Consider the following 72089-nt stretch of genomic DNA (forward strand, 5'->3'; position numbering starts at 1 on the left):
TCTATCTTTTCACAATTCAATGGATATCAATCAACAAAGAGGTAAGAATATGTAGGCTATAAGAATATGTTGAAGGATAGCTGTATTGGGTGCAGATGACTGAACTGTTCACTTTTGTGTCTATAGGTATACAGACGAGGAGGCATACAAAGGTATGTAAATTGGTATTGGTATGCTATGCAGATCACATGTACCATCCTCCTCCCTTACCTCTTCAATGAAAATCCCAGAGGCCTCTACGTTATGGACAAGGTATGTGTATGAAAACCATTATCAAAAAATAGTGTGTTATTGTTGTAATTAATAATAATAATAATAATAATAGGGGGGTAGTTCAAACATTAACCCCAAAAGGTTCATTAAAAGGGGTTATTTGAAGAACTTATACAGTTGAAGTCGGAAGTTTACATTCACTTAGGTTGGAGTCATTAAAACTCGTTTTTCAACCACTCCACACATTTCTTGTTATCACACTATAGTTTTGGCAGGTCGGTTAGTACATCTATTAATTTTTCCAACAATTGTTGACAGACAGATTATTTCACTAATAATTCACTGTATCACAATTCCAGTGGGTCAGAAGTTTACATACAGTTGACTGTGCCTTTAAACAGCTTGGAAAATTCCAGTAAACTATGTCATGGCTTTAGAAGCTTCTGAAATGCTAATTGACATCATTTGAGTCAATTGGAGGTGTACCTGTGGATGTATTTCAAGGCCTACCTTCAAACTCAGTGCCTCTTTGCTTGACATCATGGGAAAACCAAAAGAAATCAGCCAAGACCTCAGAAAAACAATTGAAGACCTCCATAAGTCTGGTTCATCCTTGGGAGCAATTTCCACACGCATGAAGGTATCACATTCATCTGTACAAACAACAGTACACAAGTATAAACACCATGGGACCACGCAGCCGTCTGTCACGCCCTCGGGGCTCTCTATGGTGTTTTAGGTCAGGGCGTGACTAGGGGGGTTTCTAGGTATTATATTTCTATGTTGGTGTGTGTGTATGGTTCCCAATTAGAGGCAGCTGAATATCGTTACCTCTAATTGGGGGTCATACTTAGTGTGTCCTTTTTCCCACCTGCTATGTGGGATATTGTTTTGTATGAGTGCCTGTGTGCGCTACGTATTTCACGATCGTTAGATCTTTGTTGTTTTTGAAGTTTCACTATCATTAAAATGTGGAAATCTACTTACGCTGCGCCTTGGTCCAATTATTCATACGACGGTCGTTACAGAATATCCCACCAAAACAGGACCAAGCAGCGTGCCCAGGACGTGAAGGAGAGTTGGTCATGGGAAGAGATACTAGGTGGATGCGAGACTCGCCAAGGAGTAAAGGAGGACAGCGACAATTCCGGGGTCCGTGGCCACAAACAACCCAAGGGCAACCCCAAGATTTGTTTTGGGGGGGGCACAAGGGGCGGTTGGCCGAGCCGAGGAGAGAGCCAGAGACCGTCTGGGAGTCGATGGAGCAGTTTGAGGAGGGATATCGGAGAGAGGTGTTGGCTAGGAGTCTGCTGCAGCACAGGCGTGTCATCAGTCCGGTTCAACCTGTGCCGGCTCCACGCACCAGACCTCCAATGCGCCTTCCCAGCCCGGTACATCCTGTGCCGGCTCCCCGCACTCGCCCTGAGGAGTGTGTCATCAGTCCGGTTCAACCTGTGCCGGCTCCACGCACCAGGCCTCCAGTGCACCTCCCCAGCCCGGTACGTCCTGTGCCGGCTCCATGCACTCGTCCACCAGTGCGTGTGTACAGTCTGGACTCTCCAGCAACGGTCTACAGCCCGGAACCTCCAGCAACGGTTCACAGTCCAGAGCTTCCAGCGACGGTTCACAGTTCAGAGCCTCCAGTGACGGTCCACGGTCCGGAGCTTCCAGTGATGGTCCACGGTCCGGAGCCTCCAGTGACGGTCCACGGCCTGGAGCTTCCAGTGACGGTCCATGGCCCGGAGCTTCCAGCGCCGGTGCCATGGCCGGAGCCTTCCACTTCGCCGATGCCCAGTCCAGTTCACGGTGTCCAGTCCCGCTCCATGGCCGGAGCCTTCCTCTGCGCCGGTGCTCAGTCCAGGCACGGCATCCAGTCCCGCTCCATGGCCGAAGCCTTCCCCTGCGCCGGTGCCCAGTCCAGGCACGGCGTCCAGTCCCGTTCCATGGCCGGAGCCTTCCTCTGAGCCGGTGCCCAGTCCAGTGGGGTTCTCTATGGTGTTCAGCCCGGCTCCATGGTCAGATCCACAGTCTGAGCGGGTGCTACGTCTCCGGAGCCGCCACCGACACTAGTTGCCGACCCTAACCCTCCCCATCTAGTTTCAGGTTTTGCGGTCGGAGTCCGCACCATTGGGGGGGGGGTTCTCTATGGTGTTTTAGGTCAGGGCGTGACTAGGGGGGTTTCTAGGTATTATATTTCTATGTTGGTGTGTGTGTATGGTTTCCAATTAGAGGCAGCTGAGTATCATTACTTCTAATTGGGGGTCATACTTAGTGTGTCCTTTTTCCCACCTGCTATGTGGGATATTGTTTTGTATGAGTGCCTAGGTGCTCTACGTATTTCACGATTGTTATATCTTTGTTGTTTTTGAAGTTTCACTATCATTAAAATGTGGAACTCTACTCACGCTGCGCCTTGGTCCAATTATTCATATGACGGTCGTGACACCGTCATACGGCTCAGGAAGGAGACGCGTTCTGTCTCCTAGAGATAAACATACCTTGGTGCGGAAAGTGCAAATCAATCCTAGAACAACAGCAAAGGACCTTGTGTAGATGCTAGAGGAAACAGGTACAAAGGTATCTATATCCACAGTAAAAAGAGTCCTATATCGACATAACCTGAAAGGCCGCTCAGCAAGGAAGAAGCCACTGCTCCAAAACCACCATAAAAAAGCCAGACTACGGTTTGCAACTGCATATGGGGACAAAGATCATACTTGTTGGAGAAATGTCCTCTGGTCTGATGAAACAAAAATAGAACTGTTTGGCCATAATGACCATCATTATGTTTGGAGGAAAAAGGGCTTGCAAGCTGAAGAACACCATCCCAACCGTGAAGCACGGGGGTGGCAGCATCATGCTTTGCTGCAGGAGGGACTGGTGGACTTCACAAAATAGTTGACATCATGAGGCTGGAAAATTATGTGGATATATTGAAGAAACATCTCAAGACATCAGTCAGGAAGTTAAATCTTGATCGCAAATGGGTCTTCCAAAAGGACAATGACCACAAGCATACTTCCAAAGTTGTAGTAAAATGGCTAGCGGAACGCCTCGCCAATATCCAATGGTAGCGCCTGGCGCGAAATACGAAAAACCTTAAAAATGCTATAATTTCAATTTCTCAAAGATATTACTATTTTACACCACTTGAAAGATAAGACTCTCCTTTATCTAACCACATTGTCCGATTTCAAAAAGGCTTTACAGCGAAAGCAAAACATTAGATTATGTCAGGACAGTACCAAGCCAGAAATAATCACATACCCATTTTTCAAGCTAGCATATATGTCACAAAAACCAAAACCACAGCTAAATGCAGCACTAACCTTTGATGATCTTCATCAGATGACACTCCTAGTACATTATGTTATACAATACATGCATGTTTTGTTCAATCAAGTTCATATTTATGTCAAAAACCAGCTTTTGACATTAGCATGTTTTGTTCAGAACTAGCATACCCACCAAAAATTTCGGGTGAATTTACTAAATTACTCACAATAAACGTTGACAAAAAACATAACAATTATTTTAAGAATTATAGATACAGAACTCCTTTATGCAACCGCGGTGTCCGATTTTAAAATAGCTTTTCGGTGAAAGCACATTTTGCAATATTCTGAGTACATAGCCCGGCCATCACGGCTAGCTATTTTGACACCCACCAAGTTTGGCACTCACCAAACTCCGATTTACTATAAGAAAAATTTGATTACCTTTGCTGTTCTTTGTCAGAATGCACTCCCAGGACTTCTACTTCAACGACCAATGTTGTTTAGGTTCTAAATAATCCATAGTTATATCCAAATAGCTCCGTTTTGTTTGTGCGTTCAAGTCACTATCCGAAGGGTGACGCGCCGGCGCGTTTCGTAACAAAAGATTTCTAAATATTCCATTACCGTACTTCGAAGCATGTCAAACGCTGTTTAAAATATTTTTTTTAATGCGATTTTTCTCGTAAAATAGCGATAATATTCCAACCGGGAGACGTTGTATCCGTTCAAACACTGAAAGAAAAACATGGAGTCGTCACATGCATGTGCATACCAGTGCCATTGTTCTCAGAAGGACCACTCACCAAAACCCCTGCTGTTTTTCGCCCAGAGACTGCAGAGCTATCATTCCACGTTCTGGCACCTTCCTAGAGCCAATGAAAGCCTTAGAAAATGTCACGTTACAGCAGAGATCCTGTATTTTTGATTAAGAGGCTATATAAGGACAAGAAATGGTTAGACAGGGCACTTCCCATACAGAATCTTCTCAGGTTTTGGCCTGCCATATGAGTTCTGTTATACTCACAGACACCATTCAAACAGTTTTAGAAACTTTGGGGTGTTTTCTATCCAAATCCACTAATTATATGCATATTCTAGTTTCTGGGCAGGAGTAATAACCAGATTAATTCGGGTACGTTTTTTATCCGGCCGTGAAAATACTGCCCCCTATCCCAAACAGGTTAAGGACAACAAAGTCAAGGTATTGGAGTGGCCATCAGAAAGCCCTGACCTCAAGCCTATATAAATTGTGTTGGCAGAACTGAAAAAGCGTGTGCAAGCAAGGAGGCCTACAAACCTGTCTCAGTTACATCAGCTCTGTCAGGAGTAATGGGCCAACATTTACCCAACTTATTGTGGGAAGCTTGTGGAAGGCTACCCGAAATGTTTGACCCAAGGTAAAGAATTTAAAGGCATTGCTACCAAATTGTATATATATTTTTTTTTTCTGATGTATTTAACCAGGTAGGCTAGTTGAGAACAAGTTCTCATTTACAACTGCCACCTGGCCAAGACAAAGCAAAGCAGTTCGACACATACAACAACACAAAGTTACACATGGAATAAACAAACATACAGTCAATAATACAGTAGAAAAGGTCTATATACAGTGTGTGCAAAGGAAGTAAGATAAGGAAGGTAAGGTAATAAATAGGCCATGGTGGCAAAGTAATTACAATATAGCAATTAAACACTGGAATGGTAGATGTGCAGAAGATTAATTTGCAAGTAGAGATACTGGGGTGCAAAGGAGCAAGATAAATAAATAAATACACTATGGGGATGAGGTAGTTGGATGGGCTATTTACAGATGGGCTATGTACAGGTGCAGTGATCTGTGAGCTGCTCTGACAGCTGGTGCTTAAAGCTAGTGAGGGAGGTATGAGTCTCTAGCTTCAGTGATTTTTGCAGTTCGTTCCAGTCATTGGCAGCAGAGAACTGGAAGGAAAGGCAACGACTGGAAGGAGGTATTGGCTTTGGGGGTGAGCAGTGAGATATACCTGTTGGAGCGTGTGCTACGGGTGGGTGCTGCTATGGTGACCAGTCAGCTGAGTTAAGGCAGGGCTTTACCTAGCAAAGACTTGTTGATGACCTAGAGTCAGTGGGTTTGTCGATGAGTATCGTGATGTTTGGCGATGAGTATCGCCAAACGAGAGCCAACGAGAGAGCATACAGGTCACAGTGGTGGGTAGTATATGGGGCTTTGGTGGCAAAACGGATGGCACTGTGATAGTCTGCATCCAATTTGTTGAGTAGAGTGTTGGAGGCTATTTTGTAAATGATATTGACGAAGTCGAGGATCGGTAGGATAGTCAGTTTTACGAGGATATGCTTGGCAGCATGAGTGAAGTGCTTTGTTGCGAAATAGGAAGCCGATTCTAGATTTAATTTTGGATTGGAGATGCTTAATGTGAGACTGGAAGGAGAGTTTACAGTCTAGCCAGACACCTAGGTATTTGTAGTTGTCCACATATTCTTAGTCAGGCGTGCAGGTGCGGGCAGCGATTGGTTGAAGAGCATGCATTTAGTTTTACTTGCATTATAGAGCAGTTGGAGGCTACGGAAGGAGAGTTGTATGGCATTGAAGCTCGCCTGGAGGTTAATAAACACAGTGTCCAAAGAAGGGCCAGAAGTATACAGAATGGTGTCGTCTGCATAGAGGTGGATCAAAGAATCACCAGCAGTAAGAGTGACATCATTGATGTATACAGAGAAGACAGTCAGCCCGAGAATTGAACCCTGTGGCACCCCGATAGAGGTTCGGACAACAGGCCCTCCAATTTGACACACTGAACTCTGTCAGATAAGTAGTTGGTTAACCAAGCGAGGCAGTCATTTGAGAAACCAAGGCTGTTGAGTCTACCGATAAGAATGTGGTGATTGACAGAGTCGAAAGCCTTGGTCAGGTCGATGGCGGTTATGATATCATTTAGGACCTTGAGCGTGGCTGAGGTGCACCCATGACCCGCTCGGAAATCAGATTGCATAGCGGAGAAGGTAAGGTGGGATTCAAAATGGTTGGTAATATGTTTTATTTAATTTTTTTACCCCTTTTTTTCTCCCCAATTTCGTGGTATCCAATTGGTAGTAGGTACAGTCTTGTCTCATCACTGAAACTCCCATACAGACTCAAGAGAGGCGAAGGTCAAGAGCCATGCGTCCTCCGAAACACAACCCAAGCTAGCCGTACTGCTTCATGACACAACACACATCCAATCCGGAAGCCATCCGCACCAATGTGTCAGAGGAAACACTGTACACCTGGTCAGCGTGCACTGCGCCCAGCCCGCCACAGGAGTCACTAGTGCGATGAGACAAGGATATCCCTGCCAGCCAAACCCTCCCGATCACGGACGACGCTGGGCGTCGCCCCTTGGACCTCCCGATCGCGGCCGGCTTGAACCCAGAATCTCTGGTGTCACAGCACTGCCTTAGACCACTGCACCATCCGGGAGGCCTGGTAATATGTTTGCTAACTTGACTTTCGAAGACCTTAGAAAGGCAGGGTAGGATAGATATAGGTCTGTAGCAGTTTGGGTCGAGAGTGTCTCCCCCTTTGTAGAGGGGGATGACCGCGGCAGCTTTCCAATCTTTGGGAATTTCAGACGATACGAAAGAGAGGTTGAACAGCTGATTTGTAGGGGTCCAGATTTTGCAGCTCTTTCAGAACATCAGCTATCTGGATTTGGGTGAAGGAGAAATTTGGGGCGGCTTGGGCGAGTTGCTGTGAGGGGTGCATGGCAGTTGACCGGGGTAGGGGTAGCCAGGTAGAAAGCATGGCCAGCTGTAGAAAAATGCTTATTGAAGTTCTCAATTATAGTGGATTTATCGGTGGTGACAGTGTTTCATAGACTTAGTGCAGTGGGCAGCTGGGAGGAGGTGCTCTTATTCTCCATGGGCTTTACAGTGTCCCAGAACTTTTTTGAGTTGTGCTACAGGATGCAAATTTCTGTTTGAAAAAGCTAGCCTTAGCTTTCCTAACTGCCTGTGTATATTTGTTCATAATTTCCCTGAAAAGTTGCATATCACGGGGGTTATTTGATGCTAATGCAGTATGCAACAGGATGTTTTTGTGCTGGTCAAGGGCAGTCAGGCCTGGAGTGAACCAAGGGCTATATCTGTTCCTGGTTCTAAATATTTTGAATGGGGCATGCTTATTTAAGATGGTGAGGGAGGATCTTTTAAAGAATAACCATTCATCCTCTACTGACGGGATGAGGTCAATATCCTTCCAGGATACCCGGGCCAGGTCAATTAGAAAGGCATGCTCGCTGAAGTGTTTTAGGGAGCATTTGACAGCGACGAGGGGTGGTTGTTTGACCGCTGACCCATTACGGAGGCAGGCAATGAGGCAGTGATCGCTGAGATCTTGGTTGAAAACAGCAGAGATGTATTTGGAGGGCAAGTTGTTTAGAATGATATCTATGAGGGTGCCCGTGTTTACGGATTTGGGTTTGTACCTGGTAGGTTCATTGATAATTTGTGTGAGATTGAGGGCATCAAGCTTAGATTTTAGAATGGCCGGGGTGTTAAGCATGTCCCAGTTTAGGTCACCTAGCAGCAAGAGCTCTGAAGATAGATGGGGGGCAATCAATTCACATATGGTGTCAAGGGCACAGCTGGGGGTGGTTTATAGCAAGTAGCAACGGTGAGAGACTTGTTTCTGGAAAGGTGGATTTTTAAAAGTAGAAGCTCGAATTGTTTGGGTACAGACCTGGATAGAAAGACAGAACTCTGCAGGCTATCTCTGCAGTAGATTGCAACTCCGCCCCCTTTGGCAGTTCTATCTTCTCGGAAAATGTTATAGTTATGGATGGAAATGTCAGGGTTTTTGGTGGTCTTCCTAAGCCAGGATTCAGACATTGGCAGAGTGTGCTAAAGCAGTGAATAAAACAAACTTAGGGAGGAAGCTTCTAATGTTAACATGCATGAAACCAAGGCTTTTACGGTTACAGAAGTCAATAGGAGTGGAGCTAGGCACTGCAGGGCCTGGATTAACCTCTACATCACCAGAGGAACAGAGGAGGAGTAGGATAAGGGTACGGCTAAAGGCTATAAGAACTGGTCTCTAGAAACATTGTCTCTAGAAACATTTAAACCAGCTGACGTCACCGCATGTGTGGGTGGTGGAACTAAAGGGTTGGCTAGGCATATTGAGTAGGGCTAGAGGCTCTACAGTGAAATAAGACAATAATCACTAACCAGAACAAATACTAATTGAGTGTATGTAAACTTCTGACCCACTGGGAATGTGATGAAAGAAATAAAAGCTGGAATAAATCATTCTCTCTACTATTATTCTGACATTTCACATTCTTAAAATAAAGTGGTGATCCTAACTGACTTAGACAGGGAAATTTTACTAGGATTAAATGTCAGGAATTGTGAAAAACTGAGTTTAAATGTATTTGGCTGAGGTGTATGTAAACTTCCAACGTCAACTGTAGGTATTCCTCTTGTCCAGATGGGATAAGTCAGTGTGCAGTGTGATGGCGATTGCATCGTCTGTGGACCTATTGGGGATTTAACTAAATTGGAGTGGGTCTAGGGTAACAGGTAGGGTGGAGGTCATATGATCCTTGACTAGTCTATCAAAGCACTTCATGATGACAGAAGTGAGTGCTATGGCGCAATAGTCATTTAGTTCAGTTACCTTAGATTTCTTGGAAACAGGAACAATGGTGGCCATCTTGAAGCATGTGGGGACAGCAGACTGGGATAGGGATTGATTGAATATGTCTGTAAACACACCAGTCAGCTGTTCTGCGCATGCTCTGAGGATGCAGCTAGGGATGCCGTCTGGGCCGGCAGACTTACGAGGGTTAACACGTTTAAATGTTTTACTCACGTCGGTCACAGAGAAGGAGAGCCCACAGTCTTTGGTAGTGGGCCATGTCGGTGGCACTGTTTTGTCCTCAAAGCAACCAAAGAAGTTGTTTAATTTGTCTGGGAGCAAGACGTCGATGTCTGGTTTTCGTTTTGTAATCCGTGATTGTCTGTAGACCCTGCCACATACGTCTCGTGTTTGAGCCGTTGAATTCCGACTCCACTTTGTCTCTATACTGACGTTTTGTTTGTTTGATTGCCTTATGGAGGGAAAAACTACACTGTTTGTATTCAACCATATTTCCAGTCACCTTGCCATGATTAAATGCGGTGGTACGTGCTTTCAGTTTTGCGCGAATGCTGCCATCAATCCACAGTTTCTGGTTAGGGAAGGTTTTAATAGTCACAGTGGGTACAACATCTCCTATACACTTCCTTATAAACTCGCTCACCGAGCCAGTGTATACGCCAATGTTATTGTCTGAAGCTACCCGGAACAGATCCCAATCCATGTGACCGAAGCAATCTTGAAGCGTGGAATCTGATTGATCAGACCAGCGTTGGATAGATCTAAGCACAGGCGCTTCCTGTTTTAGTTTCTGACAATAGGAGGGGAGCAACAAGATGGAGTCATGGTCAGATTTGCCAAAGGGAGGTCGGGTGTGGGCCTTGTATGCATCACGGAAGTTAGAGTAGCAGTGGTTGAGTGTTACTCGCTCGTGTACTGAAATCAATATGTTGATAGAATTTAGATAGCCTTGTTCTCAGATTAGCTTTGTTAAAATCCCCAGCTACAATAAATGAAGCCTCAGGATATATGGTTCCCAGTTTGCTTAAAGTCCAGTGAAGTTCCTTGAAGGCCATTTTGGTATCCTCTTGCGGGGGATATACACGGCTGTGACGATAACCGAGGAGAGTTCCCTTGGGAGATAATATGGTCAGCATTTGATTGTGAGGAATTCTAGGTCAGGTGAACCAAAGGACTTGAGTTCTTGTATGTTGTTACGTTTACACCATGATTCGTTAATCAGAAAGATCTTTGTTCCTGTCGGCGCGATGCATTGAAAATCCCGTTGGCTGTATGGACTCCGACAGCATGTCGGACAGCTAGCCATGTCTCCGTGAAACAGAGTATGTTACAATCCCGGATGTCTCTTTGGAAAGCTTGTCGATTTTGTTAACTAGGGACTGGACATTAGTCAGCCGTATCAGTGATTGTCCGGGAGGTGAATTTATTGTCTCCACCTTGTGTTGAGATTCAAAGTTCAAACCATTTTAAACACGCAGCTGCCACTTCACGCTTTTTCTGGTCCAATGTGTTATTTTCTTAACCCATCATTTATACCTTTTCCTCAAAAGGGGCGTTTCCCTGACCTCATGTAGTGGGTATACTTTCCAAGTTACAGTATAACATTTTTAATGACATCACAAAATATCAAACAAAATGACCTTAGTGTTCTATAGATCGCCTCTGACCATTCCCCAAGTTTAACGTGTTAGAGTTTCAGCGGAAAAATCTATTGTAGAGAGAGAGAGAGAGAGAGAGAGAGAGAGAGAGAGAGAGAGAGAGAGAGAGAGAGAGAGAGAGCGAGAGAGAGAGAGAGAAAGAGACCTTGTTGTTGAATCATGGAATGTATGTGGAATCTAATACACCAGCTCCAACACCTCCAGCAACCCTGTCGACCTTGTCCTATGGCTGGCGAGACACCTACTGTAAGCTTACATCTTCCTGTAACACAGCTTCCCGTAACCAAAAGCCAGAGGGTAATCTAAAACGACCCTTCACTGCTCTGTAATACTGTGAGCAGACATAAACTGATGACCTGGTTTCTATCGTTTTTTTTGCATGGCTGTGATAGATATACATTCTCATTCATGGGCAAAGCCTGACCCATAAACCCTACAGCAAACTCTCCAGTATCCCCGAGAGTAGTAGTCTATCCTCTTTCAGTATATGGGATAACAGTGTGTCAGGCAGGGCAGTACTCTGTTCAGCGACAGACGGGGTCATCAGGAAGACATCTTCCTGTTAGACACGGGGTCAATGAGACAGAACACCTGTTGTTGCCAACAGCAATGCCTGTGTAACTGACAGGCGTTAACACTCCTATAACTACATGCTATGATGCATTACATACGCTGCATTGCATTAGGAAACAGTGTACACAGACTTGCTGTGTTGCGGTGTGTCCGTGTCCATACCCTCTGTGATTAGTAGCACTCCTATAACTACATGCTAAGATGCGTTATATACGCTGTGCTGCATTGGGAAACACAACACTGTCTGCAGTGTCCCTCTGCTTGATTAGCACTCTTTCCCTCCCTCCCTCCCTCCCTCCTTCTCTCTTCCTCTCTCTCTCTGTCCTCTCTCCCTCTAACTGGCTAATTTCACTCTAAATAACGTCACCACAGGGTGACGTTTGCTAAGCCCCTGCTCAGAGATTGCCTCGCTGTTGGAACCCGCTGGTTTGGTTTATGAACTTAGCTGGAAAGAATCTTTAGGCTGGTTCACTTCACTGAGCACACCTAATGAGTCAGAAAATCAAATGTTCCATGTTTTCAGTGTTCAGTGTCAGAGATATTTCAAAAGGGTGTTGCAAATATGAGAGAGAGAGCTACAGTGCCAAGCAAGAATTTCTTTGAGATATGCATTTCAGGATTTGAGTGAGTAGACTATTGTAGTGGCCGATGATCACTTGACAATGATTAAGGTTATTTGATGGTTATTTCAGTGTTAGCGTAGAGTGCAGGCGATCATCGGTGGTCATCAGGCAGAGGAGTGAGTGAGGGAGGGTAGTTGGGAAGCGGGGGAGAAGAGGGGGGTTAGGGATTACCCCTTTGATCTACAGACCGTGTCCACTCCAGAGACTGTCTGCCCTCGCCTTCTCAGACAGGTGCACTGTGCACCATCCCCCCCTTCACTCACCCCTGAGGTGTGAAATGAACCCCCTGTCCTCCTCCTGACACTCCTAGTCACAGAGGCAGCCTCTCTCTGAGACTGAACTTTCTCTCTGGCTCTCTGGTGAACCATTCTCCAGTGAGGAGTAACTTTGACTGAGACCTGAAGTTTCTCCTACACCAGGAGACGCAGCAAATTATCTAGTGAACAGTACAGTATCTAGTGAAGTACAGTACCAGCATTACTCAGCCGTGTTAAAACACACAGAGTAATTCGGTACAGCCAGGACTGTAACAGGCTTCTGTTCCTGTAGTGTCATGTTTTGGCTGATCTGGTATCAGGCAATCTGGACCTGGACTAAGCAGAACAGAGCGCTGCAGCCAGAGAGAGAGCTGACCTGGGGCCAGCTATGAATTCTCTGACACACAGCCATCTGGCTCGACCACTCACTAATTTAAATGCACACACCTGACAACTGTCTCTGTAGTGTAGCCCAGACATTTAGCATCACTTGTCTCTGTCTCTCTCTCTCTCTGTCTCTCTCTGTCTCTCTCTGTCTCTCTCTCTCTCTCTCTCTCTCTCTCTCTCTCTCTCTCTGTCTCTCTCTGTCTCTCTGTCTCTCTCTCTGTCTCTCTCTCTCTGTCTCTCTCTGTCTCTCTGTCTCTCTCTCTCTCTCTCTGTCTCTCTTTGTCTCTCTCTGTCTCTCTTTGTCTCTCTCTGTCTCTCTCTCTCTCTGTCTCTCTCTCTCTGTCTCTCTCTCTCTGTCTCTCTCTGTCTCCCTCTCTTTCTCTCTCTGTCTCTCTCTCTCTCTGTCTCTCTGTCTCTTTCTCTGTCTCTCTCTTTCTCTCTCTCTCTCTTGCTCTCTCTCTCTCTCGTTCTCTCTGTCTCTCTTGCGCTTTCTCTGTCTGTCTCTCTCTTTCTCTTTCTCTCTCTGTCTCACTCTCTTTCTCTCTCTTTGTTCTCTCTCTCTAGCTCTTTCTTTCTCTGTTCTCGCTGTCTCTCGCTCTCTCTCTCGCTGTTTTCTCTCTCTCTCACACACACACACACTGGGAAATATGGAGAGAAGAGCAGCCTGGCAGTCCTTGGGGTTGTAAATAATGATTTTTAATTGAAATAATAATTGTGTCCTTCAAACTCTGCTTTCGTCAAATTAATCAAATGTATTTATAAAGCCCTTCTTACATCAGCTGATGTCACAAAGTGTTGTACAGAAACCCAGCCTAAAACCCCAAACAGCAAGCAATGCAGGTGTAGAAGCACGGTGGCTAGGAAAAACTCCCTAGAAAGGCCAGACCTTAGGAAGAAACCAGGCTATGAGGGGTGGCCAGTCCTCTTCTGGCTGTTCCGGGTGGAGATTATAACAGAACATGGCCAAGATGTTCAAAAGTTCATAGACGACCAGCAGGGTCAAATAATAATAATCACAGTGGTTGTCGAGGGTGCAACAGGTCAGCACCTCAGGAGTAAATGTCAGTTGGCTTTTCATAGCCGATCATTCAGATTATCTCTACCGCTCCTGCTGTCTCTAGAGAGTTGAAAACAGCAGGTCTGGGACAAAGAATCCTCCATTCAGCAATTACAGCCTTGCAGACCTTTGGCATTATAGTTGTCAATTTGCTGAGGTAATCTGAAGAGATTTCACCCCATGCTTCCTGAAGCACCTCCCACAAGTTGGATTGCCTTGATGGGCACTTCTTACGTGCCATACGGTCAAGCTGCTCCCACAACAGATCTGGTGACTGTGCTGGCCACTCCATTATAGACAGAATACCAGATGACTGCTTCTTCCCTAAATAGTTCTTGCATAGTTTGGAGCTGTGCTTTGGGTCATTGTCCTGTTGTAGGAGTAAATTGGCTCAATTAAGCGCCGTACACAGGGCATGGCATGGCGTTGCAAAATGGAGTGATAGCCTTCCTTCTTCAATATCCCTTTTACTCTCAACAAATCTCCCACTTTACCACCACCAAAGCACCCCCCAGACCCAGACCAGATGGCATTAAGCACTCCTCCAGCATCTTTTCATTTTTTCTGCGTCTCACGAATGTTCTTCTCAAACTTAGATTTGTCTGTCCATAACACTTTTTTTCTTATCTTCCGCTGTACAGTGTCTGTGTTCTTTTGCCCATCTCAATCTTCTATTTTTAATGACCAGTCTGAGATATGGCTTTTTCTTTGCAACTCTGCCTAGAAGGCCAGCATCCCGGAGTTGCCTCTTCACTGTTGACGTTGAGACTGGTGTTTTGTGGGTACTATTTAATGAGGCTGCCAGTTGAGGACTTGTGAGGCGTCTGTTTCTCAAACTAGACACTCTAATGTTCTTGTCCTCTTGCTCAGTTGTGCACCGGGGCCTCACACTCATCTTTCTATTCTGGTTAGAGCCAGTTTGCGCTATTCTGTGAAGGGAGTAGTACACAGCGTTGTACGAGATCTTCAGTTTCTTGGCAATTTCTCACATGGAATAGCCTTCATTTCTCAGAACAACAGTAGACTGACTCGTTTCAGAAGAAAGTTCTTTGTTTCTGGCCATTTTGAGCCTTGGATTAGCTAACACAACGTGCCATTGGAACACAGGAGTGACTGTTGCTGATAATGGTCCTCTGTACGCCTATGTAGATATTCCATAGAAAATCTGCCGTTTCCAGCTACAATAGTAATTTACAACATTAACAATGTCTACACTGTATTTCTGATCAATTTGATGTTATTTTAATGGACGAGAAAATGCTTTTCTTTCAAAAACAAGGACACTTCTAAGTGGCCCCAAACCTTTGAACGGTAGTGTATATATACAGTGTTGTAATGATGTGCAAATAGTTAAAGTACAAAAAGGAAAATAAGTAAACATAAATATAGGTTGTATTTACAATGGTATTTGTTTTTCACCGGTTGCTCTTTTCTTGTGTCAACAGGTCACAAATCTTGCTGCTGTGATTGCACACTGTGGTATTTCACCCCAAAAATATGGGAGTTTATCAAAATTGGATTTGTTTTCAAATTCTTTGTGGGTCTGTGTAAATCTGAGAGAAATATGTTTCTCTAATATGGCCATACATTTGGCAGGAGGTTTGGAAGTGCAGCTCAGTTTCCACCTCATTTTGTGGGAAGTTTGCACATAGCCTGTCTTCTCTTGAGAGCCAGTCAGTCACAGTGGTCTCTCTCTCTCTCTCTCTCTCTCTCTCTCTCTCTCTCTCTCTGTTCTCTCTCTGTTCTCTCTCTTGTCCTCTCTGTTCTCTCTCTCTCTGTTCTCTCTCTCTGTTCTCTCTCTGTTCTCTCTCTCTCTCTCTCTCTCTCTCTCTCTCTGTTCTCTCTCTCGTCCTCTCTGTTCTCTCTCTCTCTCTCTCTGTTCTCTCTCTCTCTGTTCTCTCTCTCTCTGTTCTCTCTCTCGTCCTCTCTGTTCTCTCTCTCGCTCTCTCCCTCTCTCCTCTTTCCTTCACTCTCTCTCTGTTTATCTCTCACACACACACTGGGAAATATGGAGAGTAGAGCAGCCTGGCAGTCCTTGCGGTTGGAAAGGATCTATTACACAGGAACACCAAGGCCAAAAATGACAATCTCTCTCTCTCTCTGTAAGGTTCTGCTTTTCTTTTCTTAGTCAAACTTGAGTTATGTTTCTTTGTGATCTTGAACGTAGCCCTGTTTCTTTGTGTTCTTGAACGTAGCCCTGTTTCTTTGTGTTCTTGAACGTAGCCCTGTTTCTTTGTGTTCTGGAAAGTAGCCCTGTCTTTCATTTTTGTTCATTGATTTCTCACCTGGTCTCATCAGCTCCCTGTTTAGTTCAGTTCTTTCTGTTTGTATCGTTGTGAGGTATTGTTTGTTTTTGACTGCCTACCTGTGTTTGAACGTTGCCTGCGACCATGATTCCTGACTTCTGCAAAGGCTTAATAAACATCTGCCACGCTCTGCGCGTGAATCTACACCTTTTTCTCCCTGAGTATCCATTACACTCTCTCTCTCTCTATTCTCTGTTCTCTCTGTCTCTCTCGCTCTCTTTCTCTGTTCTCTGCTTCAGTTCCTATCCAGCTGAGAAGGGGCTATATATAGCTGCTGACTGTCTGATCCTCAAGTATCCCTCTCTCAAATCACCCTCTTTGTTTTGGAAGAGGATGATTGACAGACAGAGAGTACTGTATGGGAGTGCATGAATTATGCATTCAGAATGTAGATGTTGCTGGAGTTGGATCAACGCATTCTTCAATGAAATGTGCAGAACGAGGGGCCCCTTTCACTCTGTTTAGCAGGGACTAATCTGTTTCACAGATTGCCTTGAATTTAGTCCCCTAACATCCTATTTAGTTTCTCTGGTCTGAATAAGGGACACTCAAAGTGGGATCCACCTTCCTGAAAAGTAGGTTTAGATGAAGTGCAAACTAGAACCAAACATGAAGTTATAACAGCTACAAAACCACAGGCTTTTACATGTGGATGTCTGTCTGAATTCAATAAAAAGGAACAGTCTTGTTCTGTTGTTCAGTCAGTACACCCGATTCTTTCCTTTTGGTAATGTAGCCACCAGCCCCCACACTCTCTAGTACTGCTGATGAGGTGCTGCTGCCAACTCGCTCCCCAGCCCAGTCTATGCATTAGGGCCGTATTTACAAAGCATCTCAGAATAGGAGTGCTGATTTATGATCAGATCCAGTCTCTCAAAACTGATCCTTGATCAGCACTCTTATCTGAGGTGGGCCCGGATGAATCCCATGCCGGCCTCCAGCCACGAGCCCCAACAGGCAGCACAGCATATACTGCCTCCAGTTTATGTAATAAGATAAAGAATGTCACCGCTCTGGTTTTAAATCACCTTAAGTGTTAAGTGACCAGAGCAAACATGGTGGTAGTGTGTGTGTTTGTGTGTGTGTGGGAATGTGTACTCATGAATGTGTGTGTATATATGTTTGTGCATGTGTGTGTTTGAGAGAGAGAAATAGATCAAAAGAATAGGTGGGGAAAGGGCTGTAGCCTACGTTTACTAGGAGATGTATTAATAAACAAAACATGCTTTAACATGAATGTTGACTCTTAACTTAAACAAACAGACGGCTTTCTCCTCTTTGCCTGAAGGAAGCCCCTGTCCAAGAAAAGGACCTGCCGTGACAGGACATGTTATTTCCATCTCAGACGCGTCTGTATCATTGCTGAATATGGAGCAGAGAAAGAGAGAGAGAGAGAGAGCAAGAGAAGGGGAAAGAGAGTGAAGGAAGGAGGGGAGAGAGAGAGATAGGGTGGGTGGAAAAGAGAGAGAGGAAGGGAGAGTAAGGGAAGAGGGGGGGGAAGAGGGGGAGAGTGAAGGAAAGCTAGAGGGCGAGAGAGAGAGACAGTGAAGGAGAGAGAGAGTGCAAACGAGAAAGGAAGAATGAGAGGTGGAAAGAGAGAGAGAACTCTAGATCAAACGACAGATGAAGGAATGTGTGGACTAAACAGAAGAGGAAATCGCCTCAACAATGAAACAAACATGAGCGTTGGTGCTGTGGGTGTCCAGAGGCCCTATTATTTAACTTCCACAGTTAATGCTCTCCATGATGTAATGAAACAGAGTCTACAAAACTCCCCCACCCACAAACACCCAGAGACACACTTATTCATGAATTAGATGAAGTGTTGATGATCACTGACTATAGGGTTGTATTTGCTCATTAGATGTATTTGTTGACTTGGTCAGTCAGTGATGTTATGTATTCAGAGCCCATACCCCTCCTCGTCCTCTCCCCAAAACACTGTGCATCCAACTATGGACTCTCTCCTCCCTAAGGAAAGAATACTAAATGTATAAAACAAGTATTTCAAGGTCTGTTTTTCTTCACTCTGTCAACCAAACAGACAGCAGTGCCTTCCTTGGGTTTTGCAGAGTTGTTTATGTGTATTAGTGAATGCTTGAATGATCGATATCTGAGAAAGAATAAAGTTGTTTGTTGGAAGGCATCTTGGGACAAAATCAAAAAGTTATAAATCTGAAAATCTGAAGCTTTCCTGTCTGATACAAGTATCAAGTACAGCAGGGGTCCCCAATTACATTCAGCCCTGGGCCAATTTTTCCTTGAGTGGATTGTCGGTGGGCCGGAACATGGTTGTACTGTAAATAATTTGTACACTGCAAACAGACCGCAAAAATCCCAAACAGATATTGTATTTTTACAAAAACAGATACAATCACATATGCCTCTAGATTTATGCGTGGGAATATTTGGAAAGATATTTCCTGAATTAAAATCACTTTGGGCTGATTTCCTGGTCATTTTTGTCTTTCATGTCCAAAAATGATTGCTCAGAAAACTTGGGTGGCCAAATAAAATAATCTGTGGGCCGTGTTTATTCAGTATCTTCATGTGGCATACATTTTGTATAGAATCTCCATAATGTCATCTGGCTGTATCACGCATGTCATAAGGTCATAGGTGATCTCAATGGCATTAGCCTGAGATAACTGAGCCTCAGACACTGTCTGCCTCCAATGAAAGTACTGACAGGCGAGAAATAACACTGGAGCTTAAAGTCCTCCTACAGTATTCAGCTTGGTGGCAGATGACTGAACGTTTTCATGCCAAGCTCTGGGCCTTAGCCATGGATAAAACAAAGATGTTCAAGAGATTATGCATAGCTAAATTAAACAGAGACTTAGCGAGGTGTGGTTTTGCACCTCTATAAGGAATGTCTCACTTCATGGGCAGGCTCCAGAGAAAATGAGGGCGAAAGGCCTCCTCCGCCATGACACTTTCCTGCCTGCTGCTTTTGCATTCCATGTAGAACCCTCTGTGGAAAGTGTTCTACATGGAACCCAAAATGGTTCTACCTGGAACCTAATAGGGTTCTTCAAAGGGTTATCCTATGGGGACTGCCAAAGAACCCTTTTAGGTTCTAGATAGCATTTTTTTTTTCTAAGTGTACGCAAATAAATGTGTGTATCGTCACACATGTACACATGAGCGTGCACAAACATCAAATACTAGCACACACAACCACACCATAATAAGATGATTTTATATTCAAATGTATGTAGAGTTCCTTGTTATAACTGTTCCTAAGCCAGAAGGCTCCTGTTTTACCCCATGCACTCTGAGAGCTCAGGGGAAAGAGAATCCTCCCCGTCGGAGCTGGGTATATCACATATAGTATCATCTCTGCGGATGCAGCCCTTTCAGATGTCACAGGCTGACACAGTGCCATTACCAGCGTACTGTAGAGTCACAGGGTCTCTCTGTGGTCTATGCTTGTTGGGTTGGGTTGATCTGGGCTGGGTCCTCTCCTTACATTTACATTACATTTAAGTCATTTAGCAGACGCTCTTATCCAGAGCGACTTACAAATTGGTGCATTCACCTATAATATCCAGTAGAACAACCACTTTACAATAGTGCATCTAAATCTTTTAAGGGGGGGGGGGGTTAGAAGGATTACTTTATCCTATCCCAGGTATTCCTTAAAGAGGTGGGGTTTCAGGTGTCTCCGGAAGGTGGTGATTGACTCCGCTGTCCTGGCATCGTGGGGGAGCTTGTTCCACCATTGGGGTGCCAGAGCGGCGAACAGTTTTGACTGGGCTGAGCGGGAACTGTGCTTCCTCAGAGGTAGGGAGGCGAGCAGGCCAGAGGTGGATGAACGCAGTGCCCTTGTTTGGGTGTAGGGCCTGATCAGAGCCTGAAGGTACGGAGGTGCCGTTCCCCTCGCAGCTCCGTAGGCAAGCACCATGGTGCAGCCGGTGTTCTCCGTGGCAGCCGGTGTTCTGCTGTGAGGAGAGAGAGATTAGTGGGCAGGTTACACGTAGTTGAACTGTAGATCAGGCATAGATCCTTGTATGCCTGCCTCTACCTGCTGTTTAACCTCCGTGTGGGGGCAGTGGTAGTTCACCAGACAGGAACTGTATTCACCAGACAGGAACTATATGGCTTTTCTTCAGACTCACTTTCCCATTGATTTAGATAAGTGGTGTGGCGCGAGTGACAGTATGGCCTGAACTCGTTCAGTCTTGTTACGTAAATGAGGTCTGATAATCAAGCCAAATGAATTCTATGCACATACGTATGTTGTGGTTTAGTCAAAAGTAATAGAAAACATTTGGGCAAATTACTCAAATGCCTTGTTCCAGTCAATATATGATTTGTGAAATATAGCTTTACATTGAGATAATGTTGAGATCATGTTGAATACATACAGTGGATGTTCAAGAATCCCCAGCGATCTATTTTACTTGACTCCTAAAGTCATGCTGCTCTCTAGTGGTCAGATGATGTAAACAGAGGTGAGACATTATTTAGTCTGTTCTCTGAAACACTCACCTGGGTGAATAAAGGTTGGCTTGAATTATGAGCCAAATAAATGACGGTGAAATTGCCCAGTACCTAACACTGTGTAAAATGGCCTGTTTCCGAGTCTGTACATGTAAGTCAGAATATCTTTAAGGATAAGAAGTAGAAACTCAGTATTGAGAAGTCAGAATTAAAAACAGAGTTTGACCAGTCTTAATTAGTCAGCTCTTGAAAGTCATGGATCTTTATACATGCTAATAGCCCCTAATACCTTGTCTAATGTATTCATATCACACCCCAGTTCAGCTCAGCAGGCAATTGACCCCAAACATATTTATTAGGCCTATAACCTAGTTCATCCATTTAAAAAACGTTTTAATAAGAATGATAGACTATAAAGTTAATGGAGTCTTTATTTATACAATCATCAATTAAGGATCCAGTATCAAACTTCAATTCAAACTTTAACTTTTGAAGTACATTTCAAATAGCATGACAACTGGGTACTTTTCCCACCACTGCTACCTCGTCACTGTGCCCCACACTCATTCAAGCAGTGAATTTCAAACACAGATTCAACCACAAAGACCAGGGAGGTTTCCCAATGCCTCACAAAGAAGGGCAACTATTAGTAGATGGGTATAAAAAATAAAAAAGCAGACAATGAATATCCCTTTGAGCATGGTGAAGTTATTAATTACACTTTGGACGGTGTATCAATACACCCAGTCACTACAAAGATAAAGGGGTCCTTCCTAACTCAGTTGCCAGAGAGGTAGGAAACCGCTCAGGGATTTCACCACAAGGCCAATGGTGACTTTAAAACAGTTACAGAGTTTAATTATATTACATTTACATAAGTTTTTACACCCTTTACTCAGTACTTTGTTGAAACACCTTTGGCAGCGACTACAGCCATGACTCCTCTTGGGTATGAACCTACAAGCTTGGCACACCTGTTTTTGGGGAGTTTCTCCCATTCTTCTCTGCAGACCCGCTCAAGCTATGTCAGGTTGGATGGGGAGTGTCGCTGCACAGCTATATTCACGTCTCTCCAGAGATGTTTGATCGGGTTCTTGTTCTGGCTCTATCTGGGCCACTCAAGGACATTCAGAGACTTGACCCGAAGCCAATCCTGCGTTGTCTTGGCTGTGTGCTTACGGTCGTTGTCCTGTTGGAAGGGGAACCTTCTCCCCAGTCCTGAGGCCCTGAGCGCTCTGGAGCAGGTTTTCATCAAGGATCTCTCTGTACTTTGCTCTGTTTGTCTTTCCCTCGATCCTGACTAAAAGAGAGTTGAATCTTGGTTTCATCAGACCAGAGAATCTTGTTTCTAATGGTCTGAGAGTCCTGTCATGTGCCTTTTACTGAGGAGTGGCTTCCGTCTGACCACTCTATCATAAAGGCCTGATTGGTGGAGTGCTGCAGAGATGGTTGTTCTTCTGGAAGGTTCTCCCATCTCCACAGAGGAACTGGAGCTCTGTCAGAGTGACCATCGGGTTCTTGGTCACCTCCCTGACCAAGGCCCTTCTCCCCCGATTGCTCAGTTTGACCGGGCAGCCAGATCTAGGAAGAGTCTTGGTGGTTCCAAACTTCTTCTATTTTAGAATGATGGAGGCCACTGTGTTCTCGGGGGCCTTCAATGCTGCAGATATTTTTTGGTACCCTTCCCCAGATCTGTGTTCCCCCGATACAATGCTGTCTCAGAGCTCTATGGATAATTTCTTCGTCCTCATGGCTTGGTTTTTGCTCTGACATGCACTGTCAACTGTGGGACGTTATATAGACAGGTGTGTGCCTTTCCAAATCATGTCCAATCAATTGAATGTACTGCAGGTGGACTCCAATGAAGTTGTAGAAACATTTCAAGGATAATCAATGAAACGGGATGAACCTGATCTCAATTATTGGCCATGCAGCATTTACAGTGAGTTGCCTCAGCAGACGTTAGGGCATTCTTACCTCTTGCACTTCGCGGAGCAGTGCAGAGCTGATATCAAGGCAGTGAGTTTGTGTTTACACAGGATGTTCTGCCCCCACCTACCGTCAACCAATCATGTCAATGCGGAGCAATACAGAGCCCTCTGCATTGTTACAAAATGTGGGAGGTGCATGGCGATGCGGTACAAAGCTCTACTTGGCCTCTACATGCCTCTGCACACCCTCCATATGGAGCCTCTGACCACATTTTTGAATCAAGCCTTAGGTCAGAGTAATAGCATGACTTGTTCAAGACTCTGTTCCTTTAACCTCTCAATAGACCTCTTGTCTTTCTGTGGAGAAATCGCAGTTGTCAAAGCGTGCGAAGATCTGACTGAGCTCATTAGCTGGTGCCTCCACAGTTCCCTCACACCTCCCTGATGTTGTTGCGAGCAAACTGTTCCTCCATCTTGTTCTTGTTGTCCCTCTTACCAGCCCAGGTAATTTGTTTTTATTCCTTCTGTATCCCTTTCACATTGACCATGTCACCCCTCAGGAATGCTTATTTTTTCATATTGAGTGTGCTATTAATGTTTTTTTTTGGGGGGGGCACTTCACTGCTCTCTGTGGAACAACATTGTCCACACAGAAGTTGATACAGTCAGTAACACTGTTGAATAGAAGGTCCCATAGCCACGGGAAGTAGTTTGAGGGTGGGGGTGCAGTGATTATTTTTTTTCTCCAGGGGGGAGAAAAAATTAAGTTTCACAGCTGTGTTTACATCAAGCTTGTGATTTGATTTACAAACTTGTTGGATGCATTTGCTGTTTGTTTTGGTTTTGTGCCCAACAAGTCTGTAGTGTCACAAGCTTGGTGTAATCATTGCATGCTAGGAATATGGGACCAAATACTCATGTAAGTGATTACTTTAATACACATGTAATTGAATTTGTCCCAATTCTTTTGGTCCCCTAAAATGTGAGGACTTTGTACAAAAAAACAGTTAACCTGATATGGATGAAAATACCCTCAAATGAAAGCTGACAGTCTGCACTTTAACCTCATAGTCATTATATGATTTAAAATACAATGTGCTGGAGTACAGAGCCAAAATAATAAAAAAATGCTTCACTGTCCCAATAATTATGGAGGGCACTGTATTTTAGTCATTATTTTCTTTGACTAAATCGCTACATATTTGTTGCCAAACCCACTGGCTACAGGGCATTTATAAGTCTTTGGTAGGTAAAGCCCTGCCTTATCTCAGCTCACTGGTCACCATAGCAACACCCACTCGTAGCACGCGCTCCAGCAGGTATATTTCACTGGTATCCCCAAAGACAACACCTCTTTGGCCGACCATTCCTTCCAGTTCTCTGCTGCCAATGACTGTAACGAATTGCAAAAATCACTGAAGCTGGAGACTTATATCTCCCTCACTAACTTTAAGCATCAGCTGTCAGAGCAGCTTACCAATCACTGCACCTGTACACAGCCCATCTGTAAATAGCCCACCCAACTGCCTCATCCCCATATTGTTATTTATTTTCTTCTCATTTGCACCCCAAGATCTCTACTTGCACATCATCATCTGCAGATCTATCACTCCAGTGTTAATGCTAAATTGTAATTATTTTGCCACTATGGCCTATTTATTGCCTTACCTCCCTAATCTTACTACATTTGCACATACGGTACATAGATTTTTCTATTATGTTATTGACTGTACGTTTGTTTATCCCATGTGTAACTCTGTGTAGTTTTTGTAGCACTGCTTTACTTTATCTTGGCCAGGTTGCAGTTGTAAATGAGAACTTGTTTTCAACTGGCCTCCCTGGTTAAATAAAGGTGAAATAAATAAAAAAATAAGATTTCTTTAAATGAAATAGTGCAGTGAATATCCTGCATGAACTTAATTTAATGTTTTATCTTTGTCATGTCTCAGTAAGAACAGTCCGCACAACACCTGTGTACTGTCTGCTGGTCAGTCAGCTGAGATTAAGGTACAGAGATGGAGAGTGGAACATGGCAGATTTTGAAGCCGAGTAGTCCCATGAAGACATGGAGTGACTGTAACATAGTTCTGCAACTTACAATTTTCTGAAGGATTTTGATGCATATAACCATTTCTAACACACCACACTGACTCCTCAGATGCAGCTGAAAATCGGTATTGGACTGAAAGAGAGGCATAAGTCGTCGGACCCCCAGACAGTGTAAAGGAACGGGACGTAAACAGGCAAAGGCGGCATCGCAAGATATACCCACTATATATACAAAAGTATGTGGACACCTGTTTAAATTAATGGATTTGTCTATTTCAGCCACACCCATTGCTGACAGGTGTATAACATCGACCACACAGCCATGCAATCTCCATAGACAATCATTGACAGTAGAATGGCCTTACTGAAGAGCTCAGTGACTTTCAATGTCCGAGCAGCCGCACACAAGCCTAATATCACTATGCTCAATACCAAGCGTCGGCTGGAGTGGTGTAAAGCTCGCTCCATTGGACTCTGGAGCAGTGGAAATGCATTTTTTGGAGGGATGAATCATGCTTCACCATCTGGCAGTCCGACGGACGAATCTGGGTTTGGCGGATGCCAGGAGAATGCAACCTGCCCCAATGCATAGTGCCAACTGTAAAGTTTGGTGGAGGAGGAATAATGGTCAGAGACTGTTTTTCATGGTTCGGGCTTGGCCCCTTTACCACGTTTCAGGTAAGACCCAAGTGCAGACTGTGTTGAAGTAACAAAGTTTATTACAGCAACAGGGGCAGGCAAACGACAGGTCAAGGCAGGCAGGGGTCGATAATCCAGACTGGTGGGGCAAAGGTACAAGACGGCAGGCAGGCTCAGGGTCAGGTCAGGCAGAGGTCGGTAATCCAGAGGTGGGGCAAGGGTATAGGTCGGCAGGCAGGCTCAGGGTCAGGGGCAGGCAGAGTGGCCAGGCAGGCGGGCTCAGAGTCAGGACAGGCAAGGGTCAAAACCAGGAGGGCAAGAAAAGGAGACACTGGAAAAGCAGGAAACGCTGGTTGACTTGACAAACAAGACGAACTGGCAACAGACAAGCAGAGAACACAGGTATAAATACACAGGGGATAATAGGTAAGATGGGCAACACCTGGAGGGGGGTGGAGACAATCACAAGGACAGGTGAAGCAGATCAGGGCATGCCACCCTTAGTTCCAGTGAATGGAAATCTTAACGCTACAGCATACAATTACATTTTTGATTATTCTGTGTTTCCAACATTGTGGCAACAGTTTTGGGAAGGCCCTTTCATGTTTCACCATGATAATGCCCCCGTGAACAAAGCAAGGTCCATACAGACATGGTTTGTCGATATTGGTGTGGAAAAACTTGACTGGCCTGCACAGAGCCCTGTCCTCAACCCCATCGAACACCTTCGGGATGAATTGTAACGCCGGCTGCGAGCCAGGCCTAATCGCCTGCACTAATGCTCTTGTGGCTGAATGGAAGCAAGTCCCTGCAGCAATGTTGCAACATCTAGTGGAAAGCCTTCCCAGAAGATTGGAGGCTGTTATAGCAGCAAAATGGGGACCAACTCCATATTAATGCCCATGATTTTGGTCATGTAGTGTAGGTTATTTTATCAAACCAATCAATACATTTTAAATGCAGTACTGAGTTTTTAAAAGTTTACAGGTTTTAGTGTGTGCTTTTTGTTGCTTTGAGATTCCAGTGTTCAAGACTGTTTGTTTATTGTGCAGAATAACATAGTCAAATTATTTGTAAAAAATAACAAGTTCAATACCTTATTTACATAAGTATTCAGACCCTTTGCTATGAGACTCGAAATTAAGCTCAGGTGCATCCTGTTTCCATTGACCATCCTTGAGATGTTTCTACAACTTTATTGGAGTCCACCTGGGGTAAATTCAATTGACTGGACATGATTTGGAAAGGCAAACACTTGTCTATATAAGGTCCCACAGTTGACAGTGCATGTCAGAGTAAAAACCAAGCCAAGAGGTCAAATTAATTATTCGTGGAGCTCCGAGACAGGATTGTGTCAAGGCACAGATCTGGGAAAGGGTACCAAAAATGTTTTGCAGCTTGTATCACATCTGCCATCATCAGGTAGTGGAGGCACAAACATTTGTGCAGGTGCCTGCGCCCAGAACCAGGCCTCCTGCATGTCTCCCCAGCCTGGTGAGTCCTGTGCCTGTGCCCAGAGCCAGGCTTCCTGCATGTCTCCCCAGCCTGGTGAAGCCTGTGCCTGCTCCCAGAGCCAGGCCTCCTGCATGTCTCCCCAGCCTGGTGAGTCCTGTGCCTGCACCCAGAACCAGGTCTCCTGCATGTCTCCCCAGCCTGGTGAGTCCTGTGCCTGCGCCCAGAACCAGGCCTCCTGCATGTCTCCCCAGCCTGGTGAATCCTGTGCCTGCGCCCAGAGCCAGTCCGGAGCCGCCACAGCCGCCCGCCAGTCCGGAGCCGCCAGAGCCGCCCGCCAGTCCGGAGCCGCCAGAGCCGCCCGCCTGTCCGGAGCCGCCAGAGTCGCCCGCCTGTCCGGAGCCGCCAGAGTCGCCCGCCTGTCCGGAGCCGCCAGAGTCGCCCGCCAGCTGCACCTTTGGGCGGGGGGGGGGGGGGGGGGTACTGTCACGCCCTGACCTGAGAGAGCCTTTTTATGTCTCTATTTAGGTTTGGTCAGGGTGTGATTTGGGTGGGCATTCTATGTCCGTGTTTCTATGTTTGGGATTTCTTTGTTTCGGCCGGGTATGACTCTCAATCAGGAACAGCTGCATATCGTTGTTGCTGATTGGGAGTCATACTTAGGCAGCCTGTTTTTCCTTTGGGTTTTGTGGGTAGATATTTTCTGTTTAGTGTTTTGCACCTGACGGAACTGTTCGGTTGTTCTTTTGTTTTGCTTGTTGCTTTAGTGTTCAGTTGTACATTAAAATGACGGACACTTACCACACTGCATTTTGGTCTGATTTCTCTTCCCCTTCATCCGAGGACGACGAAGACCGTTACATTCTTAACTGACTTGCCTAATTAAATATAGGTTAAATAGAACTACAATATTCTGGGTCACTTTAGGATGCGTTCGTAAATTCACTCTGGCTATCTACTCCAATTTTAGAGCACTCTCATCTGAGTGTGCCAGAGTGCAGAATTACTGAGGAATTTATAAACACTCAACACCAGTTGAATATGGCCAGTGTTATTAAACATCGGCAAAAAAAGCGTAATTCAATTGTTGCCAGCAGCACAGTTACACTCACCAATTCTCTAAATAACATGAAAACAGCCTAACCAGCTCTGCTAAAATGCTCAGAGTGAGGTGTTCTTTCATTTGTGTCTGGAAGTAGCTTGCAAGCTATCCAACGTTAGCTTGAGTGCTTGACTGCCGTTGTGAAGTCAGAACACTCGGATCAACCCTACTCCTTGGCCAGAGCGTCCAGTGTGTGCTCTGAACGCACTGAGAGCAAATTGCTCTGAATATAGGAATGGACAATCTAACAATGTTCTGATTTTATGAACGCCCTGAGCGCACTCTGAGCGCACTCTGGCACTCCAGATTGAATTTACGAACATACCCTTACCTGGACTAAGTGAAAATACACATTATGACACTGTCAAGAAGCATTATGACCATCATGTGTCACTTTACTTGCACAAAGAAAATACACTTTATGACACTGTCAAGAAGCATTATGACCATCATAATCATATAAGCCAGATAGGCCTATGACGTACATGGCCTTATATCCGTTATCAGTCAAAAAGAGGGTGTCTTGTTCTTTTCCTGAAAATCTGTTCCTGCAATCATCCCAGTCATCAGCAACAATCTCACAGTCTCATCTAGAATGACATAATGATCATTACGGTGAAAGGGAAATTCCTTGCTGATGGACCTTGTCAGAATAATAAAAGATAAGTACATTTACTGGAACAATAAACATGTAACAATGTTTGTCTAGTGGACTTCCTGGCAGAGTTCAAGCTGAAAGTTGTGGGTACCTGTCACGTTCGTCGTACTGATTAGACCAAGGCACAGCGGGAATGTCCTCATCTTCTGGTTTATTGAGAAGAAAACGAAACAAACCACTTAATCAAAACAATGACGAAAAAACTGTCCTGTGAGACATACACATGGAACAACTACCCACAAATCCCATAGACAAAACACCCCTATTAAATAGGACTTTCAATTAGAGGCAATGAGAAACAGTTGCCTCCAATTGAAGGTCAAACCAATAAACTAAGCATAGAAATAGACTAACTAGAATGTACATAGAAATACACTAACATAGAACATGAACCAAAAAACACTCTAAACAAACATCCCCTGCCACGCCCTGACCAAAATACAATAACAAACAACCCCTTTACTGGTCAGGATGTGACAGTACCCCCCCCCCCCCCAAAGGTGCAGACCCCGGAAGCACCTTAAACAGAAAAAACATAAAAATAAACCCCCCCAAAATAATCCCAAACTAAAGGGAGGGAAGGGAGGGTGGCCACCGTCACCGACGGTTCTTGTGCTACACCCCCCCTCCCCCATCCTCCTACTATGGAGGTAGCTCTGGCGCTGGCCTTAGTCCCCAACCTAACCTGTCCACCCCCGCTGAAGGCTCAGGGCTGATGCGCGTCGCTGGAGACCTCGGGCTGATGCGCGACTCTGGGAGCTCCGGACTGGAGGGCGACTCTGGGAGCTCCGGACTGGAGGGCGACTCTGGGAGCTCCGGACTGGAGGGCGACTCTGGCTGCGCCGGTTCCGGACTGGAGGGCGACTCTGGCTGCGCCGGTTCCGGACTGGAGGGCGATTCTGGCTGCGCCGGTTCCGGACTGGAGGGCGACTCTGGCTGCGCCGGTTCCGGACTGGAGGGCGACTCTGGCTGCGCCGGTTCCGGACTGGAGGGCGACTCTGGCTGCGCCGGTTCCGCACTGGAGGGCGACTCTGGCTGCGCCGGTTCCGGACTGGAGGGCGACTCTGGTGCGCCGGTTCCGGACTGGAGGGCGACTCTGGCTGCGCCGGTTCCGGACTGGAGGGCGACTCTGGCTGCGCCGGTTCCGGACTGTGGACTGTCTCTGCAGGCTCCGGACTGTGGGCCGTCTCTGCAGGCTCCGGACTGTGGGCCGTCTCTGCAGGCTCCGGACTGTGGGCCGTCTCTGCAGGCTCCGGACTGTAGGACGTCGCTGGAAGCACTGGACGGGGAACTGTCGCCGAAAGCTCTGGACGGGGAACTGTCGCCGGAAGCTCTGGATGGGCAACTGTCGCCGGAAGCTCTGGATGGGGAATTGTCGCCGGAAGCTCTGGACGGGCAACTGTCGCCGGAAGCTCTGGACAGCAACTGTCGCCGGAAGCTCTGGACGGGGAACTGTCGCCGGAAGCTCTGGACGGGGAACTGTCGCCGGAAGCTCTGGACTGGACAGGCGCACTACAGGCCTAGTGCGTGGGGCTGGTACTGGAGGTACCAGACTGGAGACACGCACCTCAAGGCTAGTGCGAGGAGCAGGAACTGGATACACCGGGCCATGAACACACACTGGAGATCTGGAGTGCACAGCCTGCACAACCCGTCCTGGCTGGGTGGTAACAGTAGCCCTGCACGGGCGGAGTGCTGGCACAGGGCGAACTGGGCTGTGCAGAAGCCTGATGGCTGCCGTGAGTAGAACAGGCGTAGGGTAGCCTGGGCCTAGGAGATGTACTGGTGGCCAGATGTGCTGCGCAGGCATACTCCTACCTGGCTGGATACTCACTCTAGCACGGCACTTGCGAGAGGCTGGAATCGCTCGCACCGGACTGTGCGTGCGCATGGGCGAGATCGTGCGCACTTCCGCATAGACCGGCGCTCTTCTGATCCGCTGCTCCCCATAATAAGCACGGGGAGTTGACTTAGGGCTTACCCTTGGCCCGGCCAAACTACCCGTGTGCCCCCCAATTTTTTTTATTGGGGGTGCCTCTCGTGCTTCCGTTGTTGGGCACGCTCTTCATACTGTCGCCGTTCCTCCCTCGCTGTCTCCACCTGTTTCCATGGCAGGGTCTTGTCCCCTGCCATTACCTCCTCCCATGTCCATGATGTCCTCCACTCCCTTCTCTCCCTGGCCCAGGATCCTTGCTCCTCCTGGGCCCGCTGCTTCGTCTGTTGGGGAGGGGGTGGGTATTCTGTAACGTTCGTCGTACTGATTAGACCAAGGCGCAGCGGGAATGTGTATGCTCATCTTCTTGTTTATTGAGAAGAAAACGAAACAAAACACTTAATCAAAACAACAACGACAAAAAAAACAGTCCTGTGAGACATACAGCTACACATGGAACAACTACCCACAAATCCCGTAGACAAAACACCCCTATTAAATAGGACCTTCAATTAAAGGCAACGAGAAACAGCTGCCTCCAATTGAAGGTCAAACCAATAAACTAAGCATAGAAATAGACTAACTAGAACGAACATAGAAATACACTAACATAGAACATGAACCAAAAAAACGAAACACTCTAAACAAACACCCCCTGCCACGCCCTGACCAAACTACAATAACAAACAACCCCTTTACTGGTCAGGACGTGAGAGTACCATTACACAGAAAACAGCAGGTTTTAAAGGGACAGCCCAAGATTGGTACATAAATTTTTTTACTTTTCAATTAATTACCTTTATCCATTAATTCTTGAATAATATAACTTATCAGTTATGAGCTTAGTTCAACTTCATTGTTTGTTAAAAATGTAAAACACTTTAGCTTCAAAACATGGTTATTCAGAGCTTTGTCTATTAATTTGAGATTTGATCAAATTTCTCTAGTCCCATCCCTCAGCTTTTTACCAAAACAAGCAGCTGGTTGACCGCTTGTTGTTTTTCGAATCCCAGATTTTCCCTTTAAAACTGCCTCATCAACTTGATGTGATATGCAGCATCCCTGCTTCTGTGCTCAGAGATAAACAATGAAAAAGTGTCTATAATCATAGAATCATGATGGAACAGAGGTCAGATACCAATACAGAGCAGTGTTGTGAACATGCATAACAGAATGCAATATCATACTTCTTTGTTACTTACAAGAATCATGGTTTTATATGAACTACTGTCACTATCACTATCACTGTCTCAGGTTTCCCAGACAAATATAGTATATTCTATGACTATAAAGAAACTTGGATTCTGTAATGATGGGGCGGTGAGTCGGAAGCAGGTGCAGGTGAAACGTTTTAATAAAACAACAAAACTAAGAACACGATACTAACATAGGCAGAACGCCGATACACAAGAACAGTACCAACTGGTGAGTGAATATGGGAGAGTGACATATAAAGGGGAGGAAATGATGAAGGTAATGGAGTTCAGGTGTGAATCATAATGATTACCAGGTGTGCGTCAAGCACTCCTCCAGCATCTTTTAATTTTTTCTGCGTCTCACGAATGTTCTTCTTTGTGATCCGAACACCTCAAACTTAAATTCGTCTGTCCATGACACTTTTTTCCAATCTTCCTCTGTCCAGTGTCTGTGTTCTTTTGCCTATCTTAATCTTTTCTTTTTATTGGCCAGTCTAGGATATGGCTTTTTCTTTGCAACTCTGCATAGAAGGCCAGTGTCTTCTATGTTGCCTCTTCACTGTTGACGTTGGGACTGGTGTTTTGCGGGTACTATTTAATGAAGCTGCCAGTTGAGGACTTGTGAGGCGTCTGTTTCTCAAACTAGACACTCTAATGTACTTGTCCTTTTGCTCAGTTGTGCACCGGGGCCTCCCACTCCTCTTTCTATTCTGGTTAGAGCCAGTTTGCGCTGTTCTGTGACGGGGGTAGTAGACAGCGTTGTACGAGATCTTCAGTTTCTTGGCAATTTCTCACATAGAATATCCTTAATTTCTCAGAACAAGAATAGACTGACGAGTTTCAGAAGAAAGGTCTTTGTTTCTGGCCATTTTGAGCCTGTAATCGAACCCATAAATGCTGATTCTGCAGATACTCAACTAGTCTAAAGAAGGACAGTTTTATTGCTTCTTTAATAAGAACAACAGTTGTCAGCTGTGGTAACATAATTGCAAAAGAGTTTTCTAATGATCAATTAGCCTTTTAAAATGCTAAACTTGGATTAGCTAACACAATGTGGCATTGGAATACAGGAGTAATGGTTGCTGATAATGGGCCTCTGTACACCTATGTAGATATTCCATAAAATAACATCAGTTTCCAGCTACAATAGTCATTTACAACATTGACAATGTCTACACTGTATTTCTGATCAATTTGATGTTATTTTAATGGACAAAAAAAGTGCTTTTCTTTAAAAAAATAAGGACATTTCTAAGTGACCCCAAACTTTTGAATGGTAGTGTGTATATATATATATATATATATATTGTTTTATTTTTTTCTTCCCTAACACTACCACCCTTCCCTGAAATACAGTTCTAGGTGAATCAGCACTTGTGGCTTCTCGAAAACACTGGGCATGTGATAAGGGCATCTGACTTAATTACATCTGATTTACATAATTATGGGGCAATTCTCTGTTTATTTCCACCCTCTGCTATCTCTGCTAATATAACTGGCAGATCACAGATCCTTCCCGCACATCACTGAGTCCACCACCATGGCCTCTAAAGCAGCGGCAGTGTTGCTGCTGGTTTACCTGTCAGGATCTACATTTGGGATCAAGCTGACTGGAAATGGATACACTGACATTCTGATTGCTATTAACCCAGTGGTACCTGAGGACCCAGTGCTCATCACACAAATCGAGGTAATAAATTAATGACAAAAAACATTATTTCCCCACTCAACAGGTAATATATATTTTAGGATATTGTGAATGTTATTGAATGTAATGTTGAATGTAGGATATTGCTGTTTTTGATGTTGAAATTCAAATGCTGTATCTAACCATAGGACAGGCATGCTGTGATTGTTTTACTAATAATGAAAGTAAACCAAAACATTAAATTAGACACCACAGCTTTTGTTTTATTCTATTTAATTTGTTACTTCAGGAAATGATTAAAGAAGCATCCAGACATCTACTCAATGCAACAAAGAAACATTTATATTTCAAGGAAGTCGCAATATTAGTGCCACCTAATTGGAATAAAGGAAATTACTCCAAAGCAAAGACGGAGGTCTACGATAAGGTACTGAGAGAATCTAAAACATGCAAATGATGTTGGAGTCCTTTGTGCTCAGTTGAAGTCATCATTACCACCAATGACAGAGAACGATCCTGACTGACATTCTATTAGCTTTTGATTCCTCATCATTACAATTATTTAAATCATTAAGTCATTGGAAGATACTCTACACACTACAAAAGTATGTGGACACCCCTTCAAATTAGTGGATTCAGGTCTTTCAGCCACACCCGTTGCTGACAGGTGTATAAAATCGAGCACACAGAAATGCAATCTCCATAGACAAACATTCGCAGCAGAATGGCCTTACTGAAGAGCTCAATGACTTTCAGTGTGGCACCGTCATAGGATGCCATCTTTTCAATAAGTCAGTTCGTCCACATACTTTTGACCATGTAGTGTAGATTTCCAGTTATAAACTGGGTGGTCGAGCCCTGAATGCTGATTGGCTGACAGCTGTGGTATATTAGACCCTATACCATGGGTATGACAAAACATGTATTTTTATTGCTCTAATTACGTTGGTAACTAGTATATAATAGCAATAAGGCACTTCGGGGGTTTGTGGTATATGGCCAATATACCACGGCTAAAGGCTATGTTCAGGCAACTGTAATAGTAATCTTAACCGTAATTGTTAAAATACAACAAGGAAGACATACATTAAACTGTTATAGTTAAGGGGAAAATTTGACAAAATTGGACGTTTGTCCAAAAACATCAATATATAACTCATATGACCAGGTAGTCAGAATGTAAATTGGCATGGTATCATCTTTGCAAAATTCTGAAGTATAAGCTTTTTATAGTAATTACAAACACTTTGAAGTATTATGGTAAATCTAGATATATTGTTAATAATTTGCATTGTATCTGTTATAGGCCAATATAATAATTGATGAGCCAAATAAATTACATGGAGATCAGCCTTACACTCTGCAGTATGGTGAATGTGGATCTGAGGGCCAGTACATTCATTTGACTCCTGACTTCATGCTGAATGATGATGTCTCTAAATACTATGGACCCAGAGGTTAGAGTCACCTGCCGTAAACTCTATCTCCTGTTACTGTGCAAGACCCAATACAGAAATCCTATTTGTTGAATTTTCCTTCTAAAACTCACTTCCAGGTAAGGTTTTTGTCCATGAATGGGCACATCTAAGATGGGGAGTTTTTGATGAATATAATGAAGAAAAACCCTTCTACTTGTCAGGTTCCATAATCGAGGCAACAAGGTAATCTTTATCATTTATACATATTGTATCCATTAAAGGGCAATTCCAACATGGCGCATTTCTACATTCTGTAGTGAAAAAAACATTTAATTTCAAAGACTACGAGATACACTGTGATGCGGGGAGCAGGAAAATAACTGGTTTTACTTTTGATGGCAACATCAAATTGCACTTTTTTAGGACCTTCTCATCTTTTTCAGCACAAACATAGAAATGCTCTATTTATATGTAGAAACTTGTATGGTGCTGGAGATAATGAATATGGGTTGAAAAGGGTTGGAATTCACCTTTAAGTGTCATAATTTGTCCTTAAAACAAGGAGTTTAAAAAGTTGCTTTTGAAAAAAAACATTTCAATCAAACACATTTTCAATAGATTCCGTATTGTTTGCGGAACATGGCAAAGGTACCAGTTAAACTCTACCTGTCCATTTGCATTGTCTGTTATGTCCAGTGAAAAGCATGAGCTGGCGCACACCAAAAACAGTAGATGTGCTGACTAACAGCAAGTAAACTGTTGGCCTGAAGACGGTACAGTGATGCCGAAACATTGGTGTTTTACCCAGTAAATAAAACATGTGGTAAAGAAATTAACTTTATGTCCTGAATACAAAGTGTTATGATTGGGGAAAATCATACACAACATATCACTGAGTACCACTATTCATATTTTCAAGCATGGTGGTGGCTGCATCATGCTATGGGTTTGCTTGTCATCGGCAATGGAGTTTTCTTTCGGATACAATGAAACGGAATAGTGCTAAGCACAGTCAAAATCCTAGTAGAAAACCTGCTCAGTCGGCTTTCCAACAGACACCTTTCAGCAGGATAATAACCTAAAACACAAGGTCAAATATACACTGGAGTTGCTTACCAATACATTTACATTACATTTACGTCATTTAGCAGACGCTCTTATCCAGAGTGACTTACAAAGACAACATTGAATGTTCCTGAGTGCCCAAGTTACAGTTTTGACTTAAATAGGTTTGAAAATCTATGGCAAGACATGAAAATGGCTGTTTAGCAATGATCAACAAGCAATTTGACAGAGCTTGAAGAATTAAAAAAATAATAATGTGCAAATATTGTACAATCCAGGTGTGCAAAGCTCTTAGAGACTCACATCTGTAATCCTTATCAAAGGTGATTCTAACATGTATTGACTCAGGGGTGTGAATACTTAGGTAAATTAGATATTTCTGTATGTCATTTTCAATAAATGTGCAAACATTTCTAAAAACATGTTCACCTCATCAAATCAACGTAATCCATTTTGAATGCAGGCTGTAACACAACAAAATGTGCAATAAGTCAAGGGGAATGAGTACTTTCTGAAGGCACATTGATTAGTCACTGTCTTTATTTTTATAGCCCATTGTCTATTTATAAGCATTTAATTCAGTTTCCACTATGACATGCATCTACCAACAATTAAATAGGGATTTTTCTTAAATTATTGAGACTTGGAGTCAACCCTTACTGTACAATCAATTTATTGTTAATGTTCATTTTCTCAGATGTACCATAAACATTACAGGAAAGTACATCCACAAACGTGACCAAAAGGACTGCACCCCTGACCCTGTTACTGGGTTATACACCGAAGACTGTGTATTCTATCCTGACAAGCAACAGACAACCTCTGCATCTATCATGTACAATCAAGGCCTTAGTGCTGTGAGTATAAGTATACACAGCCTTTCAACTACCTTGATATCTACCCAATGTGTTATGTAGTTGTAATGCTCAACTTACCATTTTTAACTGTAATGAAGATACGTTTAAACTAATGACACAAGCGTTTGTGTTGTGTGCACAGGTAAAAGAGTTCTGTACAAAAGAAACTCACAACACTGAGGCTCCAAACATCCAGAACAGAATGTGTGGTAACAGAGGTGTAGAGGAAGTTATTACCTCACTTTCTGTAGATGCCGGTGTGGCAGTTGTGCCAACACCACCAAGTATACTACCCACATTCACTGTGGTGCAGCGACGGCAAAGGGTTGTCTGTCTTGTCCTTGATGTTTCAGGAAGCATGGCTGCAGTAAGTTTTTATGGACTGATTTTTGAAATCAAACCATATTTTATAAAAACAATTCAAGATCTGACAACGGTAACACAAATTCCTGGTATTATTGGTGTTTGTGCCCGGGCACGTGTGTGTGTGTCTGTGCTTTTGTCTAACTGTCCTGCTGGTTGCTAATATATTTTTTTCCTATAAAGGGTTCTAGAATGTTGAACCTGAGACAAGCGGCAACACTCTTCATACAGAAGATTGTTGAAGACCAAGCTTATGTTGGCATTGTACAATTTACACATACGGCTACAATTCGTGAACCATTGACTTTGATTGATGGTACAGCGTCGAGAGATAAGCTTGTAGGCAGTCTGCCACTATCAGCTAGTGGAGGCACAGACATTTGTGCAGGTGTTGAGAAAGGTCTGGAGGTAAATACAATACCAATAATCTATATTTATTTGGCACCGTTCATATAATAGATTGCAAATTGCTTTAAATGATCACTTAAAATAATACTGGTACATAGTGCTGCAACAATCTGGATAAAAAACGTTTGACACATGAATACACATATATAGTACATTTAGAAAGAAACCCATTAAAATTACATTAATATATCATTTCAATAAATCAATGATGCTTCTATTAGGTACTTGGGGGAGATGGAGATGGTGCAAGAGGAGATGAGATCATATTACTAACTGATGGGGAATCAAGTATCAACTGTCAAATACGTGTTGAAGAAAGTGGTGCAACTGTGCACACAATAACTCTTGGGCCAAATGCAAACATAGCTGTAAAAGAATTGTCAGACATTTCAGGTAACACAGAGAGCAGTATCTTTCATAAGTATGCATTCTAAATTATATCTGAAATTCCTTCTTACTTGTTCAAATGTTTTACCTAAATATCATCCTTCCTGCTGTAGGTGGTAAATATCACAATGCTGCTGATGGTGTGGATTCCAATGACCTTGTTGATATTTTTGCTTCACACACAACATCTGATGGAAATCTGACCAAGCAGACAATCCAGGTGAGATGAAGTTGCAGGGAATTATGAGAAACATAATATACTATAAGTGTTTACAGATATTTGAACATAATCTGTCTTTTTTCCCAACAGCTTGAGAGCACTGGATTGAATGTGATTGGTTGGTTTAATGGATCTGTGTCCATTGACAGGACAATTGGAAACAAGACAAGCTTTTTAGTTATCTATGAAAGAAGTCCACCTGACATCCTTGTTTTAAGCCCCTTTACACGGACCTATGACACATCACATTTCAAACATGATGCTCCTGCTAAGACTTTGACGCTCGATATTGAAGGAACTGCTGAGGTCTGTCTGGTTGTGTTTATTTTATGTGTTCAGCTAGATTCAAAAGTTAGATTTATATTTATTATAGTTGTGTGTATTATTTTTCCAATTACTACAAGCTACTAATTTAGCCATTTCAATTGTTCAATGTGGACCATATTATGCATTACTACAATTTCACTAGATTGAATGGTGATGATATTATTTACAATTGTAGACTGGAAAGTGGAAATACAGTCTACTAAATAAAGCGTCAACCGCCCAATCTATGTCAATGACTGTGACAAGTCATGCTGTTAGTGAAGCTATATCACCGGTCATGGTCAAAACCCACATGAGCCAACTGTCCAGCAACGGCAGCAAACCCATGTTGGTGTATGCAGAGGTCAACCAGAAAGGTGTTCCGGTGATTCTGGCAGATGTGATGGCCACACTAACCTCTGATAAGGGAGTGAAGCATGAGCTGAAACTGCAAGATAATGGAGCAGGTGATGTAGAGCCACAATACATATGATTTAGAACCAAAATGGTGTCGGTGTTACAAAAACTATTATTTATTTAAGTTTTAAGATGAAATCCTATTTTTTCAGGTGCTGATGCTTTCAGATATGATGGCATCTATTCCAGTTACTTCACTAAACTAACAACAGGAAAATACAGCTTGAAAGTGAAAGTACATAACAATGATGGCATGGCCAGATTCTCCCTCAGGAGACACAGTGGAGCACTTTACATACCTGGATATGTGGTTAATGGTACAGTACTTTCCATCTGAAACGATGTGTTTTTCATTCATGAACTGGTGGCAGGTAGCCTTGTGGTTGGAGTGTTGGGCCAGTAACCGAAAGGTTGCTAGATTGAATCCCTGAGCTGACAAGGTAAAAATCTGTCGTTCTGCACCTGAACAAGGCAGTTAACCCACTGTTGTCATTGTAAATAAGAATTTGTTCTTAACTGACTTGCCTAGTTAAATAAAGGTTACATTTTTTTTAATTGTGATACCATATTATGTATATACCAAAACATATTTAATTTGATGGATCAGTACCCATACCTATTCTCAACAACTAGCCTTATAATGATCACGGGTATGATTTGGTAGTTGGGATTGTAAGAATATGTATGCATTCATATGTTTGATGACTTTGTCTTCCCAGGACAAGTAGTGATGAATCCCCCAAAGCCCCCAGTCAGTGAGGACGACCTGCAGGCTGATGTGGGCAGCTTCACCAGGACAGCCATAGGAGAGAGCTTCTCAGTCAGTCTCCCACCTGGTGTCCCCCCTCCAAATTTCCCCCCTAACAAAATCACAGACCTGAATGCAGAGATAGAGGAGGACAAAGTGATGCTCACCTGGACTGCACCTGGGGAAGACATGGACCAAGGCACAGGTACAAAAATGTATAAATAATGAGCATCTCAACAACAAGTTGTGGATATATTTCCAGATTTTTTTGCTTAGAATAAAATCTGTAATGTAGGCCTAATATTCACAAAATATGAAGAAAAAAAAGCACTGCAACACTGACATGTACAGTATTTCACCAATCGCTAAATTTCATTTGACAGGGGTGCAAAATGCTAACAATCAGATAATCAGTGTGCTGTCTTGGTGTATATTTACATTTATTTACTTGCCATTTCTATTTTTCAGCAACGGCCTATGAGATCCGTTTTAGTGAAGATTCGGACCTACTCAGATCCAACTTTAGTACCGCTCATCTTGTCACATATAACCTCTCACCAAAGAAGGCAGGCTCCCCAGAAAAGCTCTCTTTCACTCTCTTCTCAATCATCAAAAATGGCACCACTCTGTTCTTTGCAGCAAAAGCAGAAGACAAGTCTTTCCTGAAATCTGAAACATCCAACATTATTCAAGTGACCAAGATTGTTCCCAAAGCTCCTGTTCCTTCTCCAACTGATGCTCCTGGGGGGTCTGATACATCAGGCGGTGGTGTGAACATTACTGCTATAGTCATATCAGTCACCACAGTAACCATGGTGGCTTGTCTGATTGCTAGTGTGACAATGTGTTCAATTAAATCAAGGAGAGTTAATCATGCTTAAAACAAATTATGATGATGAACAAATGTAGATGCACTTCATTGCACTCAATCATAGCAAACCTTCCTGTGTTTTTGATTAACACTAAAAAAACATATGAAGTAGAGGGAAATATATGATCTTATCTACCATTCTATGTTTTTTAAATAGCTGAAAGGTTAGAATGAGATCATAGCTAACCATATTAAATTGATTGTGCTATAATAGATTGATTAGACTGATTCTCTTAAGATCTCATTTGAAGCTTTGTGTTTGTGTATTAATCATTGTGTTTACAGTGAAGAACATGTTCTGTTAAGGTACAATATGTAAGATGTATCATAAAATTGATTGACATTAATGTGTATTATGTAATGATTGGCCTCCTTGGGTCAGGTTACCGTAGACCACAATCCTACAGAGAGATCTCTCACACCCACAAGAGGGGAAGAGATCAAGAGGTATGGAGATGGGAGGGGGGGGTTGTGACACCTCATACCCATTGTAAATCTAAGGCAGCAGACAAAATTCCTTTGTACTCTCACTATGGAGAACCGGCCTCAGAACATTTAACATGCAATAAATTGACTTTGGGACAATAGGGTTCGTCAGCCACAATGGTGGTAATGACGATAGATGGAATATGAAAATGAATGTTGTTTTTGTCATGTTATTAAAAGGTAAAGGACGACATTATAACGAAAACTTTGTAACTTTAAGAGTTTTCCTAGTATATGCTGGATGTTTGCATATTGTACGTTGTGTGGAAAATGTCCAGATCAAAAAGAATGTTTTTGTAAAGATGAAATGTGAAGTTAGTTCTAAATTGGATCTGAGTTAGTTGTCTAAATTGGATCTGAGTTAGTTGTATAAATTGAATCCGGTCACCACTCTCCATCGAATCGTATGTCTTACACTGCTTTCATTCCTACGCTGTGAGCCCTGAGCTACAGGGCTGGATGTTCTCAAAATATCCCTTTCGGAACAAGGGCGAGGAAACAGACCACTAAGACAAAGGACACTGACATGGTGAGGACAACCAGAGAGTTACATACCCTGTAACCAGAGAAGTGCGTCATCAGAGAAGCCGAAATGGTCCACACAGAGACCCCCATTGGAGACCTTCAACACCTTATTACATCATTATATTCTGACCCATAAGAGCGGCAGTTCGGGGCAAGGTTAGGGTTAAAATAATCATAGCTGACAAATGCACCCAAGTGTACTTTTCTCTTGTGTACTCTCTCTCTTTCTCTCTCTTTTGAAATCGCCATTGTGTGTAACATGTGTCATATTGTGTTGGCCAGCTAGGGACCGGTTCATCGTACTAAGTTCTAATCAATAGCCTAGATTGTAGGTTTGTGTATGTGTATCTAATATTATCATATAGGCTTGTTAGTAAATAAATAATCAACTCAGTTGGTGTGGTACGGACTCATTGGTGGGACTCGGGTTTGTGCAGATTCCCGGATTATGCAACGTTCAGAATGAGACTGTAGAGGAAATTGGGTTAAGCAGCGACTGTTGTAAAATCGATATTCTGATATTCTTTGAGTTAATTTGGAAAATAGAAACTCAATAAAACCAAACTTTCCTATGGTTCCCTAGGTTAATGAGTTAATAATTACTGATTCATTTAATCACGTAATTATACGTGCCCGGCTTTGCCACCCCATAGAGGTGGCCCTGGATTAATGTGCATTAACTATACTTAATCTAACTCAATATTTTTTTCAATACGGAACTGAACATTTTTTGTTGGACAAAAACGATTGTTATTTTGAGTTAGATCTACTAGCTAAGACAATTTTTTTATGTCCTTAAAAAGCACAAGTTAAATCAATGCAGAAAGTTTATTTCAGACTGTTGCCTTTGTTGTTTTTAAAAAAGTAAATTCAACAACAAAAAATTGCCAACTAAATGGTTCCCTGCATTTGGTCTGTTCACAAAATACTGTAAAGCCAAGTCTCTGTTTGTTTAATTAACATTTAGCTCATCGGGCAATGTATCACTTGGTCATTATGGACAAACAGTACAGTTCACCAACAGTACGTTCTAACTGCTGTATGTAATCTCCAACTTTCCTCTTAAACATTGATAGAGATACTTGCTGAATTAGGTCTACAAGAAATTAACAATCTGACTTTACAGCTAGGAACACCTCCTTATAATGGCAAACTTAATCACGTTGATGTATACTTAATCATTTCAAGCTTGGGAAATTATATTAGCTCAACTTTATTTTGCCAACTCCACAGTAATGGAGATATAAAGAGACAAACCAAAGCTCTACTCACATCACTGAGTCCACCACCATGGCCTCTAAAGCAGTGGCTGTGTTGCTGCTGGTTTTCCTGTCAGGATCTACTTTTGGGATCAAGCTGGAAGGAAATGGTACACAGACATTATGATTGCTATTAACCCTGCAGTTCCTGAGGACACAATACTCATCCCACAAATCAAGGTTAAAAAAGTACTGAAGTGAGGATGGATTAGTAGTTTGTAAATCAATAGTTAGTCATGTATATATTTATGATATTTATGATATAAATATATAAATCACATTATTAGAAGACAACTGTGTGATCAATCATTGTTGAAGTAAAGCCCTTTTGGGCAATAAAATGTTTTGGAAAGCACCATGTGAGAAATCGTAAGTACTAGTAATCTGCTCATTCTTAACATCATAGAGTTGATCTCCTTCATGAACTCAGCAAAAAAATAAACATCCTCTCACTGTCAACTGTGTTTATTTTCAGCAAACTTAACATGTGTAAATATTTGTATGAACATAACAAGACTCAACAACTGAGACATAAACTGAACAAGTTTAAACATAAACTGACCTTCATGGTCGAATTGCTGCAAAGAAACCACTACTAAAGGACACCAATAATAAGAAGAGACTTGCTTGGGCCAAGAAACACCAGCAATGGACATTAGACCGGTGGAAATCTGTCCTTTGGCTTGATGAGTCCAAATTTGTGATTTTTGGTCACAACCACCGTGTCTTTGTGAGATGAAGAGGAGGTGAACAGATGATCTTCGCATGTGTAGCATGGAGGAGGAGGTGGGATGGTGTGGGGGTGCTTTGCTGGTGATACTGTCTGTGATTTATTTCGAATTCAAGGCACACTTAACCAGCATGGCTACCACCTCCAGGCTGTGTAAGGGCTTTTTGACCAAGACAGAGAGTGATGGAGTGCTGCATCAGATGACCTGGCCTCCACAATCACCCGATCTCAACCCAATTGAGATGGTTTGGGATGAGTTGGACCGCAGCGTGAAGGAAAAGCAGCCAACAGGTGCTCAGCGTATGTGGGAACTCCTTCCAGACTGTTGGAAAAGCATTCCAGGTGAAGCTGGTTGAGAGAATGCCAAGAGTGTGCAAAGCTGTCAAATTACTATCCAGTCTTCTGATTTCATCAAGGCAAAGGGTGGCTACTTTAACCTCTCTGGGCTATGTGGGACACTTCGTAATGCAACCGCTGTATACATCTTCCACTTTGACATTATAGAATATTTTCTGTAGATCGTTGATAAAAAAAGACAATTAAATACATTTTAATCCCACTTTGTAACAGAACAAAATGTGGAAAAAGTCAAGAGTTGTGAATACTTTCTGAACACCCTGGGTGTTTCTCAATATGCATGCTACCGTGCTCTATACTCTCATGCATTCTCCGGCCACGTTCTCTTGAGTACGTTCTTGTGAGGACGAGAGTGGGGAGAATGCATAAAACAAGACATTTGAGAAGCACTCGCACTCCCCTTACCTCATGATTCATCTCCCCATTCACTGAACCTTCTTCCAGCCTGGACAATGGCAACAATAGACTAAATAAGATATACACAAAGAAAATGTTTTACTTAATAATTATCAGCTAGATATGTGAATCGTAATAATCTAGCTAGTTAAACTGGCAAAAATGTCCTAAAACTAATATTATGCAAGGTACAGTGCATTCAGAAAAGTATTCAGACCCCTTCCCTTTTTACACATTTTGTTACATTACAGCCGTATTCTAAAATTGATTTAATTGAAATGTTTTCCCCATAATGACAAAGCAAAAATTTTGCAGATTTTATCAGTGTTACAAATGTCTTAAAAATGATAAACAGAAATACCTTATTTACATAAGTGTTCAGACCATTTGCTATGAGACTCGAAATTGAGCTCAGGTGCATCCTTTTTCCATTGATCATCCTTGAGATGTTTGTACAACTTGATTGGAGTCCACCTGTAGAAAATTTAATTAATTTGACATGATTTGGAAAGGCACACACCTGTCTATATAAGGTCCCGCAGTTGAGAATGCATGGCAGAGCAAAAACCAAGCCGTGAGGTAGAAGAAATTGTCCTTGGCAGGATTGTGTCGTGGCACAGATCTGGGGAAAGGTACTAAAACATTTCCACAGCATTTAAGGTCCCCAAGAAAACAGTGGCCTCCATCATTCTTAAATGGAAGAAGTTTGGAACCACCCAGACTCTTCCTAGAGTTGGCCGCCTCGCCAAACTGAGCAATCAGGGGAGAAGGGCCTTGGTCAGGGAGGTGACCAAGAGCCCGCTGGTCACTCTGACAGAGCTCAAGAGGTCCTCTGTGGAGATAGAAGAACCTTCCAGAAGGACAACCATCTCTGCAGAACTCAAACCAATCAGGCCTTAATGGTAGAATGGCTAGACGGAAGCCAATCATCAGTAAAAGGCACATGACAGTTCGCTTGGTCTCTCAGACCATGAGAAACAAGACTGATTACATATTTTATCAATCAAATGTTGTTGTTTTTTGGAGAGAAAAAAATATGAATGTTAAAAATGATCACATTACACATTTAGTAGTATGTTCTGTTAATTACTGATGCCCCCTTTAAGAACGAAGCAGCCTTGGTCATGCGCAGTGTTGTTCTATGTTATTCTGGTACTAACTTATTTTATTAAATGTGAAGCTCTAGTTCACTTCCTTGCATTCAGAGTCTTTCTTATTATATAAATAAGTAATAAGAGCTAAGACACTACAATGGCGACGAGGATGATTACCTGCAGTGTGCATCACGAATGCAGTTGGAGCTCGTGGAAAGAGAGGAAGGTTTTGACCCTGTAGCACAACAGCTAGCAAGCAGTGACGACGAGGGGAGAGCTGACAAGAACGAGGCGGCAGATCAAAGACCGGTAGAGCCGGAGGTAAAGAGAATGGCTAGCATTGGGAAAATAGATGTTTTTGATGACATGCAAGAAAACTGGGCAACTTACAGAACCGGTCAACATACATTGAACGACTGGAACAGTACTTCTTTGCAAATGACATTGCTGATAACAAGAGAGTACCAGCGTTGCTGAGTTTAATTGGCCCAAAAACATACAGTTTGCTAAGAGATCTGACTGCCCCTCTGAAGCCCTCCAATACAACATTCACAGAGATTGTGGAGATATTGCAAAATCATCTATCACCTAAACCACTCCTCATCGCGGAACATTTTTGTTTCCACAAGAGAGATCAGATTGAGGGGGAGGGTGTTAGTACATATGTAGCAGAGTTGAATAAACTGTCTGAGCATTGCCAGTTTAGAGAGAACCTAAATGACACGTTAAGGTACAGCTGTATGTGGTGCCTGGAACTGGCCCCCCATTATTTTGCAGGGAATGGCTTTCAAAAATAAAGCTGAAATGGTGTGACTTGAAAATGCTCCACACGTTCCAACCCAAAGAGAAAGGCACAGACCAAACACTGGAACACGGAAGAAATACAACACAGTTGTCAGTGATCAGATGGGAACAGTAAAAAGCTTCACAGCCAAACTTGTACTGAGAGATGACTCAACCCCGAAATTCTGCAAAGCCAGATCTGTTCCATACTCCCTGAGACCAAAGGTGGAAGCGGAAATCGATTGCTTGCAGGATACAGGGATCCTGACGAAAGTGGACAGAAACGAATGGGCCACACCCATTGTTCCTATTGTAAAGAAAGACGGGTCTGTTAGATTGTGTGGGGACTTCAAGGTAACTGTGAATTCAATGTTGCATGTGGACCAATACCCCCTGCCACGTCTGGATAACATCTTTGCTGCACTAGCTGGTGGGAAACACTTCAATGAAATCGACCTGAAACAGGCTTACCTGCAGCTGCCGGTTGAAGAGAGCTCCAAACAGTACCTGACAATAAACACACACAAAAGTCTATACAGGTATTACCGCTTGGCTTTTGGCATTGCATCGGCCCCAGCCATTCGGCAACGAGCTATTGACCAGATTCTGCAAGGAATCCAAGGAACCCAGTGTATCCTGGATTACATGATCATAACAGGACGCACTGACAAAGAGCTCATGGCTAGCCTGGAAGAGGTTCTGAGAGGACTGAAAGAGTATTGGCTACAGGCAAACTTACAGAAGTGTGAGTTCTTCAAAGACAAGATTGTCTTCTGTGGACATTGTCTTCTGTGGACAATGGATTGCACAAAACACAGGACAAAATCGATGCAGTGGTACAGGCACCACGACCTAAAAATATCACAGAAGTGAGATCTTTCACGGGACTGATCAATTACTCAAGAAGATTCCTCCCAAACCTTTCAGCAGTACTCCAGCCTCTCAATCAGCTCCTGGAAAAGAATAGGACATGGCAGTGGACAGAACAGTGTGAAAATGCGTTTCTTGAGGCAAAACGGATCATCACATCTGAACAGGTTCTGATGCATTATGTGTCACAGATCCCTCCAGAACTTTCATTATGCACACTATTTCCAGTGATTAGTAATTGTATCAGTGTGTCCTTGGTTTACCATTGTCCTGTCGATTATTGTTCCCATGTTTGTTGGTTGTGTGATTGCCTATGCGTTGGTGCAGCTGTTAGGCATTCCGGCAATGACAGCGGCCAGGTTACAGCGATACGCCTTGTTTCTTGCCAGTCATATGTATGACATTGAGTTTAAGCTGTCGTCTCTCCACACAACTGCAGATGGATTATCCAGACTGCCCTGTACAAGAGAAAGACAAAGGAGTGTGGATGCAGTGGACATTTTCCATACCTCTCAGCTCAAGGCACTACCTGTCACAAGAACAGTTATCAAACGGTAGACAAGGAAAGATCTGACCTTGTCAAAAGTATACACTACAGGCAGAAAGGAGCTGACTCTGTATTTCCAGTGGAGAAATGAAATGACAACATTCCAAGGATGTTTGATGTGGGGAATGAGAGTCATGATACCCCATATATGCCAACATCAGGTTTTGCAGCAACTATATGAAGGTCATATTGGAATTGTCAAAATGAAGCTGCTCATAAGGAGCCACTTCTGGTGGCCGTATCTGGATCATTAGATAGAAAACATGGCAAAGAACTGTAGCGGATGTTTGGAAACCCTTCACATGCCTGCTCCTGTCCCAGTACATGGCAGAGAATTCATCCGGGAATTCCCTTCCTGTCTCTGCCTGGCCGGTTTCCCCTCTTTCCACTGGGATTCTCTGCCTCTACCCCTATTACGGGGGCTGAGTCACTGGCTTACTGGTGTTCTTCCATGCCATCCTTGGGAGGGGTGCGTCACTTGAGTGGGTTGAGTCACTGACGTGGTCTTCCTGTCTGGGTTGGCACCCCCCCTTGGGCTGTGCCGTGGCGGAGATCTTTGTGGGCTATACTCTGCCTTGTCCCGGGATGGTGTGTTGGTGGTTGGAGATATCCCTCCAGTGGTGTGGAGGCTGTGCTTTGGCAAAGTGGGTGGGGTTATATCCTACCTGTTTGGCCCTGTCCGGGGGTTTCATCGGATGGGGCCACAGTGTCTCCTGACCCCTCCTGTCTCAGCCTCCAGTATTTATGCTGCAGTAGTTTATGTGTCGGGGGGCTAGGGTCAGCCTGTCACATCTGGAGTATTTCTCTTGTCTTTTCCGGTGTCCTGTGTGAATTTAAATATGCTCTCTCTAATTCTCTCTTTCTCTTTCTTTCTTTCTCTCTCTCGGAGGACCTGAGCCCTAGGACCATGCCTCAGGACTACCTGGCTTGATGACTCCTTGCTGTCCCCAGTTCACCTGGCCGTGCTGCTGCTCCAGTTCCAACTGTTCTGCCTGCAGCTATGGAACCCTGACCTGTTCACCGGACGTGCTACCTGTCCCAGACCTGTTGTCCCAGACCTGCTGGAACCCTGACCTATTCACCGGGTGTGCTACCTGTCCCAGACCTGCTGTTTTCAACTCTCTAGAGACAGCAGGAGCGGTAGAGATACTCTCAAAGCTTGGCTATGAAAAAGCCAACTGACACTTACTCTTGTGTTACTGACTTGTTGCACCCTCGACAACTACTATGATTATTATTATTTGACAATACTGGTCATTTATGAACATTTGAACATCTAGGCCATGTGCTGTTATAATCTCCACCCGGCACAGCCAGAAGAGGACTGGCCACCCCTCATAGCCTGGTTCCTCTCTAGGTTTCTTCCTAGGTTTTGGCCTTTCTAGGGAAAGTTTAGCTAGAAAAGCTAGTTTTTCCTAGCCACAGTGCTTCTACACCTGCATTGCTTGCTGTTTGGGGTTTTAGGCTGGGTTTCTGTACAGCACTTTGAGATATCAGCTGATGTAAGAAGGGCTATATAAATACATTTGATTTGATGTGGACTACGCTGGTCCCTTTGAAAAGCACATGTTTCTGGTTATAGTTCATGCCCATTCCAAATGGCCAGAGGTGTTTTGCACTGACTCCTGCACTTCAGCTCAGACGATAGAGTGTCTCAGAACAACGTTTGCATGCTTCGACTTGCCGCTGCAGCTGGTAAGTGACAATGTGCAAGCTTTTGTAGGTGACGAGTTTGCAAGATTCATGTCAGTAAACGGAATCAAACACTCAACCTCAGCTCCGTACCACCCTGCCACCAATGGACTGGCAGATCGCTTTGTGCAAACCCTAAAGCAAGGACTCCGTGTAGCAAAACGAGACGAAGGGACTTTGCAAACAAAACTGTCCAAGTTCCTGGCCTCCTACCGAAACACCCCACATGCCACAACAAATGAAAGCCCAGCCGCACTAATGTTCAGGTGGCCTCTCCACACACAGCTGGACATCATGAAGCCAAACAGGTGTAATGAATTGCTGAACAAACAAGCCAAGATGCTCTCCGGTGGCCGGGAGCGCCATCTCCAAACAAGATAGAAAGTGATGGTGCGAGACTACAGAAGGGGAGGGAAGGGAAATGGACAAGAGGGACCATACACACACAAACGGGACCCAGAACTTACCAGGTTTAAGTGAGCCAGACATAATGTGGCGGCATCACATTAACCAAATGCATTCCACAGAAAACAGCACAACAATCGAGAGAAAACAGGCACTGAGAGCTCCTGTAGACATTGTTAATGTTCTAAATGACTATTGTAGCTGGAAACGGCAGATTTTTTTATGGAATATCTACAGTACATAGGCGTACAGAGGCCCATTATTGTCATGTTGGCATGAAGGATCGGGAGACAGACGCAGGAATCCATAATAGCATTTTTATTAATCCCAAATTACGACGTCTCGTGTAAAGGCAGAAGGCCAGCATCCCAGAGTCGCCTCTTCACTGTTGACGTTGAGACTGTGTGATCTGTGTGATTGTGGGATCACGCTCTCCGTAGCCGACGTGAGAAAGACCTTTAAACAGGTGAACATTCACAAGGCTGCGGGCCCAGATGGATTACCAGGACGTGTGCTCCAGGCATGTGCTGACCAACTGACATGTGTCTTCACTGACATTTTCAACATGTCCCTGATTGAGTCTGTAATACCAACATGCTTCAAGCAGACCACCATAGTCCCTGTGCCCAAGAACACAAAGGCAACCTGCCTAAATGACTACAGACCCGTAGCACTCACGTCCGTAGCCATGAAGTGCTTTGAAAGGCTGGTCATGGCTCACATCAACACCATTATCCCAGAAACCCTAGACACACTCCAATTTGCATACCGCCCAAACAGATCCACAGATGATGCAATCTCTATTGCACTCCACACTGCCCTTTCCCACCTGGACAAAAGGAACACATATGTGAGAATGCTATTCATTGACTACAGCTCAGCGTTCAACACAATAGTACCATCAAAGCTCATCATTAAGCTAAGGAACCTGGGACTAAACACCTCCCTCTGCAACTGGATCCTGGACTTCCTGACGGGCCGCCCCCAGGTGGTGAGGGTAGGTAGCAACTCATCTGCCACGCTGATCCTCAACACTGGAGCTCCCCAGGGGTGCGTGCTGTCCCCTCCTGTACTCCCTGTTCACTCACAACTGCATGGCCAGGCACGACTTCAACTCCATCATTAAGTTTGCTGACGACACAAGAGTGGTTGGCCTGATCACCGACAACGACGAGACAGCCTATAGGGAGGAGGTCAGAGATCTGGCTGTGTGGTGCCAGAATAAAAACCTATCCCTCAACGGAACCAAGACTAAGGAGATGATTGTGGACTACAGGAAAAGGAGCACCGAGCACGTCCCCATTCTCATCGACGGGGCTGTAGTGGAGCAGGTTGAGAGCTTCAAATTCCTTGGTGTCCACATCAACAACAAATTAGAATGGTCCAAACACACCAAGACAGTCGTGAAGAGGGCACGACAAAGCCTATTCCCCTCAAAGCCTATTCCCCTTGGCATGGGTCCTGAGATCCTCAAAAGGTTCTACAGCTGCAACATCGAGAGCATCCTGACCGGTTGCATCACTGCCTGGTTCGGCAATTGCTCTGCCTCTGACCGCAAGGCACTTCAGAGGGTAGTGCGCATGGCCCAGTACATCACTGGGGCAAAGCTGCCTGCCATCCAGGACCTCTACACCAGGCGGTGTCAGAGGAAGGCCCTGAAAATTGTCAAAGACCCCAGCCACCCCAGTCATAGACTGTTCTCTCTACTACCGCATGGCAAGCGGTACCGGAGTGCCAAGTCTAGGCCAAAAAGTATTTTCAACAGTTTTTACCCCCAAGCCATAAGACTCCTGAACAGGTAACCAAATGGTTACCCGGACTATTTGCATTGTGCGCCCTCCCACTGCCCCCCCCCCCGCTACTCTCTGTTTATCTTATATGCATAGTCACTTTAACTATACAACTATACAACCACCAACTTACCATCCTGAGACAAGGCCGAGTATAGCCCACAAAGATCTCCGCCATGGCACAACCCAAGGGGGGGCGCCAACCCAGACAGGAAGACCACGTCAGTGACTCAACCCACTCAAGTGACGCACCCCTCCTAGGGACGGCAAGGAAGAACACCAATAAGCCAGTGACTCAGCCCCTGTAATAGGGTTGTAGGCAGAGAATCCCAGTGGAGAGAGGGGAACCGGCCAGGCAGAGACAGCGAGGGCGGTTCGTTGCTCCAGAGCCTTTCCATTCACCTTCACACTCCTGGGCCAGACTACACTCAATCATAGGATCCACTTGTCACGACTCCCGCCGAATTCGGCACCTCTCCTTGTTCGGGCGGCGTTCGGCGGTCGACGTCACCGGCTTACTAGTTGCCACTGATCGATGTTTCACTGTTCGTTTGGTTTTGTCTTTATTGTGTACACCTGTTTTTGATTTTCCCTAATTATGTTCATTATTTAAACCTCTGCATTTCCTGTTTGTCTTGTCGGTGATTGTTTCCTGTTTTGTGTGGTTGGAGGTGTTACTCCGCAATATGTGTTTTCCTAGGAGAAGATTTATTGATTTTTCAAGTAAACATGTTTGTTTACATTGATCCCTGTGTCCTGCGCCTGACTCCTCTACTTCTCCTAAAGATAATCATTACAACACTGAAGAGATGAGTCTTCAGTAAAGACTTAAAGGTTGAGACCGAGTCTGCATCTCTCACATGGGTAGGCAGACCATTCCATAAAAATGGAGCTCTATAGGAGAAAGCCCTGCTTCCAGCTGTTTGCTTACAAATTCTAGGGACAATTAGGAGGCCTGCGTCTTGTGACCATAGCGTACGTGTAGCTATATGCGGCAGGACCAAATCGGAAAGATAGGTAGGAGCAAGCCCATGTAATGCTTTGTAGGTTAGCAGTAAAACCTTGAAATCAGCCCTTGCCTTAAAAGGAAGCCAGTGTAGGGTGGCTAGCACTGGAGTAATATGATCAAATTATTTGGTTCTAGTCAGGACTCTAGCAGCCGGATTTAGCACTAACTGAAGTTTATTTAGTGCTTTATCCAGGTAGCCGGAAAGAAGGGCATTGCAGTAGTCTAACCTAGAAGTAACAAAAGCATGGATACATTTTTCTGCATCATTTGTGGACAGAAAGCTTCTGATTTTTGCAATGTTACATAGATGGAAAAAAGCTACCCTTGAAACAGTCTTGATATGTTCTTCAAAAGAGAGATCAGGGTCCAGAGTAATGCCAAGGTCCTTCACAGTTTTATTTGAGATGACTGTACAACCATCAAGATTAATTGTCAGATTTAACAGAAGATCTCTTTGTTTCTTGGGACCTAGAACAACCATCTCTGTTTTGTCCGAGTTTAAAAGTAGAACGTTTGAAGCCATCCACTTCCTTATGTCTGAAACACAGGCTTCTAGCGAGGGCTATTTTGGGGCGTCACCATGTTTCATTGAAATGTACAGCTGTGTGTCATCCGCATAGCAGTGAAAGTAAACATTATGTTTTCGAATGACATCCCCAAGAGGCAAAATATATAGTGAAAACAATAGTGGTCCTAAAACGGAACCTTGAGGAACACCGAAATTTACATTTGATTTGTCAGAGGACAAACCATTCACAGAGACAAACTGATATCTTTCCGACAGATAAGATCTAAACCAGGCCAGAACTTGTCCGCGTAGACCAATTTGGGCTTCCAACCTCTCCAAAAGAATGTGGTGATCGATGGTATCAATAGCAAAACTAAGATCTAGGAGCACAAGGATAGATGCAGAGCCTCAGTCTGACATCATTAAAAGGTCATTTACCACCTTCACAAGTGCAGTCTCGGTGCTATGATGGGGTCTAAAACCAGACTGAAGCGTTTCTTATACATTGTTTGTCTTCAGGAAGGCAGTGAGTTGCTGCGCAACAGCTTTTTCTAACATTTTTTAGAGGAATGGAAGATTCGATATAGGCCGATAGTTTTTTATGTTTTCTGGGTCAAGGTTTGGCTTTTTCAAGAGAAGCTTAATTACTGCCACTTTTAGTGAGTTTGGTACACATCCGGTGGCAAGAGAGCCGTTTATTATGTTCACCATAGGAGGGCCAAGCACAGGAAGCAGGTCTTTCAGTAGTTTAGTTGGAATAGGGTCCAGTATGCAGCTTGATTATTTTCATCATTGTGTCAAGAGATATAGTACTAAAACACTTCAGTGTCTCCATTGATCCTAGGTCCTGGCAGAGTTGTGCAGACTCAGGACAACGGAGCTTAGGAGGAATACGCAGATTTAAAGAGGAGTCCGTAATTTGCTTTCTTTTCCTCAAAGAAGTTCCTGAATTTATTACTTCTGAAGTGAAAGCCATCCTCTCTTGGGGAATGCTGCTTTTTAGTTAGCTTTGCGACAGTATCAAAAATAAATTTCGGATTGTTCTTATTTTCCTCAATTAAGTTGGAAAAATAGGATGATCGAGCAGCAGTGAGGGCTCTTCGATACTGCACGGTACTGTCTTTCCAAGCTTGTCGGAGACTTCCAGTTTGGTGTGGCGCCATTTCCGTTCCAATTTTCTGGAAGCTTGCTTCAGAGCTCATGTATTTTCTGTATACCAGGGAGCTAGTTTCTTATGACAAATGTTTTTAGTTTTTAGGGGTGCAACTGCATCTAGGGTATTGCGCAAAGTTAAATTGAGTTCCTCAGTTAGGTGGTTAACTGTTTTTGTCCTCTGATGTCCTTGGGTAGGCAGAGGGAGTCTGGAAGGGCATCAAGGAATCTTTAGTTGTCTGAGAATTTACAGCACGACTTTTGATGCTCCTTGGTTGGGGTCTGAGCAGATTATTTGTTGCGATTGCAAACGTAATAAAATGGTGGTCCGATAGTCCAGGATTATGAGGAAAAACATTATTAAGATCCACAACATTTATTCCACGGGACAAAACTAGGTCCAGAGTATGACTGTGGCAGTGAGTAGGTCCAAAGACATGTTGGACAAAACCCACTGAGTCTATGATTACTCAGAAAGCCTTTTGGAGTGGGTCTGTGGACTTTTCCATGTGAATATTAAAGTCACCAAAAATTTGAATATTATCTGCTGTGACTACAATGTCCGATAGGAATTCAGGGAACTCAGTGAGGAACGCTGTATATGGCCCAGGAGGCCTGTAAACAGTTGCTATAAAAAGTGATTGAGTAGGCTGCATAGATTTCATGACTAGAAGCTCAAAAGACGAAAACGTCGTTGTTTTTTTTTGTAAATTGACATTTGCTATCGTAAATGTTAGCAACACCTCCGCCTTTGCGGGATGCACGGGGGATATGGTCACTAGTGTAACCAGGAGGTGAGGCCTTATTTAACACAGTAAATTCATCAGGCTTAAGCCATGTTTCAGTCAGGCCAATCACATCAAGATTATGATCAGTGATTAGTTAATTGACTATAACTGCCTTTGAAGTGAGGGATCTAACATTAAGTTGCCCTATTTTGAGATGTGAGGTATCACGATCTCTTTCAATAATGGCAGGAATGGAGGAGGTCTTTATTCTAGTGAGATTGCTAAGGCGAACACAGCCATGTTTAGTTTTGCCCAACCTAGGTCGAGGCACAGACACGGTCTCAATGGGGATAGCTGAGCTGACTACACTGACTGTGCTAGTGGCAGACTCCACTAAGCTGGCAGGCTGGCTAACAGCCTGCTGCCTGGTCTGCACCCTATTTCATTGTGGAGCTAGGGGAGTTAGAGCCCTGTCTATGTTCGTAGAAAAGATGAGAGCACCCCTCCAGCTAGGATGGAGTCCGTCACTCCTCAACAGGCCAGGCTTGGTCTTGTTTGTGGGTGAGTCCCAGAAAGAGGGCCAATTATCTACAAATTCTATCTTTTGGGAGGGGCAGAAAACAGTTTTCAACCAGCGATTGAGTTGTGGTGTTTGCAACGCCAGGGTTGTGGGTTCGATTCCCACGGGGGACCAGTAAAGGAAAAAAAATGTATGAAATGTATGCATTCACTAGTGTAAGTCGCTCTGGATAAGAGCGTCTGCTAAATGACCAAAATGTAAATCTGAAACATAGAGGCCCTCTTGAAGAGTCATGTGATGGGTCAGATCTGCAGTGAAGAGAATCAGCACATTACAACTTTATCAATTTGATATTGTAAAAGGAAAGGATTCTTGAAGTAACTTTGTAGACTGAGCTGGCTAAAAGTGTTTCCATGGTACTAGTTGAAGAATTTTGTTGCAGTTATAGCTTAGAGATGTCTTTAAAAAAGAGAAGAGCAACTTGCCCAACTGCATACAGTACTTTGCGTCCTTCTCCAACACGGCGGTCAGGGGCATATTTTGGGACTTTCCAGAGTTCCCGCAATACAGAAACCTCCAGAGTTTTCAGGCTCTTTATGACACTTACTTTAAGCATAAAAATAATAAAATAAATTAACAATTGGCATAATGTGGGCATGCGGGACGCGACAGAACAGTAACACAAAGACAAAAAGGCATATTTGCTCCTCTGTCACGTCATATTAAAGTGGGATATTAATATTCATAATTTGTCATCATTCTGAAATATTTTAAGAAAGAGGATTATCAAAATTAGACAGTAGTTGGATAATTCTTTTTTTTTTTTAAAGTTTTGCTAAATGTTTTTGTTTTGCCTAATCCTAATACATGTTGCATATTCAAAAACGTTTCAAGACAACTTCCGGTTTGGAGCGAGCAGTCGCACTACGCTTCACTCCACAGGTAATATTACACTTCACTACATTACAACGGTTTGATTTGTTTGATCCGAGCAATTCTTTTCTTAGCTAGCTACATAGCCGTCTTTGTATCAAAGATAATCGTGTAGCTTAGAGTAATTATCGAAGTTAGCTATCTTCGTCCTCCTAACGTAGTCATCACTGCTAGCTAGCTAGTCAACACTGCTAGCTAGCCAACCAGCCAACTTCCACCGACTAGCAGCACTGTAGAATCTATTACATTACAACGGAACGACTTGACTAGTGTAGTGTTAGTGAGCCAGCTACATAGTTGTCTTTGCATCTAAGATAATTGTGTAGTTTAGAGTAATTATTAGTAACTAGCCAGCCGCGACGCCAGACTTAGTCAACACACCTAGTCTTCATTAACCCACTGCTAGCTAGCTAGCCAACAGCTAGCCAACCGTTACCGACTAGCAGCGCTCTAGACACTAATACTTTACAACGGAACGACTTGATTAGTGTAGTGTTAGTGAGCCAGCTACATAGTTGTCTTTGCTGTCTTTGCATCTAAGATAATTGTGTAGTTTAGAGTAATTATTAGTAACTAGCCAGCCGCGACGCCAGACGTAGTCAACACACCTAGTCATCATTAACCCACTGCTAGCTAGCTAGCAAACAGCTAGCCAACCGTTACCGACTAGCAGCGCTGTAGATACCAATACTTTACAACGGAACGATTTGACTAGTGCAGTGTTGGCTAGCTAGCTACATAGTTTTCTTTGTCATAGCTTGATAATTGTGTAGTTTAGTAATTACCGAGGTTAGCTAGCCAGCTATTGCCGTCCCCCGCGACGCCATTTTTTCCAAACCCAGCCAACTAGTAACACTGTAGAAACTAAATACATTACAAAGGAACGTCTTGATTAGTGTTATGTTAGCTAGCTACAAAGTTGCTTTTGTATCATGAAAAGGTGTAGTACTGAAACTATCGAGGTCACCTAGCTAGCTACACCTAGCCAGCTACACGGTCAAACAAAGTCAACAACGCAGCCACTGCTAGCTAGCCTACTCCACCAGCCAGCAGTACTGTATAATTTTCGTCATTTTAGTCAATAAGATTTTTTGCAACGTAAGCTTAACTTTCTGAACATTCGAGACGTGTAGTCCACTTGCCATTCCAATCTCCTTTGCATTAGCGTAGCCTCTTCTGTAGCTTGTCAACTATGTGTCTGTCTATCCCTGTTCTCTCCCCTCTGCACAGGCCATACAAACGCTTCACACCGCGTGGCCGCTGCCACTCTAACCTGGTGGTCCCAGCGCGCACGACCCACGTGGAGTTCCAGGTCTCCGGCAGCCTCTGGAACTGCCGGTCTGCGGCCAACAAGGCTGAGTTCATCTCAGCCTATGCTACCCTCCAGTCCCTAGACTTCCTGGCGCTGACGGAAACATGGATCACCACAGATAACACTGCTACTCCTACTGCTCTCTCCTCGTCTGCCCACGTGTTCTCGCATACCCCTAGAGCATCGAGCCAGCGGGGTGGTGGCACTGGAATCCTCATCTCTCCCAAGTGGACATTCTCTCTTTCTCCCCTGACCCATCTGTCTATCTCCTCATTTGAATTCCATGCTGTCACAGTTACCAGCCCTTTCAAGCTTAACATCCTCATCATTTATCGCCCTCCAGGTTCCCTTGGAGAGTTCATCAATGAGCTTGACGCCTTGATAAGTTCCTTCCCTGAGGATGGCTCACCTCTCACAGTTCTGGGTGACTTTAACCTCCCCACGTCTACCTTCGACTCATTCCTCTCTGCCTCCTTCTTTCCACTCCTCTCCTCTTTTGACCTCACCCTCTCACCTTCCCCCCCTACTCACAAGGCAGGCAATACGCTTGACCTCATCTTTACTAGATGCTGTTCTTCCACTTATCTCATTGCAACTCCTCTCCAAGTCTCCGACCACTACCTTGTATCCTTTTCCCTCTCGCTCTCATCAAAAACTTCTCACTCTGCCCCTACTCGGATGGTATTGCGCCGTCCCAACCTTCGCTCTCTCTCTCCTGCTACTCTCTCCTCTTCCATCCTATCATCTCTTCCCTCTGCTCAAACCTTCTCCAACCTATCTCCTGATTTTGCCTCCTCAATGTCAGAGCGTAGTACAAGAAGCCGCCCTTTTTGTGAAGAAAAACAACATTGCAACAGTGCTCTACGCTCCAAATCTTGCGTCTCTGTAGGGCCAAACCCATTCACTTACGAAGACATTCCCTTACGAACGCTTTCCAGGTTATATTAGCAGATCCACCTTAATGGCTTCTAAAGCCGTGGCTGTGTTGCAGCTGGTATTCTTGTCAGGAGCTACCTTTGGGATAAAGCTGGAAAGAAATGGATACACAGACAATTGAGACATGGATTGTGTATGTGTGCCATTCAGAGTGTGAATGGACAAGACAAAAGATGCTGCGATAAAATCTTACTTTTTTATCTCAGCAGGATTTTTATTTGATAAAAACGGTGGTGTAGTTGACCCTGGTCATTCAATCGACTGCTCTTCCCTCTGCCAGCCTCTTGCTGACTCGACGATTAAACGGTCAACTTCTAGTGAATCTTTGTTTTCATTTCAACAATTTACTATCTGCGATGTGCTAGATGCCTTGCTTACGATTGATGTAAAAAAAAATCCACTGGAGCTGATATGCTTGATCCATTTTTGCTGCAGCTCTCTGCCCCCCTGATTGCAGAATCTTTAACGCACATTTTTTACCTGACAATTATATCTGGTACTGTCCCCAAGAATTGGAAGACGGCCCATGTATTCCCCCTTCACAAAGGTGGTGACCCCCTAAATAATTATCGAACTATTTCTAAACTTTTTTGCCTAGCTAAAATGTTACAATTCTTGATTAATTCTCAGCTAAGATCTTTCATATCTTTGAAATGTATTCTAAATGTACAGTACCAGTCAAAATTTTGGACACACCTACTCATTCAAGGGATTTTCTTTATTTTCACAATTTTCTACATTGTAGATTAATAGTGAAGAAATCAAAACTATGAAATAACACATATGGAATGATGTAGTAACCAAAAAAGTGTTAAACAAATCAAAATACATTTTATATTTGAGGTTCTTCAAAGTAGCCACCCTTTGCCTTGATGATAGCATTGCCCACTCTTGGCATTCTCTCAACCAGCTTCATGAGGAATGCTTTCTAACAGTCTTGAAGGAGTTCCCTCTATCTGAACTACAGTCTGCCTTCATTGTATTACAGAAAAACTTTATTGACCTGAAATTAGTAATGAATGCATGTAAAACTTACTATGTATTACTCTCTACAATGCGTAAAAACAAGTCTGATGATTTAAGCATATGTACTTTGAATGGTGTCCATATTGATCGGGACCGAGCTTACAAATATCTGGGCATCTGGATAGATGAAAAGCTGTCTTTTAAAAAGCATATTGATGAGTTAGTTAAGAAGCTGAGAATAAAGATGGGCTTCTTCTATTGAAATAGGTCCTGCCTCTCGCTAAACAGTAGAAAGCTGATTACTACACCCAGTCTCAGGGATGGCTAAGTCTGGAAATTCCTTTGGTCTCTACTGAGATAGGTAAATCAGCTTTTAGTTTTCTTACACCTTATCTGTGGAACAATCTTAACATTTTCTTAGATTTGATGTGCTGGTACCTCTAGGGGAATTCAGAAAGCTGATTGAGGACCGTATTACTGATGAATGTGTTTGTTTTTTATGACCGTGTCTTTCTTTCTGCTTGCATTTTGTATTTATATTTTGATGTGTGTATTTTCTATAATTTATGTAATTCAGGGCTCATCTGTAAAAGAGACATTGGTCTCAGTATGAGTCCCTGATAAGAAATAAAGCTTAAAAATAAGTGCCTTTGAAGGGGGTATATACCAGCTTGATTATTTTCATCATTGTGTCAAGAGATATAGTACTAAAACACTTCAGTGTCTCCCTTGATCCTAGGTCCTGGCAGAGTTGTGCAGACTCAGGACAACGGAGCTTAGGAGGAATACGCAGATTTCAAGAGGAGTCCGTAATTTGCTTTCTTTTCCTCAAAGAAGTTCCTGAATTTATTACTGCTGAAGTGAAAGCCATCCTCTCTTGGGGAATGCTGCTTTTTAGTTAGCTTTGCGACAGTATCAAAAATAAATTTCGGATTGTTCTTATTTTCCTCAATTAAGTTTGAAAAATAGGATGATCGAGCAGCAGTGAGGGCTCTTCGATACTGCACGGTACTGTCTTTCCAAGCTAGTCGGAAGACTTCCAGTTTGGTGTGGCACCATTTCCGTTCCAATTTTCTGGAAGCTTGCTTCAGAGCTCATGTATTTTCTGTATACCAGGGAGCTAGTTTCTTATGACAAATGTTTTTAGTTTTTAGGGGTTAAACTGCATCTAGGGTATTGCGCAAAGTTAAATTGAGTTCCTCAGTTAGGTGGTTAACTGTTTTTGTCCTCTGATGTCCTTGGGTAGGCAGAGGGAGTCTGGAAGGGCATCAAGGAATCTTTGGGTTGTCTGAGAATTTATAGCACGACTTTTGATGCTCCTTGGTTGGGGTCTGAGCAGATTATTTGTTGCGATTGCAAACGTAATAAAATGGTGGTCCGATAGTCCAGGATTATGAGGAAAAACATTAAGATCCACAACATTTATTCCACGGGACAAACCTAGGTCCAGAGTATGACTGTGGCAGTGAGTAGGTCCAAAGACATGTTGGACAAAACCCACTGAGTCTATGATGGCTCAGAAAGCCTTTTGGAGTGGGTCTGTGGACTTTTCCATGTGTCATGACGTTGGCCTGTGGGTAAGGTTTATGACCCCCCCATAAATACCCTTCTCCCTTCCCCTCTCTCTCTGACCCTACTGAAGGACTTGAATAGCCTGTGTTAAATATAGAGAGTCTGAGAACATCAAACAAATGGGGAAAAGGAACCATCTTTTGATAATAAAACCAGTTGGAAATATGCTTGATAACGTAATGAGTATGTATGTCAGTTCATTGTTATCTGAGACATTATGATTGATGACAGGATGACATAAACTGTACCTGAGAAAGTATACACCCTCTAGTTATCAGAGTCACATGGAATTGTTATGCAATTGAAATGTTTGATATTGAAATTGTTTGTTAGGAGATTAAATGTAATTTTAGCTTCCAAATGAGAGAATTGGGTTTTCATAAGGAAAGGGCCCTGCCCGATCAGTGGCCAACCCTGTGAAGAGACATGGGGTTATAAACGATGAAACACCTCCTTTCCCCCTCTCCACTATATAAGTCTTTGACGAAAAGATAACCAGTGTGCTCCAGTACGTGAGGACTGCAGCCTCTACGTTAGAAGGACAGACACATATCAAGAACAGAACTAAGCCAACCTCGGCGTGAGCTATGGTATGAACTGGTATGAACTTTGAGCTTATTCACTACAGAAGTGATACTTCCTAGCCGTTGAGTTAGCCGCTGCTAACGTGGGCTAGGAAAGGACGGACGACGGATCCAGTCTAACAACCAGACGAAGATACCACCACGTATCCATTACCACTACAGGAAGATCTGGTGGCCAACCCGGCCAGTATCTACGACCAATCTACCGAAGCGCAGCTCAGAGTAAATATTTATTGCATTTTCCTTTTCCAAATGGGCGGTAATTTAGAATGCATAAGATAATGTATTTACGATAGCATAGCTGCTGTTTCTTTGTTCCTAAATCTTCCCGCTCTTTCATTCAAGCCCAACCCCCCCTTCCTTTGTGTAACCAGCCGTCATATCTGTTCCGTCCACCAGGATGTTTCTGTATGACATCATTGTATTCTGTGTATTGGTAATTCTGTGTGATTAGTTAGGTATTTAGTAAATAAATAATTAAACCCAATTTTGTATTGCTGATTCAACTTGTTAGCCAGGGTTCGTGAAGATAACCAAGAATTTACAACTTTCATGATGAGACTGAAAATAAGATAAGGGTTAATATTGACTGCTATCGATGTAAAATATTACTAAGTATTTTAAGAGTTTATTCGGAAGATAACAGCTCTATAAACGTTCTTCTGTGGTGCCCCGACTTTCTAGTTAATTACATTTACATGATTAGCTTAATCAGGTAATATTAATTACAGAGAAATAATTTTATAAGTTAGCATGTCATATCACTTAATTCGGCATAGCCAAAGACACGACATAATTGCGCCCCCTGTGAGGAATCTAAAACTAAAACACACGTTGGGTCATTTTGATAATACATAATGGAGCCCCCGTGCGAGGAATCTAAAATAGGATGAAGCTTTCATTTTGATTCAGCCTATATAAAATTGAAAAGCAGATTACATAATATACCAAGTTGATTATATACATTATGGGAATTGTAGATCGGAATTATTGGTGCGTGTGTGCTCTGGAGAATCGCCTCAGTGTTGTGCTCTGAGGTAGTCAGTGGGTAGCATACCCTATACAGTTCTGTAGGAGGACTGATAAAGCTATCTGATAAATAGCGCGTTTGGCCAAACGCAGGGCTATTTCTGCCTCGCGCGTTTCAGACGCGTGTTGGCTAGGTCATTATTAATTTCTCGAGCGAGGACAAAGAGCCAGCCGATTGAAATTTAGGAGAGATTAGCTTGACCAGCGTATGTCTGTCTCTCGCGTTTCGATGCGATTAGACCATGGTGCATTTTGTTGTTTACCGCGAGTTCCGGTTAAAACATCGTCAAATATCGCCGAAAAGGGTTTGAACATAATACGTTATAAGTAAAACCTTTCCCTTGCCAAGGGAATCCTATGTGAGCATTTTTCAGGCATCAAGTAGCATTAGCTTGCTTGAGATGCTAAGCTAACAAAAGGGAAAACAGCCATTTTGTTTGTGCCACATTGTAATTCATCCGACTTGCGGAACGAAAGTCCTGCCCTGGGTACTTCCGTTGATTTCAACGTGTGCCAGCAGACTCCCCTATGAGAGTCACCAGTACTTTTCTTCAAATAATTAGTCAGGTGACACTCAAGTCGTTACTCATGATATCCAGACGGATATCGATGTCTTATTCAATTGAACTAATAAGTGAAATTGCCAGATTTACATTCTCAAGTGGATTTTAAAAAAAATAAAAAATATCCAAATTGATGAGTTTTCTAAATGAGATATTGTAATCTTTTTCCACATTAACCTAGATGAATAAACCTCTCAGGTTAATTAAAGTTTAAATCCCAAATAGCCTATACAGGTTTGATTTATCATTAAAATTGATCAATCAGTAAAATTTGGTTTTTGCAAAACCCATTCAGTAATCCAGTACTGACAGAAGTCCCGCCCCAGCGGGAATCCCATGTGGCTTCAGCCCAAGGAAGAAGTGTACCATAGTGGGAAGTGTGCCAACATTTGATCTACTGTTTACACTTATGATATCCAATCAATGGAGATGGTATGGATTATCATCTCATTCAATTTAATAAGTTAAATTGTTGAACATACCTTAATGTTCTTCCAATCAAATGAGACACTTTTAAACTTCCCATATTAACCTGGATGAAGCAACCTCAGGTTAATTCAAGTTTAATACCCAGGTAGGATTAATCATTGGCATTGATTAATTCATTCAATTTGCTTTTGCAAATTCATTCACATCCAACTTCCACATTACTGGTACAGTACTGATGGTTTGTCAACATCTATAAATAGATTAAACTTGTCTTTGCAGCTTCCAATGAATTCCAAACCCAAACATTGAAAAAAATAGGAACATTTTTCCTCTAAATTTTTCTAATAATGTGCAAGCTACCAAAGGAGGTGGTCACCACTCCTCCGCTAATTAGTGAACCTCCACCCATAAAAGGATTGATCTCTGACCTCAGCAGCGATACCAACCCTAATTATGCCATTAGTGAAAAATCAGCCGAAATTGCAAACGCTGTCCAAAATCAACCATCAAACACAGGCTTTGTGACGGTTCTCTCCACTTTAGCACTTATGTATCGCCATCAAAGGTTGGCATCGATCCAATACCACAGTGCACAGCTGAAGCACGTGCAAGACATGGCTAACATGAGGGCAAAGGTGGAGAGAACTGAGCAACTATTGATAAAAGCAGGAAATGAAAACATTCTGCTAGTCGAGGAACTGCGTTTGAAATCGGAACTATTAAAAGTAATTGCAAATACTTATGACGATGAACGAGCACAAACTCTTGAACAAAATCGTCATCTGCAGGAACAACTCGATTTAGCCAAAACTAAATATGATGATGTCCACGCCAAACTAGATAAATCTGAAGAGTTATCTACAAACAGGAGTGCTCAACTGGACAACATGCATGCTGTTTTGTTGAATGTTACTCAAAATAACACGGTGCTCCTCAAAGCGCTGCAGACCAAAGACGATCAGTTAATGATCACAGTGACAAAGTTGGATGATAAATCAGCAGAACTTATTGAAGTTGCTGACCAAATGAATGATGAGAGAACTCAGGTGATGAGGATGGAAATATTGATTTCTAAGCAAGCAGAGGAAATCTCATCACTGAATCTCTCGCTCCGTACTCGAGACCTCTATCTGCAAACCATGACAGATAAGTTTGAGACCGAAAGGAGCAGGTGTGACACTCACGTGTCCAAAATTGGTACTCTAAGCGCTCAAGTGGACTCTGCAATGCAGCAGAAGACCACCCTTAGGTACCATCTGGAGGAAATCCAGAATGGTCACGCTCTACAGCATGACTACCCATCCAAGCAACCGGAGTCCGGTACTCAAAGGAGTGAAGACGATAGGTTTCAGACATTGCCTCCATCATGTGTCCCTCAGTCTTCTCCTCTTGGCCATTCGGCACTGAGTAACATGGAGCCTCTTGGCCAACAAAGCCAAAGCTTGGCTTCTCCTCTTGGCCTGTCGGCCCCAATTTCTCCACAGGATGAAGCCAACCCTCTCCGCCCGCATTGGCGCGGAATACCTTGACAAACTCGTCAAGAATTTCCCCACCTTTGACCCCGTTCCAGGTCAGCCAAACGATACTGAGACGTTCCTAGCTGACATAGAGGACGCGTTGGATGGCTACCCGAACGCTACGGGTTCTGACAGGGTTTACCTGTTGAAGCGAACGTCGAATAGACACGTGACGAGGTTCATTCGCCTACAACAGCAACACGTGCTAAATGACTACACTAAACTTGCCACAGCTTTGAAATTAGAATTCAGTGGTTCTGCGACTCGCAAACACGATAGCTCACTGGCTAACACGGTCAAACAAGCTCGAAACGAACACCCACGAGCTTTCTATCATAGGCTTCGTTCAGCTTACTTTGGCCTACTCACAGAAACAGGAATGGAAGAGCTGTTACCATTCAAACAAATGTTTCTGTCGAACATGTATCCCACCTTCATTACCTACTTGGGCCCTGCAGCCCACGTTGGCTTGCCTATATTACAACTCAGAGTGCTTGCAAGCACAGCTTTTGAGGCATCAAAAGCTCGCAACCCTAAGAGCCCTGACCACTCGGTTTTGAAGTTTGACCAGGAGCACTCACTCCAGTTAGAGGGTGCATTATCAGGTATTGGAGCGTCGAGAGCTGACGCACAACAACAGTTTCTACCACGAAACCATGATTCCAATAACCGCCGCGGTCGAAATAACTGTAAAGTACGTCGCCTTCAAAACGACTACCGCTACAATCGACCTGTTCGCTACGTTCCTGTACCCAACCCACACAAAGTGTCAGAACACAAGGGTAACAAAGGGTTGATGGACGATCAAAACGTAGACCAATGTTCTCCAGAAGTCCCACTACGGGAAGAACTAAAGCGAGAACAATTTGAGAAAAGGGTAAAAGATAAGTCACAAGGACTAGACGGGGAATTACTGGACACCAGGTCCGCAGGAATTAACACCCATAGCATGGACGTTAAAGTTCAAATTTCTCCCGCTCTCATTCAAGACCCTATCCAGGGCCCGCTTGATCAAGAAACAAGCCCCCGGGCTCGGTCTATAGACTCCGATACAAAAGTTGCGAAGGTAAAGGTCAAACGCTTAGTTAAAGCCAAGCCCACTCAAAATCGGAAAAGTCAATCTGCTTCCATCTTGAACAGACATGGCACATCACGTCGTTGCGAACGACCACTCCACTTTGTGGGGAATATGTCCACGAACCACGAATCTAAACGGCCATACCTGGAAACAGTCCTGGAGGACTGCTTAGCTTGTCAGGCGCTAATTGATTCGGGTGCGACAATATCACTCATCTCTCAAACATTGTTTGATGAGCTCAAAAGGGCTTTGAAGCCAACTAAACGTTGGTTAAAAGTGGAACGATGCGACACTACACTTCGAGGGGTCACTCAGACTACCTCGCCTCTCACATTGAGAGTCATGCTGAAACTACACTTCCAGGACGTATCGCTCGTTCATCCTGTGTATGTTACCAGCCTCGAAACTGTAACCCTGCTACTTGGAGCAGACTTGATGGATCGGTTACTCCCATTGATGGATTGGAAAACCAACCAGGTATGGTCACAGGCCACAGTGCCTTCTCCACTGACCACACTGTCTTCCCCTAACGCTAGCTGCAACGCAGTCCTTCACGAGGGGTATCTGTCAAAAGCACCCCTTGGGAAAAAGACGTGTAGAAACCTCTTGGTGCAGAATCCGATCCAAGGAGATATTACGATATCTCGACACATTCCATCAGCCAATCTGATTGACCATTCTTTTCATGATTTCGAGCCAGCTGTCTCTGTGAATGAGCAACTTCCCTCCTTCTTGCAGTCGTGCAATACGGTAGTTGAGATGAACTTCTCTGGCCCTTCGGACACTTCCGCAAGCACTGCGGCCGTCTCAGCAAGAAAAACATTGATGCGCAGAGTACACTCTGCTTCCGATGATACACCTTCTGCTTTGTTGGGGACTGTCACCCCTTACAATGACACTAATGGCGTCAGTCCAGCAACTGACCCGATGACTCCCACTGGTGAAACACTTTGCGATATCACAGACCGATATCCTCGTCTCAGTTTGCAGGTACTGAAGAGGTTGCCACACGCGGAAGCGGTGGTGACTGACAGACCTCGACAGCCACTGAGGGTGTTGAAGCACAAACACCAGGAGATTTGGTTGAAAGGTTACAGCCATTCTCATAATAACGCGGCCACTGACAACTCGTACATAGGGTCCGACCTTCTCGTTTGCGCCTCGGACACCAACACCACCCGCTGGTGGGGGGGTCCCGAGACACAAAGGGGGGGAATAGTAGCCCAGACCCATGATGAGCCTCATCGAGGCCGGTGGGGGGGTCGAGACTACGGACAACACCGTACGAGGCCGCCAGAGCATAAATCAAATCTAGTTGTAAACTCCCCTATGAGAACAGTGAGGAGCAGACAGGCCCCTAGACGGGGATTATCTTAGAACACATCTAAGATAGTACTGAGGTGTACCACACTGGACGTAAAGGAAGTCCAGTGGACTTGTCCACCTCCAAAACAAATGGCAACAATAATCATTCCTTGCCATGTGTAGGTTCAACTACAATACAACTAGTAATATGCTCCAATCATGTGTTCCGGTAGATAATATTTCAGAATAAATCGGTAGGACAACTGGACCCCTTGAATACCAGTACCAATACCACAGTCAGTCCAGCAACACTCAGTAAGAGGATTAGTAACCTCACAAGTTAAATTGCTATTGATAATAGCGACATAGGAGTCACTCAGAGTGCAACACGGGGAAGGGAATCTCCATTGCACTCCTCCAATGGTTAACACATGCCACTAATAAATAGAACCCTCCGTTCAGGAAAAAGTTATTAGAAGTCATGAACCATGATCACACCACGTACGACTGGTCTAATACTTAGAGTACTTCCGTCGTGAGGTTAGCTCCTCCGTGGATAACATAGCTATGAAATAGACTTCATACCTACCGCCACTACAATAGTGGAAGACACCGTGACTTGTAGAAAACTACAACAGACTCCCTTGACACCAATTCTGACTGACCTCCAGGCATTGACCTGAAAATTACCTGACTACGTCAGACTCATTCTGAACAAGTTGTAATCTGCCAGGATACTTGGTTATCTTCCCTTGACATGCGCGATTGTGTAAGCATAAACGCACATGCACAACGGAACATCCAATTAGGATTTATACTAGGATCACTTAAGGGTCCAAACAAAATACCAGCCTTAGTAAAGTTGAACATTTACTTCTAGGCCTTTGACTCTACAGCACTCACCAGTTTTCTAACCAGAAGTCCATAGGTCATCCTGTAGACTGCCCAAAACTAGTGCCTCACAGCTGTAGACTTATCATATAGTTGTCAACTTAGGATAGTACCCTAAGCGCCACCTCGCAAATTAGGAAAGCCCTAGATATGACATTAGACAATGCCATGATAGGGTCATTTTGCCAAGACCATGGACGTAGATAGAATACAGTCCAATTAGATGATTAAGGTGGCATAACTATTTTGTTTTGTTTATGCTTTCATTAATTTTGTTTCATTTTCTTTGGCACATAGAAAGTGATAGAGCCATAAACAACTCCCCCATACAACCATCAGTTAGTGCCACAACGCCGCTCATTTGGGAGGAAATGTAATGATATATTTCATGAGTGTGTGTGCGTTGTTAACCTCTGCCTAAGTTACTGCCCAGATATTCCAGTCTGGACGACCAGACGACGGGTCCGGAACGGCGATCCCAATCCGGACATCCGCTGCCGAGTCATGGAACGGACATCTTCATTTGCAGAGACCCTACCCGGGTCAACCACCAGAGGGGGGACTGCAATAGCAACCACCAACTGGACTTCTGCTGCACAGCCTTGGAGCGGACTTCTTCTTCATTTGCAGACACCCTACCCGGGTCGACCGCCAGATGGGGACCACAACGATGATCCACAACCAGGACAACCCACGTTCATTTTTATGTTGGTTTACAACATGCAGGTTAATCGCAAGATTGAACCCAACATGGGGGGACTGTCATGACGTTGGCCTGTGGGTAAGGTTTATGACCCCCCCATAAATACCTTCTCCCTTCCCCTCTCTCTCTGACCCTACTGAAGGACTGGAATAGCCTGTGTTAAATATAGAGAGTCTGGGAACATCAAACAAATGGGGAAAGGAACCATCTTTTGCTAATAAAACCAGTTGGAAATATGCTTGATAACGTAATGAGTATGTATGTCAGTTCATTGTTATCTGAGACATTATGATTGATGGCAGGACAACATAAACTGTACCGGAGAAAGTATACACCCTCTAGTTATCAGAGTCACATGGAATTGTTATGCAATTGAAATGTTTGATATTGAAATTGTTTGTTAGGAGATTAAATGTAATTTTAGCTTCCAAATGAGAGAATTGGGTTTTCATAGGGAAAGTGCCCTGCCGATCAGTGGCCAACCCTGTGAAGAGACATGGGGTTATAAACGATGAAACCCCTCCTTTCCCCTCTCCACTATATAAGTCTTTGACGAAAAGACATTCCGGGTTCCAGTACGGGAGGACTGCAGCCTCTACGTTATAAGGACAGACACATATCAAGAACAGAACTAAGCCAACCTCGGCGTGAGCTATGGTATGAACTGGTATGAACTTTGAGCTTATTCACTACAGAAGTGATACTTCCTAGCCGTTGAGTTAGCCGCTGCTAACGTGGGTTAGGAAAGGACGGACGACGGATCCAGTCTATCAACCAGACGAAGATACCACCACCATTGACATTCTTCCACTACACAACAGGAAGATCTGTTGGCCAACCACGGCCAGCATCTACGACCAATCTACCGAAGCGCAGCTCAGAGTAAATATTTATTGCATTTTCCTTTTCCATATGGGCGGTAATTTAGAATGCATAAGATAATGTATTTACGATAGCATAGCTGCTGTTTCTTTGCTCCTAAATCTTCCCGCTCTTTCATTCAAGCCCAACCCCCTTTCCTTTGTGTAACCAGCCATGATACAGGCTCCGTTCACCAGGACGTTTTCTGTATGACATCATATGAATTCTGTGTATTTGTAATTCTGTGTGATTAGTTAGGTATTTAGTAAATAAATAATTAAACCCAATTTTGTATTGCTGATTCAACTTGTTAGCCAGGGTTCGTGAAGATAACCAAGAATTTATAACTTTCATGATGAGATTGAAAATAAGATAAGATTGACTGCTATCGATGTAAAATATTACTAAGTATTTTAAGAGTTTATTCAGAAGATAACAGCTCTATAAACGTTCTTCTGTGGTGCCCCGACTTTCTAGTTAATTACATTTACATGATTAGCTTAATCAGGTAATATTAATTACAGAGAAATAATTTTATAAGTTAGCATGTCATATCACTTAATCCGGCATAGCCAAAGACACGACACACCCTTTGCCTTGATGATAGCATTGCCCACTCTTGGAATTCTCTCAACCAGCTTCATGAGGAATGCTTTCTAACAGTCTTGAAGGAGTTCCCTCTATCTGAACTACAGTCTGCCTTCATTGTATTACAGAAAAACTTTATTGACCTGAAATTAGTAATGAATGCATGTAAAACTTACTATGTATTGTTCTCTACAGTGCATAAAAACAAGTCTGATGATTTAAGCATATGTACTTTGAATGGTGTCCATATTGATCGGGACCGAGCTTACAAATATCTGGGCATCTGGATAGATGGAAAGCTGTCTTTTAAAAAGCATATTGATGAGTTAGTTAAGAAGCTGAGAATAAAGATGGGCTTCTTCTATTGAAATAGGTCCTGCCTCTCGCTAAACAGTAGAAAGCTGATTACTACACCCAGTCTCAGGGATGGCTAAGTCTGGAAATTCCTTTGGTCTCTACTGAGATAGGTAAATCAGCTTTTAGTTTTCTTACACCTTATCTGTGGAACAATCTTAACATTTTCTTAGATTTGATGTGCTGGTACCTCTAGGGGAATTCAGAAAGCTGATTGAGGACCGTATTACTGATGAATGTGTTTGTTTTTTATGACCGTGTCTTTCTTTCTGCTTGCATTTTGTATTTATATTTTGATGTGTGTATTTTCTATAATTTATGTAATTCAGGGCTCATCTGTAAAAGAGACATTGGTCTCAGTATGAGTCCCTGATAAAAAATAAAGCTTAAAAATAAGTGCCTTTGAAGGGGGTATATACCCCCCTCCCCTAAAATTATTATTATTATTATTAATAATACACATAACAATAACAAAATAACACAATCTTTAATTGTCAGTGTTTATTATGATTTTAGTGGCAAAGCAGAATAAAAAAATCTAAATATGAGGTAAACCCCCAGCAGAGCCCCAGGTCCAATGGATATATCCTCTGGTGTGTTTGTCTTGATGTTCTCCGTATCCATAGCCAGAATGATTTTGCAGTGCAAGGTGTTCAAACAGGTTTCCTGTTATATTCATCAGAGCTGAAGGGAGGGTGAAGTCTGTGAATCCCAAAAATAGTAATTATACAGATGATTAACAAAACATGCACACAACAGTATTCATACCTTGGTTTTTGTGTTAAATGTGAATGAAAAAAACTGTTTTGATAATGGTTTTCAGACACATACCTTGTCCATAATGTAGAGGCCTATGGGATATTCATTGAAGAGGTAAGGGAGGAGGATGGTAAATGTGATCTGCATAGCATACCAATACTAATTCACTTACCTTTTCTATGCCTCCTCGTCTGTATACCTCCAGACACAGACACAAAAGTGAGCAGTTCAGTCATCTGCACCCAACACAGCTAGCCTTCAACTTATTCTTATAGCCTACATATTCTTACCTCTTTGTTGATTAATATCCATTGAATTGTGTCCATTTTCTGTTTCAGAAAGATTTGCACAAATATGAAGAGATAGATGGTATCATCACAAAACAACATTAATTTAGATCATACAAGGGACAAGTTGAGGAGATCTTTCAATATTTCATTTAAGTGCCTGCACCTGCTGTCCTTTCAAATTCAAATACAAATGTTTCAGTTGGGTTGTTACGTTCCCTTCTATTGATTTTCAGTGCCAAGAAACCTATGGTTCTTTGAAGAACTTTGGTGATCTTAGAAGAACCCTTGCTGAACCCCTACTTTTTAGAGTGCACTTTCATTTTGTCTTTGTTGTTCATTCAGTTTAGTCCTCCACTGAACATCCAATACAACCCCTTCACACATAATCCCCCCTAGACTATCTCTCTCTAACACACACACACACACACACACCTCTCTTTCCCTCCAATGTACTGTGTTGACCCGAT

At 43.5% G+C, this 72089-nt stretch overlaps 1 protein-coding gene across 1 annotated transcript; it reads left to right on the top strand.

Annotated features, from left to right (window-relative positions):
* The first annotated feature begins 31593 nt into the window (after nt 1-31593).
* On the top strand, nt 31594-40448 carry LOC115158707 (calcium-activated chloride channel regulator 1). Its single transcript, XM_029707933.1, has 15 exons — nt 31594-31622; nt 32896-33083; nt 33331-33468; nt 34348-34498; nt 34597-34702; nt 36222-36381; nt 36524-36748; nt 36928-37152; nt 37374-37545; nt 37653-37759; nt 37850-38065; nt 38262-38532; nt 38635-38799; nt 39202-39435; nt 39699-40448. Exons 2-15 carry the CDS (start codon nt 32934-32936, stop codon nt 40109-40111), a joined length of 2733 nt encoding a protein of 910 aa, XP_029563793.1. The 5' UTR covers nt 31594-31622; nt 32896-32933; the 3' UTR covers nt 40112-40448.
* Nucleotides 40449-72089: the final 31641 nt, after the last annotated feature.

Source organism: Salmo trutta, chromosome 22 (assembly GCF_901001165.1).
Source record: "Salmo trutta chromosome 22, fSalTru1.1, whole genome shotgun sequence".
NCBI classification, from domain to species: Eukaryota; Metazoa; Chordata; class Actinopteri; order Salmoniformes; family Salmonidae; genus Salmo; species Salmo trutta.

Coding starts and splice junctions, on each gene's coding strand:
- LOC115158707 (XM_029707933.1), top strand. CDS start 32,934: ATGGCCTCTAAAGCAGCGGCAGTGTTGCTGCTGGTTTACCTGTCAGGA. Junction 36,749..36,927: donor TTTCAGGAAGCATGGCTGCA/GTAAGTTTTTAT, acceptor TTTCCTATAAAG/GGTTCTAGAATGTTGAACCT. Junction 37,153..37,373: donor GTGTTGAGAAAGGTCTGGAG/GTAAATACAATA, acceptor TGCTTCTATTAG/GTACTTGGGGGAGATGGAGA.